Below are 71,591 nucleotides of genomic sequence, written 5' to 3' on the forward strand. Positions count from 1 at the left end.
TAGGTTCTCATGTAATCCTCAGGAGAACTCAGCTGACCTGCCCCTGCCCATCCAAGAGTCAGTCCTGGTGACACTGAGGGTGTACTCCGGCCGGTGCCTGACGGAACCAGGCTCAGATTCCAGCTCCTCACCCACAGCTCAAAGACCCAGTGGGAGATCGCTTTGTTCCAGAAACAGCCACGTACATTTTACGGCAGCAGCTGGGTTGATGCATCAGAATCCGAGAGCAGCATCATGGGCACGGGGCAAGTGGGAGCAGAGTGGGGCTTCCATTTGCCCACAAACAGCATCCAGATCACTGAATAATTTATGGTTCGTGCAGGTGTGATGCCCTCGGGGCTGCCTCGGCTGATGTGGCCGTTCCACCCATGTCAGCTTGTATTGCCATGAGCACCCAGCTGCCTCGGGTCCCTGCAGGATTTCAGATCACCCTCGGATCGGAGCAATTTGTCCCCGTGTCATGCTTTTGAACCACCAACCCTGGGTGCCTAGAGGGCATGGGCCATGCAAGGCCCTGGGGCCCTTTCTGGGCATGAGGTTAGGCCCCCAACACACCCCGGGACTCACATCAGATGACCAACCTGGTCACCCAGAGCCTTGACATGCACTCAGAGACCCTCCTGGGGGAGGCTGGGCCAGGGTGAGGGTCCCTGGAGGAATGGGCCCTTCCAGGAGATGGGCAGTCTCAGGCCAACTGTCCTGGATGCATGAGGCCAACAGGGCTGGGGTGACCTCCATCTTCCCCACTTCATTCTTCTCTGAACAGAAGCCACAGACAACCTTCATCGATGCAGCTTTGATCCAGGGATTAAACATTGATCAAGGGCCACGTGTGCCTACGTCTGCTTCCAGCCTGGGGATACAGTGGGGAAAAGCCAGAAGTTTCCTCCTCTGTGAAGCACACGTCCAGGGGTAGGAGACAGCCAATCCCTGCCATAATGAACAAGGGAAGAGAAAGCCTGGAAGGGGAGGAGACTGGCAGGGGGAGGGCGGTGTTGGTGACACCTGCCATAGAGTGGTCAGAGGAGAAGATGACCTGGAGTAGAGACCTGAATGAGCCAGGGAGGGAGCAGTGCAGGAGTGCAGGAGTGTGAAGAAGTTTCTGGGCAGAGGGAATGGCACATGCCAAGGCCCTGCACTGGGACTATGCTTGCGTGTCAGAGGCATTGGGAGAAGGCTTATGTGACTGGCACAGTGAATACCGTGTCATCCACAGTGAAGGATGGGACCCGAGGCTGGAATTTAAGGTGGAGCCCAAAGACAGCAGGGAAGACTCTGGATCACACTGACAGAGTCAAGAACCCAGACCACACAATGTGCTGGAGGCTTCCAGATCCCGCTGTTCAGGTGCCCAGGCCAGAGTCCGGCACACACAGGAATGGCAATGAGGGAACAAAGGAAGCGCTCCTAAAGATGCCTTGATTACAAGGGACAGTCCAATTCCACTGTACCATCAGTCCCACAAGGCTTGGAACCCATACAGCTAAAGGTGCTGGGAATCCTCTTCAGGTTCCCACAACACGCCAGGTCCCTGTCCTAGGAGAGCATCACACGACACCGGGCACCTGGGCCATTTCCGACACAGCCCATGGAGGGCCGCCCAGGAGCCTGAAGTGAGAGCAGAAAGAAATACCCCAGCAGATTCTGTCCCCTGATCTCAGCACCCCGCCTTGAGGCATCTTCTCTTCCCACAAAGCCCACCCTAGCCTGAGGGTCATCTTTCCACAGCCTTCTTGAATGGACCCCTATGCCCCCCACAGGCTCAGAAGGCCCCTTGTTCTGCCAGGGCCCTCATCCGCACACATCATTAGGGACACAGTAGGCCTGCACGTCACACTGGTGACCTGGGCAAGAGGGGGTGAGGCCTGTGCGGCAGGTGCCTTTCCTGTCACTCTGGGTACTCCCCTCTGACTTATGGGAGCTTCCCAATGACTCCTGCATGGGCACAAGAAGTGTGAGTGTGTGTGCAGACATCACCCAGGTGGGAGGATAGGAGAGGCCAGCTCTAAAGCCCCAGGAGAACATGTGAAACGCAATTTTTATTTAAAGCACAACAAAACCCCCAATCTGACCATTTTCTCCATTAGCTTATCGGCGGGGGGGGGGGGTCCTCACTCATCCTCCCATGCTGCTTTTCCATGTCCTGGGTCCTGTTCCTTTTCCTGGGGCTCCTGGGGTTGCCCTGAGTTCACAGAGTCAGCCAAGGGGTCACTGCTACGAAAGTGGATGAAGAATGTCCGCATTTCCTTCGGGTAAATGGTGACCTTCGTGCCTTGCAGGGATGTCGAGTGAGAGCTGGAGCTGCCTGGGGGAGCAGAGGTGGTCTGTCCTTAGAACCACCTGCTTCCCCGGGGTGTTTTCACCCAGATTCCCCTCATACACCGCACCCACCTACACTCTAATGTGGCTCTTCACTGAAGGCCCTTGGCTGACCCATCCCACAAGTACTCCCACTGCCATGGGCCCCTTGCATTTTGGCCCTCCCATTAGCGAAATATGTAGGTGGTCCTGGCCATGCATGGTCTCATTTCCCATGGGGTGTAGGCTCAATTCCTAGAACTTTCTCACTGAGGCCACCTGGTGGGGCTGCACTTTATATTACTGGGTTCCACTAAATTCAATCTTGAGAAGGAAGCTTGTTCATCCATCCATTCATCCATCCATCCATCCATCCATCCATTCATCCACCCACCCATCTATCATCCCACCCATCCATTCATCTATCATCCAACAATCCATCCATCCATCCACCCATCCATCCATCCATTCATTCATCATCGATTCATCATCCTGCAGAAAGATACATCTACACCTCTACCCACCCACTCATCCATCCATCTACCCATCCATTCATCTATCATCTATACATCATTCATCATATATCTACCAATCCATCTATTCATTCATCAATCATCACCTATTCATCCATCCTTCCATCCATCCATCCACCCATCCATGATCCATTAGTGTATCCATGAATCCATCTTTCCTTTCACTCATACAAACACTCACACTTACACAAAGCCACTCATTCATCCACACAACCACCATCCATCCATCCATTGTCATCGATCCATCCATCCAACCATCCCATTCGTTCATCATCTATCCATCATCAGTCTACAAATCCATCCACCCATCCACTTATCCACCTATCTATCCATCCATCCATCCATCCATCCAACACCATCTATCTATTCCCAATGACTAAGTGTGCAGCTATATAGAAAGCACTCAGCTGCATGCAGTGGACAGAGAAGACCCATGGGAAAGAGGAAAGAGGGGGAGAGAGGAATGGAGGAGGAGCCTGACCCAGCCCTGGACTCCACCAAAGCTTGAGGAGGAGTGGGCCAGACAGAAGGGGACAAGGGTGATCCAGGGAGAGGGAACAGCATGGGAAAGACTGGGGGGCATAAAGCTGTCTGTGGTTCCCAGGAGCTGATGGTGGTGTGTGCGGTGTGAGACACAGCATGATAGATGTCAGACCCCCTGGGATATGCCTGCCAGTTCAGGACTCACCCAGGGTGGTCTGCAGACACACACACAGGCATGCACACTCACACTGACCCATGGTAGGTTCTGGACGGTACAGAATCAGAGAAGCCAAGTAGCCCGCTCAAGGTCACACAGGCCATAAGGGATCTAAGCAGGATCTGGCCTGCTCCTGAGCCAGGCTGTGGTAGGGCTGGGATTCCCAGGCTCAGCCTGAACCAGGAGCTCTCAAACCTCCGCTGTGGGGACCATCCCGTGTCCTCCAGCTCCAGCGGTGCAGCGTGCTCACATCCCACGTCCCTGTGAGCGAGCGCTCCTCCACTGCCACCACTGGTCCCAGCCCCTGCAGCACGACCTGAGGGACAGGAGCACAGGGAGGGTGAGCTATCACCAAGGCCCCAGATCAGAGCAAAAGCAAAGCAGGAGCAGGGGCGACACCCATTCTTGGGGCACAACACACCACCACATGAATTCTCCCAGAAAATCCCCAGAAGGAACTGTGTGTACATTTCACAGATGAGGCCACTGAGGCCAGGACCAGCATGCTTTCCCAGGAACTACACTGAATAAGCATACCCAGGGGAGGCAGGCACAGGAACTGCCTCCATTGTCCAGACCCTTCTCCCCAGTATGGCTCAGGGGGCAGCCCAGGGTGAGACCAGGAGTGGTTATCCATCCCAAGAAAACAGGGACTCAGCCTCCTGTGCGAGGACAGAGGTAGGTGGCCCCTTCTGGCCTGCCCAGGAAGGGATGGCTGGCCCAGATGTGTGAGGTTTCTGGAGAAGCTTCCCTGAATTGACACAGGGAGAAAGCAATCAGAAGCAGTACCCCATTTGCTGCTGCCTTCCCACTTCTGCAAACCTATCTGCTTGTGAGGCTGTGCCTGCAGGTGACCACAAAGGATGAGCCAAAGAGAACAGCGAGCACATCAGCGAGGCTGGCTGCGGGACACGCGACACAGGAAGGGACCAGAGAAGCAGCAGCAAGAATGCAGAGAGAGGAGGGAGGGATGCCCACGTGCCCCCACAGTACCCACTCCAGGGTGAGCGAGAGCACCCCAGGCATCTCTGCTGAGGTCTTTGCCAGAGGGGATTTCCACACTGGGGTTTGCCTGCTTGCTAGGACTTCAGGCTACGGCCTGGGAGCCTGTCACAGGGTCTGAGGGCTCTTACCTCCAGGTTCACACTCACGGGTTGAGACAGGACCAGGTCCTCCCCCACCTCATGCAGGTGATGGAGCCGCAGCAGGACACGGCGGAGGTCCACCTTGGCCTTCCTTCCTTGGCCTTCAGGGACAGAAGGAACCCCATCAGTGCCAATCCTCTAGTCTGGGCCCTTCACTTCCTACCCTCAGCCTCCCCAGGAGGCAACTGACATAGTCCCTGCTTGATATTACTGCTGCACACAGGTTATGAAAAAATCCCTTCTACCTGTTCCAGGGAGTGGTTATGGATTGGAGCCCTAGGGTCAGGCAGGTCCTCTGTCTCCTGATGATGGTGGGAGTGGGGTGGAGAGAGGACATGCTGATGTCCAGGATGACACACCTGCTTCATAATGTGGCCCTGAGTTCGGGGAGATGGGGGTTGGGTCTCACTCCATCCCTGAGGCTTCCCTCACTCTGCCCCTCACTCCCTGCTCTCCAGGGAGGAGGGACCTTTATTCAACAGGTCTGGGGCACCCCCAGGCCAGCCCCTTTCTCCTATTTGGGAGCTAGCTGTCTACAGGAGACCTATTCTCTTGCATGTGGTCACTCATGCCAGTGGGAAGGGAACACTCTGCTTGTAGGGAGGCTTCCCACCCAGCATCTTCTGTGACGGGGATTCCTGGTAATGGGGTTCAGTGCTAGAAAGCCACTTGGCTGCAGGCATAAGCCATGGTTCCCAAGATCCACTTTATCAGATAAAAGTGTTATCTGGACTGTTGCCTCTTCCTTTTCCTCCTTCTTAAATCTGTGGAATCATACTGAGCTGTCCTTGGTGACTGGCAGGACCTAGGTGGGGCTCTAGGGGACAAGAGGGTGCCTGAGGGGCAGCTAGCCCTGCCTTTGAGTGCTCACACTGGAAAGGGGAAGATAAGGTGTGGCTGGAGCTTTGGCAACAGGATGAGTCAGCTCATGGCAGGTGTCACCTCCACCAGGAAGCCCTCCATGATGCCCTGCTGGAGGTATAATGTGAACACTAACATCACTGGCTGGTGACTTGGCTGATTCCCCCTCTAGATGGAGAGCTCTGTGAATCTAGGGGCCTTGCCTACCTTGGTCACTACACTACCCAGTGCCCGGCACAAGAGACATCTGTTCAGTGAATGAATGGAAGTTCTGGACAGTCAGGCTTCCTGGGTTCAGAGGACGAGTGGGACTGGCTTTTCAGGGTTCTAGGAGGTGTCCCTGAGGAGCAGGACTGCACTGAAGGCTGAGGGTCTGGCAGATGATGGATGGTGATGATTGGGAGCTGGTAGTAGGGTTAGCAGGGATCCATCAGAGAATGTGTGGACATATCCTGGGCTGGGGTCCATGTCCAGAGTGTACCCTGCTTACTGAGTGAACTGGTCCCCCACAGCCTGTCTATGGGTCTGGGCTTCCCCTTTGGGTAGAGAAGGGGATCAGGTGACCATGCAGAAGCAGGACAACTCTGAGAGGAGCCCACTTTGTCTGGTAATGGACATGGGGCCAGGTCACCATGGGGAAGGAGTCATGAGTCTGGCTCCCTGGACACCTGCCTCACCTTTCTGGAGATTCTGCAGGTGCTCTGTGTGGTTGGAGCTATAGTTCCAGCCTGGGATGCTGAGGATCTGAAGGTGAAGACCTGGGGGTAGGGTCACAGCTTCTTGCTGTTGGGGGTCTGGGAGATTCTGAGCAATCGCTGCAGGATAGACACACAGAGCCAGGACAAGCATTGGGGCCAAGCTCCTCCTCCTGGCAGTGAGAGCTCTGCACACCATGTGCCCTTGTTCAGGCAATCTGGCTCCTGCCCATGTGTATCCCACAGGGAGGACAGCCTGAAGCACCTGCTGAGGTCCCAGTGCCTCAGGCATCCCCTTTCCTGCCTTTGCCCATGGACATCCTTCCACCTGGATGCCTTTCCTCCCACCTGTCCAGGGGCTCAGATCACAGAGTCTAAGAGCCAGAAGGACCCTGAATCTCTAGTCCAGCCATTTCAAAGTAGAGATGGGGAGTCTACCACCCACAGGGGTGATGGGGTTTGTTCCAGACCCCAGGGCAGGTTCATGCAGAGCCCTGATTTCAATGCAAGCTGTGGGATGCCAGCTCTTCTCTTATTTTGTCATCCATGGCCTCCCTACTCAGAAGGCACCTCAGCCCCCTCCTCCTTCCAGGAAAAGACCTTTCAGCTCTGGGCTCCAGCTGGGCACCACCTCCTTGCAGTCCCCAAGCCACAGTGATTGGCCCAAGCTCATACCACGAATTCCTCTCTGCACCAGTCAGAAGCTTTCCCTGGAACTGTTGTACTTAAGCTTGGAACAATTGTGCTCATTTCTTTTGCTGAGGTTGGGAGAGAGGAAGTGGGACAGAGAATATCAAGCAGGCCCCTCCACAGTCCAGGGGCCTAATGCAGGGCTTGATCTCATAAGCCGAAGATCATGAACTGAACTGAAATCAGGTGTTGACTGCCTACCAACTGATTCACCCAGGTGACACTAGGTGTTTCATTCGTTTAATGATGTTCCAAAAGTACCATCTCTAAACATGATTATTATTTATTTTCCCCATTTTCAATTATTTTCATACAGGTACAGCCTGTTTTAAGTCAGTAGTGGTCTGAGTGGAAGGAATTCATGAGCTTTGCAGATCAGACCATGGACAGGAATCTCCCTCACCTGGTGACAGCATACCCAGAAGTCAAATAAAACAAATATTCTAATGTTGATCTTCTAGGTGTGAAGCCATATATTGGCTCCCTTTGAATATGTCATATTCAGAAAGGAAAAAAGGGTCGCCTGGGTGACTCAGTTTGTTAAAGTCTCCGCCTTCGGCTCAGGTCATGATCCCAGGGTACTGGGATCGAGACCCATGTCAGGATCTCTGCTCTGCAGGGAGCCTGCTTCCCTCTCTCTCTCTGCCTGACTCCCTGCCTACTTGTGATCTGTCTGTCAAATAAATAAATAAAATCTTTTGAAAGAAAGAAAGAAAGAACAGACATCAGAGCAAAATTGAAGGAAACTCAGGGAAAAGGTACAAGGTGGAATGGGTGTGTCTCGGGAATGCTCCCACCACCTATATGAGCTTGAGTGAACCCTGAACCTCTTTGCCCAAGTTTGCCTACACCTTATAATGAGGACTTTGGATCAGAGACCCTGAGCTCCCTTCTGCCCAACGTTGTCCAGATCAGGGGTGGTCCACACCCCTCCCCAGGTCTACCCGGCCAGGTGGGCTCATTCTGGTATGAACAGTCCCTTACCATTCAGCTCTCTTAACAGCACGACGGGTCTGTGCTGCAGTGCCAGCCCACTCCTCTGGCGCAGGCCCGCGGTGAGCGGCCGGGGTCCCAGCAGGAGCCAGAGCACGGGGTGGACAACAGAGGTGTCGTTCAGTGTGAGGTCATAATCCAGAGCCCAGTCAAAGTTGTTCCTCAGCCGGCGATGGAGCATGACCTGCAGGGGAAAGCTGTCTGACAGGGCCCCCTCCCACCTGCTTCCACCCTGGGTGGCCAGGAGGGCCCACTTCCTACCTCCACCTGGCCGTTCCCTTGGCTGGAGACGCCATGTGCCTGCTCAGACAGCAGCACCAGCCTGCTTTGGCTGTCCTCGATGAAGGCGGACTGAACCATGGGGTAGTAATTCTGTGCACACAAACACGGCCAGACTGGCTGTCAGGGCAAAGTACTGGCAGGACTGCTGGTCAAGGTCCCCTTGGGCCACCCTTGCCTGTCCCCCACACGGGCACAGCAACTGCTCAGGGTGCAGCAGGAAGACTATGGTAGAGGCTCTGACCACAGAGCCCAACAGACTGTCATTCACATACAGATGCACTGCTTCCTGCCCATCTGAGCTGGGAACCAAGTTTCCTCATTGGGACCTCAATTTCCCCACCCATACAACAAGCTCATGACCCAATGCACATTTCTGTGCGAGGGATGAGGGGGTGCGTGGGGCTCATGTGCTATGGATGCAGAACTGAGGGTTACTACAGAGACAAAGGACTGAGTCTGGTCTGGGGCAGCAGCCACACTCCCCACGCTCTGTGCTCTGCTGGAGCAAATGGCCTGGAAGGACCCAAAAGGACGGTCAGGAGCCCCTGCACAGCACGGGAGAGTGAGCAAGCAGGGATGAAGGGACCAGAACTCACAAGCAGAGTAGGCTGGGGACATAGCCCACTGGGCCCCCCGGGTGGAGTAAGGACTAATGATTACTGGGGTCACAGGAGACCCCCAGCGTGGGCTTCACCTCGATTGATCCCGCTGACCCTCCCAGCCCTGGGGACCAAGGTTATTCCTTCCACTGGGGCAGTGGGGAGCCATAGGAAGGCCAACCCACTTGCCCAGGGTCACTGAGCTAGAGCCCTGGGATGGGGGAGCGGATGTGTGGCTTCGGGCCATGCTCATCACTTTGAACGAGCTGCCAGGCAGTGTCTCTGCTGCAGCACCTGGCGTGGGTCAGGCCCTCTAAGCCTTTGACCAGCATCAGCTCAGAAATCTCAGAACGACTCCTTGGGGGAGTCGTTCTGAGATTTCTGATCTACACAAAGGAAACTGAGGCACAGACAGGGACAGGGATGGCCCAGTGTCTGTGGTAGCACCAGATTTAAGACACCAGGGGTGACCCGAGACGGGGTCCTCCACCCCCAGCAGCACAGGTAGGCAAGGGGCTCACAGGTGGTGCTGGAACGGGCTTCTTGCTCTGGACTTCTGGAAAAGGGACATCAGGGCCACCCCATGGGTGCAGGTCCAGCAGGCATCCTAGGGCCTACCCGAGCGATGCTGTTGGTCGCGTGTTCCCGGAAGACTCTCCGCTGCATCTGGAAACCATTGCTGTCCGAGTAGAGGATTTGCCGGTTGTGGAGACTGGTGGTCGTCCTCAGGATGGCCTCACGGTTCAGCTCCAAGGGGCCCACCCGGTACTCCTGCTCGATGCGACGACAGAGCAGCTCCCCACCATGGCCGACCGGCACGTGGGCGAGCCGGGAGTAGATGGCATATGTGTGGTTCCGGTCTCTCTCCTTCCTGGAGAATTGGGACTCAGTGGGTCAGGCTCTGGGAACTCTGCAGGCATCCCTCCCTCCTTCCCCTTTCATCCGTCTCTCCTTCCCTTCCTCGCTCCCTCCCCATTTGTCTTCCTTTCTTCTTTCCTTCTTTCCTCTCTTCCTTCTTCCTTCCTTCCTGTTTCCATGACCCCTTCTCTCCCTCCCCCCTCTTGCAGTGAGGCAGAGAGTCAGGAGCCATCCTGGGCAATATAATGGGAAGAGCCTGGTCCCTGATAATACAGAGCTTGGTTGGGGGTGCTGACCTGGATGGTTTAGTTCTGTGCTGTCACATGACTTTTTGTGTAAGTCATTATCCTTGTGGGTTCCTGGACCAACTCTGACCTTGGACACCCCCCACAAGGTACAGCATGTGCAATGAGGCCAGGATACTCCAGTCCAGAGCAATCACGTCTGCATCAAGATTCCATTGAGAAGAAGCTGGTATAAGGAACACACATGGACCCTGACTCCCTCCAAGAACGAGCTGGTGTCAGGAACACACATGGACCCTGACTCCCTCGTAACCCAACCAAGTGCACCAAGGGAGCCCCAGCGCACCTGTAGAAGAACTGCTGGATCTCCGTCATGAGCTTTCCTGCCACAATCTTCATCCCCACACTTTTCCATGGGCGCTTTGCACTCTCAGTGGGTGTAAACACAAAGTTATCAGATATAGGGCCATATTTCAAATTACCGTTGACATGGTACTCCATGAACTCCTGGGTCACCCACACTGTGCTGTTACTCTCTCTGCAGAGACAGGAAAGGGAAAGCAGTATTCTCTTCCTGCACGTGTGTCCCGAGCATTGTCCTTGTCATCTGGGAGCTGGTGAACAGCCTTCTATGCAGACACCCACCTCCATAAGAAGCAGAGTAAAGAGACCTCAGCAGAACCTCGATGACAGTCACGAGGCCGCTCAGTGACACCTATGCATGTGGTTCACCGTGAGACACCCTCTCCCCTGAGCCAAGTGGCCTTAGATCCTTCCATGTGCCAGGGGGATCCCACGCAGGAGGGCGACAGAAGCTGTATAACAGGACCCCAAGAGCCTAAGCAGAGGGTATTGAAGCTGCCCAGAGGGAACGTCCCCTGGAGGTGGTGCCTGGTCATCAGGCAGCCAGCAGGGCCACCCACACCTTTCAGAGGAACCCCAAGGAGCACAAGCAAGGACTTCATCATGCGGACCCCCTGGCATCCAGATGTAAAGAGCCAGCACCTTCGCTCACTTTGCCGCCTCTTCCTGACTCCCGAGGGCAGGGAATATGAACCCACCTCACTCCCGAGGCCCCCGAGGCTGGGGGCCCTAATCCCTGGCACAGGACCTGATGTCTGGGAAGAGCCCAAGCCAGGCCTCAGGTTCTGTTCCAACCGCACGATCTGGGCTCATTCCATTTGGTTCAGATACTGGGGTTGGGACGGAGGGTGGGGGAAGAATGGGCAGAAACTCAGAGCCCTGTAGACACATGGATGGTGTAGACATGTGTATGGATTGTACCTCTATGTGTGGTCAAGGCACAGTCACGTACTGGGATTGGGGCATGGGTCTGCAGGTACAGAACATAATGAAGTGTCCCTTCCACCCCATTTGGGGGATTTCTGTGCTATTGTGTTGGGCATGGACGGGAAGGCAGGGGGTCATCTGAGAAGGGCCCCTCTGTCCCCTCTGAAGAGGCCAGAAAAGGTTCTGCTCATTAGTCTGGCCCAAACCCTTTCCCTTCTGGCTGCAGGCTGCCCACGCCCCACTCCCTGCATCAGCTCTGCTGGGTGTTGTCGGGGAGAGACTGGAGGAGTAAAGCATGCGCCATCTGCGGTGGGAATAACACCGAGCCTGAGGGGGGACAACACGCTCATGCCCATAGCAGCATGGACGGACTTTGGACACAGGATGCTAAGGGGAGGAAGCCCACCCCACAGGGCTGCATGGAGTTCATCCCCTGGTATGAAATGTCCAATTTAGACAAATCCAGAGACAGAGAAGAGTCAGAGGGGCCATGACTGGTAATGCTCACATGAGCATTGAGTGTCCTAACCCCACAGACGGGGAACATTTCCATGGCTGAGCTGCATGGTCAGCAAATTCTACCCACGGTGCTATCCTGTGACAAAGAAGGTCCCTCCACCCAACCTGCCCTGGGGTGGTCTCTGCACATGGTGGCTGCCCCCTCGGGCCCTGCACAGGAGGGTCCTGCCATGGAACAGCTGTCCCTCATCTGTGCCCATGAATTCCCTGGCCCTTCCAGTCCTCAGGCCCGGCTCCAGGTGCCTCCTGCCCACCAAGACTCTGATCCACTGCTCTCCATCTCCACAGCTCCTTCTCTCTGTGACAAGTGGTCAGGCACTGGGCCATTGATTTACCCCAGAGGGGATTTCAGGGACCCTTAAGTAGCACCCAGTTCTCACCCAGCCAAAAGGAACAGAGACAGATGGGGGTGAAGGGATGGTCAGCAGGCCAAGAGTGTACTACTGGACATGCTGAGTAAAGGGTCATGGCTGAGGATGAGGCCTTCATGAATTGCACACAGTGAAGGCGAGGTGGGGCTGGCCCAGCAAGAGCTGTCTAGTTGGGCATCAGGCCTGACTGGACAAGCATTCCAAGGCCAGCCTGGGGACTCTGCTCTAACCAGGGAGGCTCAGAAGTTGCCTGGCCACCCCGGGTTCTACTGCTCTCCCCATCCTCCCCTCCCCACCCAAGCTGGCTGCAGTCACTTCCTTCTACCTGCCACACCCTCTCTCCAGGAGATCTTTAGAATGATGAAGGACACAGCTCTGCTGGCGTCCCCCTGCAGGGAACTTCCTAGTGATGTAGGCTCTAGAGCTGTGCACAGCTGCCCTCAGGGTGATCGCCAGGTACCACTCACCTCACACCCATACTCCTCTCTCCTTTTTCTTTCCCTCCCTCACTTTCTGCCAGCTACTCCCCCCAGACTTCCTGTTCCTCCTGCATTTCCAATCCTGTTGGGAGTTCACATCAGGAAATGTAGTTGGGGTAGAATGACAACTATCTGGAATGTGACCTGGGGATGGACAGGGCTGGCCCCAAAACACTTGGGAGATTTTTCCTGGGGGTCACCTGCTTTCTCTGCTGTCAACAACTAGTTGCTGAATGAATGGATGTGTGGATGGATGGTTGGATGGATGCATGGATGGTTGGATGGATGGATGGTTGGATGGATGAATGGATGAATGGGAAGATAAACATACAGGGATAGATCAAATGATAATTGGATAGATATATGTGTGTAGGCATGAATGAGTGGGTGAGTAGGTCAATATATGGATAGATTGGAGGGTATGTGGATGGATGGATAGATGGATGTGTGGTTGGGTATGTAGGCAGGTAGATATATGAATGGATGGAAGGTGAGGGAATGGATGGGTGGGTGGTTGAGTGAGTGAATGAGTGGATGGTGGATGGTTGTGTGGTTGGGTAAATATATAGACGACTGTGAGTATAATGGATGGATGAAAGGATGGGTGGTTGGGTGTATGGATGGATGGAGGAAGGGTGGATCTGAGGGTGTGAGAAGGTAGCTTATGGGTGGTTGGGTGCTTTGGTGTGTGGATATAAAATAATACTTGTGGGAGTTAGTGAATGGATGGGTGGTTAGTTAGTTGAATAAATGGATGAACAATAAGGATAGTGTATGGAAAGATGGATGGATGGATGGATGGATGGATGGATGGATGGTCGGATGTTAGAGTGAGGTGATGGATGTATGGGTGGATAGAAGGTTAAAGAAGAAGGTTAGTGGGTGTATGGATAGATGGATAGAATGATGGATGGATGGAATGATGGATGGATGCATGCATGCATGCACAGATGAATATATAGACAAGTGGGAGGATAGTGGATAGGTGGAAGGATTGGGTGGTTGGATGAGTGGATGGATGGAGGATGGATGGATGAGAAGGTGTTTGAAAGTGGTAGATGGGTCACTGCATGGGTGGTTTGATGTGTGGATACATGGATGGTTGTGGGGGTGGTTGGGTTGTTGGATACATGGATGAACAAGAAGGATGGTGGTTGGATGGATGGATGAGTGGGGGGATGGATGGATGAGTAGATGGATGGGTGGATGGAAGGGTGAGAGGTATAAAATGGGTAAGTAAAATGGGTATAAAATGGGTAAGTGAACGGATGCAAAAGTGGTTGTTGGGTGGGTGGGTACATGGATAGTTATATGTTTCTCTAAATTTAAGATAGTGAGTAAAGTGAATATTATATATTCTCTTTGAGTGAGGTTTCACATCCACTTTATGTATCAACAACCCTGGAATGATAAAATTCATGCAGGGTTTTCCTGTAGTGGTCTAGTTTCACAGTTGCAGAAATAAAGCTGATAACACAGGAAGGGCCTTCACCACCTTCTGATGATTCCTCTAGCAGGTGAGGACACAGGCAGGTGGGGGAATGTAAGTCCAGGTCTCAGCACACACTTCTGTCTGAGTCAGCAATGGCTGTGCCTCACCTCTCCAAGATGCTGTGCATGAGGTTAGTGTCAGCGTCCAGGAACACAGTGTAACAGTCATTCTCCACAGAAATTAGGTGCCTAACCCCTGGACCAGCATGTGTCTCTGGCTTGCGGGCAAAGTTGGAGGTTTTAGCCAGACTGGCACCCAACTGCTTGGTGTCTTCTTGAGTCCCCTGGGCATGCCTGATACGGTAGTGTCGGTAACTGAGGCCCGGGATTGTGGTCAGCACATGCACATCATAAGCAGTTTGCCTCTCTTTTGATTCCTGGATCTGCAAGGTCAAAAGAAGAAAACAAAATGGTGAGTATCAGGGAAGGAGGACCCTCAGTGTCCTCACTCTGCTGTGACTTGCACACCTCCTGGATAGGGTGCTCACTACCCTCAGACAGCAGGGTCTTTCCATCATTGGACTGTGCTGAGTTCCCTTCAGGCATCCTCCCTGCTCACAAGGACCCTGCCTCAGCCCCCACCTTCCTCCCCGGCCTCCCTCACTCCTCAGACTCCAGCATCAGACACCACCCTCACTTCCAAGCATTCCTGCTGTTTCTTACCTCAGAGCCTTTGCTCATGCTATTCCCCCTCCCTGGAGAGCCTTCTCTCAGAAGTCCCTTATTTCACACCCTCCAGTTTCCCCAGGGGATGTTTTTCTGTTCACCCCACCATCTTCCCCATCCCCTGTCACCTGACATCCGTGGGGGAGGGATGGAGAAGGACACTAGGCACACTCAGCCAAGTCCCCTACTCTCCAGGGGAAGAATGCAGCATCTGAGCCCCCATGGGAAGCTCAGGAGCCCTATCAGTAACCCCAGGATCTGCACACACCATCCCACACAGGCTTTGTGAGACATACATATCCTGTCCCTGCCCCGCTTCCAGCTCTGTCAATCTTCCTCGTCAGAGCACAACCATCTGTCACATTTCACATGTTCTTATTTTGTTTCCTGCCTGTTCCCCAGAGTGAGAATATGAGTCCTCTGTGGACAGGGACTTCATGGGCTTGGTTATTAAGGAAGCCTGGAACCTAGGCCAGGGCCTGACACACAATAGGTGTCCAAAATATTTGTTGAGTGCATTTACTCAGAGTGGTGTTGCGTGTGGGTGAAGAAGGGGGTGCTAGGGGTTGGGTCAGCTGAAATCAACACCATCCCGTCTCCCTGCCCAGGTCAGATGACTCCTCATCCTTCTGCATCAACTAAGGTCCACTAGCCTCGCTCCCCAGGTCATCACTCCATACCACATATGTCCTTTAAGTGTCTGACCCGCCCATTCCCCATGGGTGGTACTGCTGTCCAGGACCAGAATGTGCCTCTGGGATTGTTTGCTGAGTGGCTGATGTCAGCACCTCTTGCACATCCACAGGGAAACCCTGGCACTGGGGGACAGGCAGGGTCCCTGAGCCCCTCGGCTGGCTCCAGGCAGTGGAAGGAAATGAGGGCAGACCACACACTGGTGTCTGGGTGTGCGGACACAGGCACCTGGGCCAGCCTAGAGCATCAGCATCTCCACATGTCTGAAGACTCCTGAGGGCCTTTCCACAGAAAGTGGATGTTTACATGAGAACACAAATGTGCCCCATGTCGAGGGTGTGAGGAGAAGCCTCCCAAGCAGGGCAGGCCACCCAGGAGACCCTCCAGGGAGGGGACAGTGCTGGGACTTCTGGGCACTTCAGATGCTCACAGACCAGTGAGAGTCCCCTGGTGGATCTCACTGACCTTACTGAATAAGGGTCCCAAAATGTGTCCTCTAGGTGTGGCCCCCATAGTCATGTGTTCACGTGAACTGCTCCCATTTCGGGAAGTGCCATACTGGAAAAGATGTCAGCAGCAGCAAGTGTGCCCCTCTGCACGCTGTCAGGGCCATACCTGTGCAGCCACCAGCTGGCCGGACTCATCTGTGACGCTGACTCTGGAGAAGCCCACCGTCAGGGTAACAAGGGTGGTGACCGTCCAGGCCAGGGGGTTGTAGACCACGGCAACGTGTCCCCTAGCTTCTGAGTCTGCACACAGAAAACTGTCCTTACCTGCTGCCATTGGACTCACCCAACACACCTGGGGGCCCCTGGCTACATGGGAAACTGAGGCAGGAGAGACACGTTCTGCAGAGCTGCCAGAGCAGCTGACTATAGGACCAGTGGGCTAGTGCACTCCTGTACCCAGCAGGCCCCATACTCTGCTCAGAGCTCTGTGTCATGTCCCCAGGAAGAGGAAAGTGGAAGGGATCACACAAGGTTCAGGGCCGCACAAGGGATGTGGTTACAGAGTCTGAGACTCGGATTGTTCTAGTCCTCTCTCTGACCCCCAGCTCTCTGCTCAGAAGGGTTCAGAGACCCCTCTCAGACATGCAGGGCCATCCCACAGGGACCTCACTTACCCGAGTATGCCGGGGTCCTGTCCTGGACAATGGAGACCATCAGTTTGTGCACACCCTGCATCCCGGACCTCAGATTCTTCACATACATGTCTCTCACCTTGGGGGTCTCAGTCCCAGTGATGGCATGATGGTGCTGCACCTGCATCCCAACCAGAGTGGGGGAAACTCTGGATCGGGCCTGCCTCTGCAGACCACCTCCTGGGGGCTGGCATTCCTTTCCCTCTCACCAGGTGCTAGTGGAGCAGATGAGTGTCCACATTCCAGACTAGGAAACTGAGGCCCCAAGACTGACGACCTTACAGAAACCCACCGAGTCCCCTAGCTTGGGTAGAAAACAGACATCTGCAAGGCACCTGCCCCAGCTTCATCTCCGCTGTGCAGTCTGCCTGTGAGTGCCACTGGGATGCTCCAGGCACCCTCCATTCTCTGCACACCCACTTCAGTGTTCATGAGCTTGTGTTCCTCAAAAGGAGACTGAGGCCCCACCAGCTAAAGCCACGGATCTCACCCACTCCAATGGACTCAAGTCTATCCACTCCACCCCCAACACAGTGTCATGTTCTGTCAGTTTTCCCATCTGTACAGTGGGGACACATGGAGACAGAGCGTTGGGAACAACTTGCTGTGGGACAGCCACCGTGCCAAGCAGCTTATGTACATTCTCACATTCAGTTGCCCCACCATCCTGGGGTGGGCATGAGCTTCTCAGTGTACAGGGAGGGAATTAAGGCTCAGAGAGGAAAGTCCTGAGCCTGAGGACACACAGTGGAGTGGGACTGAATCCATGCAGGACTGTAGAGCACTAAGGCTGCTTCTCTTTATCCTTTGCCCTCTGGGTAAATTTGGCTAAAGCTTAGTGAAGCCATGAGCTGAAGGCTATCAGAGCCTGGTTCTAGCCCTGGCCTAGGCTCCACCTGCACCTGTCATGGGACCACAGGCCACCTCGGTGTTCTCTTCTGGAACGTGGACCTTTAGTGACCAGGGGCTGGGGAAGTGCACTGACCAGAAGGTTTCCAACCTGATCGTGTTGCTGAGAGGGGTGCCGTTACCTCAGAGACAGCCCAGCGGAGCTGCTGGAGCTGCTTCAGGGCCCAGTCCAGGTCCAGGTGCTGGTGAGGGACCGGCCACACAGAGCGTGTGAACATGGACTCCCCAGCATACAACAGAGCGCTGGCTCGCCTGGCCAGCCCCTTGAGCCTGCTGCGGGATGAGTAGAAGCCGGTCCAGGCCTGATGTGGACCTGGAGAGAAGGGCTGGCAGTTGGCTTGAGTCTTCCTGGCCTGGGAACTTCCCGAGACCAAGTCCCAGGAGAGCTGAGGAAGCTGGGGCCTGGGCTCTGGCTCTGCCTGGGTCACCTATGAGAGCAGCCAAAGACTCCTGCTCCAGCTAGGCCAGAAATAGCGCAGGGATTCCAGGGAGGGGTTGGGGTAAGTGTGAGGATGTAGTTGGCCTGGACCAGGCCTGGGATAGAGAACCAGAGAGCCCAGAGTGGACCTGGGAAACCTGGAACAGCCTATGACCCTAGGGCCTGGATAGGAGAGCAAGATGGGAGCCAAGTTGGCAGCATCCAGCTGACATAGGCCCTGAGTGCTCACATGTGACTCGGGGGCAATGGGGAGTCCGAGACAAGCCTGCAATCACTGGGGTTCCACTGGCCACCCAGGGACGTGGGATGGGGGAGAGCTGAGGGATCCCGTGTCTGCTGCATGGACCTGCACATAGAGAATGACTCCTGACTAAGACTGGGTGGGAGGAGGGGGGCTGGGTGCCTCCTGGCAGCATGGCTGGGTCTCACAGGTTGTTGACTATCCCTATAGTTCTTGCCTTCTGCCTTCTCCCAGGCTGGGGAGTGTCTCCATCCCTGACCTTCTCCCACATGACCTGAACTCACCAGGAAGGGTAGCCCTGTGATCTGAGGAAAGGCTACAGGCTGTGTATGCTGTCCACAGCTGTCCACAGCTCCTCCAGGAGGCTGAGTGTCCTGGTCAGGCAGGACCTAGCTCTAAATCCCCAGTGACTCAGAGCAGGGACCAGGGATCACCGCACCTGTCCACTCTCCACATAAACATTGTCTCTCCTGGAGGGTTGCACCAAATCAAGCCCATTCAGAACACCTGCAGGACATTGTCCTATCTCCTCCCTCCTCGGTGTAGCCCCGCCCACTTCAGCATAGCCGCGCCCACACTCACGTAGCCTCCCCTACCTGGACTGTAACCACGCCCACAAGGAGGTAGTTACACTTGAACGAAAGTGTAACCCCGCCCACATCAATCTGCTCCTCCCACCTCAACTGTAACCATGCTCACAGCCTCGTAGCCCTCCTGGGTGAAGGGGGCCAAGGCCTTGTGGATGTGGAAATAGGAAGCTATGGAGCACTTCTGTGAGTGTAGTGTCAATCCTAGGATAGCTAGGTGGGACAGGGTGTGGGGGCGGGTGTGGGGAGCAGGGGCCATCTCGGCCCCAGTGACCCTCAACTGCACGGCAGAGCAGACTCAGTGGGTACCCTCCCCAGCACCAGATCTGCATCCAACCTGCACGGGGTCATACCTGAGGAATAGGGCAGGAAGTCTTGGTGTTCACGGACATGCCAGGTGACATTGGTAGCTTGCAATGCACCGAAGTATTTGGCCAGCGTGGCGTACTCGACAGAGATGCCGAGTTTGGGTGTATTACTGTTGATGAATTCCAGCAGAGGGTCCATGTTTTCGAACTGCAGCGAGGCATTGAAGAACTGCTTGTCACACCCCTGCATGCAGGGACACAGCGCAAAACCTTGGAATTCCTCTGCAGAGCCCAGCCCAGGCAGAACCCAGCCCAGCCCTCATCACCCCCCTCAGGGGCCCTCCTGGCTCCCTGGCAGAACCTCCAACCAGCTCCCCAGGGGCATCCCTGCACCCACTTACCTTCCTTCCTCCCTTCTGTCCTTTCTTACTTCCTTCCTTCTTTCCTTCCTCTTTACTTTTTTCACTTTAAAATCTTGTTAGTTTTAAATCATACTGTACATTACATCTCCAGAGCATGTTTCTTGTATAACTGGAAGTCCGCACCTTCAACCACCTTGCCCAGAGCCTCCTCCCTCACCCCTCAACTCCAGAGACTGCAAAACTTATCTCTTCATCTATGCTTGATGACTTTAGTATCACATTAAATGAGATCATGCAGTATTGGAATTCTGTCTGACTTATTTCTCCCCAGGGCCTTTTTAAAAGATCAACAGTATTACTATCCATCAATATCATTAATTATAACACCTGACAATTATGAATAACAGGGATAACAGCCATCACCCACAATTACAGACCTTCTGTGCCCCTTTCCACAAGCAGTCAAGATGTAAGAAGACAGGCTAGGGAGTGCCCTGCTGGGGTCTGAGCATGAATCCCCATCCTAGCTGCCCAGCAATGTGGCTGTGCAGCCTCAAGACAATGCCTTGACCTCTCTGGTTCTCAGGTCCCTCATTTCCAAAATGGGATACCGGCCATGCCCACATCCTAGGCCCATGAGGAATAGTAATTGGATGAGACAAATATATCACATGGAAGTTGCCTGTGCCCTGGGGGTGCTCCATGAAAGAGAGCTCTGCATGTGATGGTGAGGAGGAGAGGCAAAAGGAGGAGGAGGATGCCCATGTCTAACACTGTCATGGGGCATGCCTCCTGTCAGCCCTAGATCAAGCCTGTGAGGCAGGACCTGTCATGATTCCCACTTCAGAGACAAGGAAACTGAGACCCAGGGGGTAAGGCACACAACAACGGAGCAGGGGGCCAGGATTCCCACCTAGGCCTCACATCCCAACACTGAGATGGAAAGATGAGGAGGAAGGAACTGAGAGGGAGTTGGGGGGTGGCATGGGCCAGGGCTGTATTTCAGGTGGGAGAAGCTGGGGGAGTCCCAGGTGTTGGGAGGAGCTGTTGGAAGGGGTGAGGCCATGTGGTGTACAGGGAAGAGACAACGGCCCAGGGCTGATGATGGCAGCCTGGCCTGGCCCCTGAAGACCCTGGTTGGGTGAGACTGGACAGGAGTCCAAAGCTGTGTTGGGGACACTAGGGTGTGGGATCCCGCCTTACCCAGGGCCAGAGGAGATGTGATGTCTGGAACCAGGCAGCCCGTTCTTTCACATTGTCCACAAGAAGATCTACATAGTACTTCATGTTGTTCCAAGTGATGGGTGCAGACTTGGGTTGAAATAGCCTATTGGAGGGAGGCTCCGGGAAGACAGGCGAGCCATCCCAGTAAAAGCCTTCCCTGCAGGGGTGTAAAGAGTTAGCTGATTCCACCTTGAGAAGAGAGGAAGCTTGGGGTCCAGAAGGTCAGGCAGGGTACAGCCAGACCCAGGCAGCTCAGGGAGTGCAGACCGCCACTCAGGCCTCCATCTCCCAGTATTTTTTTTAATCTTTTATTTATTTCAGAGAAAGAGTGAGCCAGAGAGCAAAACCAGGGAAGAGACAGAGGGAGAAAGAGATGCAGACTCCCCACTGAGCAGGGAGCCTGCTATGAGGCTCCATCCCAGGACCAAGGGATCATGACCTAACCTGAAGGCAGATGCTTCACCAACTGAGCCACCCAGATGCCCTCCTTCTCCCACCTGTGTGATGAGCAGCTCAATGCTGTCCCACAAGAGCATTGCGGAACGATGGGGCTCAAACACACATGTCATGGTTGACCAGCTGTGTATCTTGAACACAGCCCCTTCCCTGGACCCACACTGCCTCATTCAACACATGGAGCCCACAGTCCGTGCCTCCCAACTTCCACCCCTGGGGATCTCATGGGATTCCTTTCATTTCGGGATTCTCAGGGCCAATAAGATGACCATCAGACCTGGGTCTAAGGCCCCAAGTGGGGTGAGGCAAGAGAGGCACTGTGTCCCAGGGTGAATGGTAAGGGAGTGCTGAGTCTCCATATGGGACATAGAGATAAGTTAATGTCCTATTTCAAAACTTAGACTTAATGCAAAGCAAATTGTCATGAACGGAATCCCAACATTTCTCTAAGGACAAGGGCAGTATTCTGGATTTTCCCTCTTGCCTCAGGCTCCAGTTTGGTCCACATGGCAGAGAACCCAAGATCAACCCTGCGGGTCGATGCCCCCATTAGGGTCCTCCCTGCCTTACTCTGGGCTGAACAAGGTAACATAGGGTGGACCCTGGACCAGCCGCCAGGAGCTGCCACTTGGATCCTCTCAGCCTGCCTCCTCATCCATAAAATGTCCTGATGGTTGTCATGAAGGATAAAGGAAAGACATCAGTAGAAAACACTGGGCTCAGGCCTGGCACAGAGTGAGGCCTGACAAACAAGAATGATCGGTCCTGAAGTCCGTGTCTGGCATCCTTCTCGCCATCTGCCCTTCACCTTGCCTGCTAATCTCTCCTGTTCCAGGACCGGCAAGCCTGTTGCCCACAGCATCCCTGGTACAAAGGGCCACAGCAGGTTGAACCCAGGGCCTCCCACCCGAAGACCCCTCAGGCTGGCTGCTCCAACGATGTGGAGACCTTGGAGCCGGCCACCCGAGCCACCCAGACCCCGACACAGCTGACCATGGGCCAATGCTGAGCGGCCCTGCCCCGGTTTCTCCTTCTGTAAGCTGGAGAGCTCAGAGCATCTGCCAAGGGGGTGGATGAAGAGTGGGCAGTGTCTGTGGTAATACAGGGAGAGTGCTTAGAACACAGGCCGCCCCGGGAGGTGCTCACGAGCAGTAGCTGTACTGGTCCAAGACGTGCGTGAAGATTTCCTGCTTAGCCGCCAGGGATGGGGACCCTCGCCACACGAACTGTAGACCCTGAAAACCCCAAGAAAACAGAATGAAGGCCCAGGGGCAACACAGCTGCCCTGGTTCTGCCTCCCCCAGCCCCACCTGGGCCTCCCTCCAGGGTTCAGGACTCCATCCCCTCTGCGGGCTCCTCTCGACACCCTCAGACCCCCCACAGTCACATATGGTGGTGGAAACTGCCCTCCAGAAGGAGCCAGCCTGCTCCTGCACCCTTCCACCTCCAGCAGCACTGTCTCTGCCAAGGCCCGCTAGAGAAGCTCATTCTGGCTCTGCTTGAATACCTCCTGGCACAGGGAGCTGCCCGCCTCTCACAAAGCCTGCAGTCTGTTGCTTCATTGCCCTCATGGTTAGAACCCAGGCAGGGTCACAAAGGACGGAGAAATCCTGCTTCTATTAAGAACTAGCCAGCGGGATGCTGGGACCACATGCATGTTCCCTGATTCTTCCGTGCCTCAGTTTCTGCATGGGAGAAAAGGGGAGGCCCCACCCAGGCCCAAGCAGCACAGAGTCAGCTGCGGGAGAAGTGGACCAATGCGGGAAGGGAACTCCATGCATGACATGGTCTGTGGTGGGGCTCAGGACGACGTTGCTTCTCTCACCCACTAGAACCCAAGTCCACCTTCATCTGCTACTGCCCGCGGCAGCCTACATTTGTCTCATACCACTCTTGCCTGCGTCATGCTGGAGAGAATACTCGTTCCTGCAGGGGCGTGGGAGCAGGCCCTGCACACAGAGGGAAGAAGGCAGCAGCCAGAGGCAGCAGCGCATGTGCTCATGACTCACTTGGTTTTTCTGCATGGCACCCTTCAGGTCATAGTCGATCCGGGAGATGACGTGGGCATGGAAGCCCGCCAGGGCAAATAGGGTGGGGGTCGTGGCAGAGGCGCCAAAGGGGTCGACTTGCCAGGAGAACCGTGGCCGGATCCCAAAGGTTTCATATAAGAACCCGTGTCCTTCTGCAAAGAGAGCACCACCTTGCTGGTGACAGGAGGGGGCCCCTTGCCACCTGCTCACTCAGGGCTCCTGCCCTTCCATGGGGCTAGAGTGCCATCTGGGGCTGGGCTTCAGGAGATCCTAACACTGAGGGGGCCACACCAGGATTCCCCGATGTTTCCTTTACTCATTCATGACATTAGAGTCACCACATGGGCCTGAGCCATTCCAGAGGACCCCAGGCCTGTTGGACAGAGCCATGAACAGACCAGAGGCCAGGCCAAGTCAGGAGAGGGGAGTGCTGCCAGATGTCAGTGTCTGAGAAGGTCAAGGTCTGAGGCACCCAGGAGGGGAGGAGAACCAGCCAGGGTGCACGGACCTAGCATGGGATTCCAGGCCCTCAGGGACAGCAGGGGGAGGAGGCAGAGGGTGGTCAAGAAGCAGAGGAGACCAGGAGGGAGCAGTGGAGGCAAGGGAAGATCTGGGGATTGTGGGTCAGGGATTATGAGGGAGTGGACAATAGCATCTCAGGAGAGAGGGCAGGTAGTACAAAGAAGAGTCCTCTCTATAGACAGGGAGCCAGAGCCAGGCAGACCTGATTGCTGCCTGTTCAATATCCCCTTCTCCTGCACTCAGACAATCCTCACTTTGTTCAGGGGGTGCCATCCCCACCCCAAAGGATGAATTGCCATTGGTCTCAGCTGCTCTTGGCGAGTTCATTCCCCTCTGGCAGATACTTGTTTTCTCAGCCTGGTTGGAAGCCAGAGTTGGGCATGGACCCCAGTTGGAGCCAAAAAGATGTGTGCCTTAAGCTTGCTTTGTTTTGGGGAAAGATTTCCCACCTTCATTAAAAACAGCAAGTCAGATTGGGTAAAGGAGAGAAGTGAGCTGGGAGAAATCGGAGGGGGAGACAAACCATGAGAGACTGTGTACTCTGAGAAACAAACTGAAGGTTTTGGAAGGGAGGGTGGGGGATTGGGATAGCCTGGTGGTGGGTATTAAGGAGGGCACGTATTGCATGGAGGACTGGGTGTCGTGCATAAACAATGATTCTTGGAACACGGGGGAAAAAATTAAGTTAAAAAAAAAACAGCCAGGGGCACCTGGGTGGCTCAGTGGGTTAAAGCCTCTGCCTTCAGCTCAGGTCATGATCCCAAAGTTCTGGGATAGAGTCCCACATAGGGCTATCTGCTCAGTAAGGAGCCTGCTTCCTCCTCCTCCTCCTCTCTCTCTCTCTCTCTCTCTGCCTTCTTCTCTGCCTACTTGTGATCACTGTCTGTCAAATAAATAAATAAAACCTTAAAAAAAAAAAAGACTCAAGTCGCTGCTCCTCAGGTTCCTGGCCCTCTAGCACAAAGCACCCCCAAGCCCCAAATGAAGAGGTGATTACTGAAGGAAACTGCTAATTATCCCATGGACCAGGGTCCTCCTACTTCTTCTAATCTCAGAAGCCCACCCCCCCCTGTCAGCTTCAGCAGGTGCAGAGTCCCTAGGCTAGACCCCGCCTTCCAAGATACGTGGCTCTCCCTGACCAATGGGCTGTGAGCTCAGTGATGGAGGCCATTCCCCAGCATCTCTTGAGGGCCCTTCGGGTCACGTGACTGCATCCTGACCAATGAGACAGGAGAAGGACATTTTGCCTACATCCCATAGCATCCTGCAGACCAAAGACAACCAGGGAGTAGGGTCTTGGGGCCCCACCGAGAGCTAGTGGTAGACAATCCCTGGACCGGAGGGGCCCGGATGGTCACAGGTGTGTCCCCTCCTCCTGGCCAGACCTTTCACTTCTCTGCACTGCAGCGGTGGCGCCCAGGAGCCTGATCCATGACGTGCTCTCCCACTCGGGATGCGGTGGGTGTGCAGCTCTCGCTCAGGGACCTGCCTTCATCTCACCTCTGTGGGGGGGTCCCAGCTGGGGAGCTGGCCCTCAGCGAGTGGAAGGAGGGGGCGGCGGCCACGTTCAGCTTTCCCTGGTCACCGAGTGCTGCGGGCAGGTGCCTCTCCCTCCAGAGAAGTGTCGGGTCTCAGACTAAGATGGGGGTGGGCGGCCCTCAAGGGCAGGGTTACGGGGGCCCCCTCCATTCCCTCCCTCCCCTGCGGGCAGCCTGCAGGGGCCTGTCATGGCAAAGAGACATGTCAGAGCGAGGAGGAGGGCCCGTGCCTCTGCCCACCGACATGCTGGAAGATGGGCGGTAGTTGGGTGGGGTGCGGATAGGGGCAGGGCAGTCAGGACGCTGGTGGTAATGATGCTGGAAGTGGTGATGGTGGTCATCGTGATGGTGACACAGGTGGTGTACATGGTGCTGTGGCTGTCAGTGTGGATGGGGAGAGGGTGTCGATGCAGGTGGTGGCCTGAGTAACAGAGGCAGAGAGGGGGGCCTCACTGGTGCAGGTGGGGCTGTGTGTACTGGTGGGGATGACGGGGATGGCATCTAACCCTCACTGTTTATCTCCTGGGAGCCACGGACTCCACTTCGTGCGCCCCAAGGAATTGTCCCAATTTGATCCAATTTGATCCTCACAAGGGACCTCCCAGTTTGGTCCCTCACAGGTGAGGGAGGCTGTGCCGTCAAACTCCTTTGGGCCATGAGGAAAGGGAGACCCAGGGAGGGGACGTCCCTTGCCCAGGGTCCTGGGGCTGGGAATGCGCAGACACAGGATAGACCCAGGTCATCTGGTCTCGAGATCATGCTCCACACCCCTGTACTCATGTGGCCGCAGTGTCCTGCTCAGAGGGAAAGACCGGTCCAGAGCTGGGGTTCAGGAACCCAGTCCCAGTGTGTTAGGAGGCCCCAGGATAACCTGAGGTGGGGAAGGGGACCTAACCTGTGAGCTGCAGAATCTGGTCATCAAAGTGGGTCACGGCCTCATCATGCATGACCTGGCCCCCAATGACAAACTCCAGGCGTCTTGTGGCCAGGAGATGGCGGACCTTGGTGACAAGCAGAGAGAACAAAGCCAGGTTAGAACCCCAGAGTTGGGCTGGGTCTGTGGGGACATGACTCCGGTGTCTCATGGTGCCTTCCCCCACACCCACATGTGCATTCATTCTGCAAGAGCAGCAGATCAGACCTGCCTCCCAACACCCACACCAGCACCTGGCCCATGGTTGCTACTTGATCTGTGTTATCTCCACCTGAAACTACCTGTAGCTCTGTCTCTACTTCTGTCTCTACCGCCATATCTACCTCTGTATCTACCTCCTTGTCTACCTTTTCCTCTGTACCTATATCTGTTAAATTGTCACTGCTGGAATAACTTCAGATGTATCAAAAACTTTCAAAAATTGTGCAAACAGTTCCTGTGGATCCCTTCTCCTGTTTTGTTCACTGTGAACTTTCTTTACCTATTTGCCATAGAGCTCCCATATCTCCTTATAACCTGGTACAGTTTTCTCTAAGCCATTCAGAAGTACCAGCTGGACATACAATACCTGCTCCCTATTCCCTCACTTTGTGTTTTGTCAGGACAGAGTAATTATAGCCATAGTACAATTCTCAAAATTAGGACACTTACCATTAATGCAACACTGTAGCTAATCCAGACTTCATCCAAATGTTTCCAGTTGTTCAATGAATGCCCTGTTACTGGTATGGGGCTCAGTCCAGGATGGGGCCCAGCCTCCCCTGTCATGCCTAGTCATTGTCCTGTATACCCAACACTTCTTCAACCCCTATGTCCTCTTGCTCGCTTGATCATTTTGGGGATTACAGGCCAGGCATGTTGGAGAGTGTCCTCCTGCTTGTGTTGCCTCATGACTGGCTGGTATTTTTTATAAACCCTTTAAACTTTAAATTCAATTAATTAACATATTATGTATTATTAGTTTCAGAGGTAGAGGTCAATGATTCATCAATATTATAAAACACCCAGTGCTCATTACATCACATGCCCTTCTTAATGCCCATCATCCCATTAACCCATTCCCCACACGCCCTCACCTGAGCAACTCTCACTCAGCTGGTTTCCTATGATTAAGAGTCTTTCATGGTTTGTCTTCTTCTCTGATTTTGTCTTATTTTATTTTTTTCTCTCTTCCCCATGATCCTCTGTTTTGTGTCTTAAATCCCACATATGAGTGAGATCATATGATAATTGTCTTTCTCTGACTGATTAATTTCTCTTAGTGTATTACCCTCTAGCTCCACCCACATCATTGCAAATGGCAAGATTTCATTTTTGATGGCTGAGTAGTATTCCTGTGTGTGTGTGTGTGTGTGTGTGTGTGTACACCACATCTTCTTTATCCATGCATCTATTGATGGACATCTAGGTTCTTTCCATAGTTTAACTGTTGTGGACATTGCTGCTATAAACATTGGGGTGCACATGCCCCTTTCGATCACTACATTTGTATCTTTAGAGTAAACTCCTAGTAGTGTCAGTTCTGGGTCATAAGGTAGCTCTATTTTCAACTTTTTGAGGATTGTTGTCTTTCTCTGCTTGACTTATTTCACTAAGCATGATACGCTCTAGTTCCATCCATGTTGTTGCAAATGGCAAGATTTCATTTCTTTTGATGGCTGCATAGTATTCCATTGTGTATATATACCACATCTTCTTTATCCATTCATCTGTTGATGGACATCTAGGTTCTTTCCATAGTTTGGCTATTGTGGACATTGCTGCTATAAACATTCGGGTGCACATGCCCCTTTGGATCACTACGTTTGTATCTTTAGGGTAAATACCCAGTAGTGCAATTTCTGGGTCATAGGGCAGTTCTATTTTCAACTTTTTGAGGAACCTCCATACTGTTTTCCAGAGTGGCTGCACCAGCTTGCATTCCCACCAACAATGTAGGAGGGTTCCCCTCATCAACACTGTTCCCCTCATCAACATCTGTTGTTTCCTGTCTTATTAATTTTAGCCATTCTGACTGGTGTGAGGTGGTATCTCACTGTGGTTTTGATTTGTATTTCCTGATATCAAGTGATGCTGAGCACTTTTTCATGTGTATTAGCCATTTGTATGTCTCCTTTGGAGAAATGTCTTTTCATGTCTTCTGCCCATTTCTTGTTAACTTTTTTTTAAATTATTATTTATTTATTTATTTTCAGAAAACAGTATTCATTATTTTTTCACCACACCCAGTGCTCCATGCAAGCCGTGCCCTCTATAATACCCACCACCTGGTACCCCAACCTCCAACCCCCCCGCCACTTCAAACCCCTCAGATTGTTTTTCAGAGTCCATAGTCTCTCATGGTTCACCTCCCCTTCCAATTTACCCCAACTCCCTTCTCCTCTCTAACACCCCTTCTCCTCCATGATATTTGTTATGCTCCACAAATAAGTGAAACCATATGATAATTGACTCTCTCTGCTTGACTTATTTCACTCAGCATAATCTCTTCCAGTCCCGTCCATATTGCTACAAAAGTTGGGTATTCATCCTTTCTGATGGAGGCATAATATTCTGCCCATTTCTTGATTGGATTATTTGTTCTTTGGTTTTGAGTATGATACATTCAATATAGATTTTGAATACTAGCCTTTATCTGATATGTCATGCAAATATCATCTCTCATTCTCTCAGTTGTCTTTTGGTTTTGTTGACTGTATCCTTTTCTGTACAAAAGCTTTTTGTCTTTAAAAAAAAAAACTTTTGTCTTGATGATATACCAATAGTTCATTTGTGCCTTTGCTTTCCTTGCCTTTGGAGACATGTCTCACAAGAAGTTGCCATGGGTAAGGTTGCAGAAATTGCTGCCTGTGTTCTCCTCTTTTGATGGGTTCCTGTCTCACATTTTGAGCTTTCATCTATTTTGAGTCCGTTTGGATGGACTCAAAAGTATGGTGTAAGGGAATGGTCCAGTTTTGTTCTTCTGCATATGGCTATCCAATTTTCCCAACACCATTTACTAAAGAGACTGTCTTTTTCCCTTAGATATTCTTTCCTGCTTTGTTAAAGTTTAGTTGACCATAGAGTTGAGGGTTCATTTCTAGGCTCTCTATTGTGCTGCATTGATCTATGTGCCTGTTTTTGTGCCAGTACCATACTGTCTTGATGATTACACCCTGTAATAGAGCTTAAAGTCTGGAATTGTGATGCCACTAGCCTCATAGAATGAGTCCAAAAGTTTTCCTTCCATTTCTATTTTTTAAAACACCTTTAGAAGAACAGGTATTAATTGTTCTTTAAATGTTTGGTAGAATTCCCCCAGAAAGCCATTCAACCCTGGACTCTTGTTTATCGGGACATTTTTGATGGCTGCTTCAATTTCCTTGCCAGTTATGGGTCTGTTCAAGTTTTCTGTTTCTTCCTGTTTCAGTTCTGGTAGTTCATATGTTTCTAGAAATGCATCCATTTCTTCCTGATTGCCTAATTTGTTGGTGTATAGCTGTTCATAATATGTTCTTAGAATTGTATTTCTTTGGTATTGGTTGTGATCTCTCCTCTTTTGTTCTTGATTTTATTTATTTGGGTCCTTTCTCTTTTCTTTTTGGTGTGTCTGGCCAGGGATTTATCAATCTTAATTCTTTCAGAGAATCATCTCCTAGTTTCCTTGATCTGTTCTACTGTTCTTTTGGCTTCTAGTTCATTGATTTCTGCTCTAATCTTTATTAATTCTCTCTTGCTGGGTTTGGGCTTTATTTGGTGTTCTTTCTCCAGCTTCTTTAGGTGTAAGGTTAGCTTCTCTATTTGACAACTTTCTTGTGCCTTGAGAAAGGTCTGTAGTGTTATATACTCCCCTCTTAGGACCATCTTTGTTGCATCTCAAAGTTTTTGTTTTTGCTTTTGTTTCTAAATATTTTATTTATTTATTTGACAGAGAAAGAGAAAGCAAGAGAGAGGATATACAAACAGAGGTACTGGGAGAGGGAGAAGCAGGCTTCCCACAGAGGAGGGAGTCTGATGTAGGGCTCTGTCTCAGGACCCTGGGTTCATGACCTGAGTCAAAGGCGGATGCTTAATGTCTGAGCCTCCCAGGTGCTCTGCATCTCAAAGGTTTTGAACAGTTGTGTTTTCATTTTCATTTGTTTCCGTGAATTTTTAAAAATTCTTCTTTAATTTCTTGGTTGATCCATGCATTCTTTGCTAGGATGCTCTTTACCCTTCATGTTTTTGAATTCTTTCCTTCTCCTCTCCATCTCCCCATGTCTTCCGTGTTATTCCTTATGCTCCACAAATAAGCAAAGCCATATGATAATTGACTCTCTCTGCTTGACTTATTTCACTCAGCATAATCTCTTCCAGTCCCGTCCATGTTGATACAAAACTTGGGTATTCCTTCCAAATTTCATCTTGAGAGTGAGTTCCGGTTTCAAAGCATTGTGGTCTGAACATTCACAGGAAATGATTCCATTATTTTTTACCAGTTGAGACCAGATTTGTGACCCTGTATGTGATCTATTCTAGAGATTGTTCCAGGTGTAGTTCAGAAGAATGTGTATTCTCTTGCTTTAGGATGCAAGTCTCTGAATGTATCTGTAAAGCTCATCTGATCCAGTGGGTCATTCAAGGACCTTGTTTCCTTGCTAATCTTATATGACCTGTCCATTGTAGTGATGGAGGTGTTCAAGTTGCCTACGATTACAGTATTATTATCTATGTGTTTCCTTAATTTTGTTTTAATTGGTTTATATAATTAGCAGCTCCCATGTTTGGGGCATAAATATTTACAATGGTTAGATCTTGTTAGATAGACACTTTAATTAAAATATAGTGTCCTTCCTCATCTCTTATTTCAGTCTTTGGTTTAATATATAATTTGTTGGATATAAGAATTGCCACCCCAGCTTTCTTTTGATGTCCATTAGCATAATAAATGGCTTTCCACCCTCTCACTTTCAATCTGGAGACAACTTACAGTCTAAAATGAGTCTCTTGCACACAGCATATCAATGGGTCTTGCTTTTTTGGCTGATAAGTATTTTTTAAATAAATGAAAGAATGGAGGGATGGGCAGTAGGGAGAGACAGTGGTGGTGAGTCCAGTGCATTCTTTGGATACTGTAGTTTCCATTTGCTTTCAGGACTACCAGGGTCCTGATATGATTATGATTATTGAATCATTGAATTATTGAATATTATATTATGAATACATTATTATTCATTCCAAGATGTTTGAATGGGCTCCTGCTGCATACTGTTTTACATGAGCACCTACCACATCCCAGGCACTTTCCAGACACTGGGGGTTCATAGGAGCAAGTAGAGAAAAGTTCCTGCTTCCAGGGAGCCATGCCATGAGTGGTCTGCCCAGGACTCTGCTGGGTCACATCCCTCCTCAAGGATGAGGAGAGACATTTGGGTTTGGGATGTCTCCATAGAGGGCAGCCCACCCCTGGACACCTTGAGAGACCCACTTCACTCAGACCTGTCCAGCTCAGTGTCCCACCCATCCAGTATCATCTCTGTTTCCATGGGCCATTCACCTACCCTCTCTGAACCAGGACCATCTGTGCAGCATGGAGTAACTATCCCCACCATACACCCTGTTGGGAGGACGTGGTGATATGGACTGTAAAAAGTAGAAGCCAGCGCCTGGCACTTGGCCAGCGCCCACACCATGCAAGGTTCCTTCTTATGACTTCACAAGGTGCAGGTTCAAGACACCCCTCAAGTGGGATCCAGTGAAGTCTTCCCTTCACCTTCTCAGCTTTGCCACTTGGGCAAGTCTCTCACCTCTCTCTCAGTGACATTCTAGAGGAAGGTAAATGTCAGGGAGGGGACCAGGTCCACAGGGTCCTCCCAGGTTCACACATCCTGCATTCATCAGAACCCAGCAGATCTGAGGAGGGGGAGGTCACCCCCATTTACACAGGCAGGACCTATAGCTCACAGAATGCACCTCTGCCTGAGGCTGGACTGAATCCCAGGTTGGCCCCCCCTTGGAGACTGGCTTCCCAGGGCCTCTCTAACCCTGCACCACATGATGCCTTCTGTGACCCACTTTAAATGCAGGCACTGGGGCACCCTGGGCAGGGTGGGCAGCTGCAAGCCACGGGGCCATCACAGATGGTAGGTGGTAGATGAAATGGGAGGTGGGGTCCAAAGAGACCCCATTCCACACAAGATGAGTGCAGGGCTGACTTGTTAGAGCGCAATTTCACACCAACAGCCGCAAAAGCAGATAAAACCAAACCCATCCTTTGGGCTGGGCCGAGCACAAACCAGAGCTAAACAAGTCATGTGTGCACCTGGCCTGGGAGCTTCAGACCACACAGCCCCGGACACAGGGCTTCCCTGCCTGGGCATCCCTCCCTCCCAGAAGCCCCTGCAGACAGCAATACCTGGCGTTTCTGCCTGTCCGAGGCGATGCCATCCCACCACAGCCGGAAGTACTCCTGCTCCACGGCGATGAAGCAGCGATGCTCCTGGAGCATGAGCTCCTGCACCACGGAGGTATACACGTTGGATGCATAGGCCTGTAGGCTTTCCTGTGGAGGGGGCACCCCATCACACCAGCCCCTATGGATGATCCCGGAGGCTTGGCCCCAAGGATCCAGGACTACAATCCCCATGACACAGGGTCCCTGGACCCTACAACTCCCTTCGGGCATCTGCCCTGGGCTCTTCTTCTCTTCCTCCTTTGCCACTCCAACAGAGACCCACGGGGACTCTCTGTGCTGAACACACAGTGCCAGCTGGCCCTGAGACAGTGGTATGACTTTCCCGCCTCTGATGAGATCCTGCTGTTCTAGGGAGAGAGGTGATGTTCCAGACCATGACACAGGATGTGCCCAGGGGACAGAGACAGCTTCCCCAAGGGACAGGGTAGCTGGCCCTGAGGGTACAGTAGGGAGGCAGCCCAGTGAAGTCATAGGGTGAAAGGAAGGAGGTCCAGGGACCCCATGGGGCCTGCCTGGGCTGAGATGAGAGGCACTGATGTTGAGAACTGAGACGGAGAGGAGCCACTCCTGGCCCCACGGGTGGTCATGGGCATCTCCTGACCTGCCTCCCCCAGGCTAGAGGCTCCACAGGACTAGCCATAGCTGCTTCCTATATGTGTCTCCAGGCTGGCACAAGGTGCTGCCCAGAGGGGCTCCTTAATGAAATGTAAAGATCCCTGGCAGGGAGGCCTCAGAAAGAGGGGGTCATTCCTGGGTTCCCTCAGGCAAAACCCCAACTCTTTCCAGGCTTCAGTTTTCTCTTCTGTAACTGAGGGCACCAAGCATGCTTCCCCACCATTCAGCAATCTCCACAGGCAGCAGAGTGTCCCCCCAGAGGCTGTCCAGTGTGTCCCAGAACTGGACTCCACACACCTCCCCCAGCATCAGATTCTCTTGCTGAGTCTCTCTCCAGCTGCCCGTCAAAAATGTCCTGAGAAAAGTTACTGTATCCTTAATCCCAGAGAGTGTTTGTTCTCTTCTGGGTTTTCTTCCTGTTCCCACAAAAGAGCTAGAGGCAGTCTTGGTGACAATATGCAATCGCCTGACCCAGGATCCTGAGCAAATCTCATTCTCTTCCTGCTCCTTTTCCTGCATTCATTCCTTCTTGCATGCATTCATTCCTATACTTCTTCATACCTGCATTAATTCTTTCATTCCTTTGTTCCGGCATTCATTCATTCATTTGTTCATTCCCCCATTTATTCACTCACTCAGCAATAGCTGGTGCACCTCTTCTGTCTGTCAGGGTGGTGAGAACATGCCAGGAAATATAACGTAAGAAGCCCTTGGCCTGTGAAGCTAGCCTTCTGGTGGGGACAAGGGACCAACACCAAGCCCCTACCAAATGTACATGGAAGGGAGGAGGGGAAGGTAATAAGGGCACACACAGGGATGCCAGGAAGGCCCCACCAGAAAATGTTTTTTGTGGAGCCACACACAGGATGGGGGGCTCTAGGACAAGCCGGCTTGTTGGAGGAAGGCCTTCTGGGCAGAGGGAACAGCTCGTGCGAAGGGTTGGAGACCTGTACCATTCTACAGAAGGGGGACATGGGGCTCAGAACGGGAACAGAGCCCACCCATGGTGTCCCAGTCATGGACTGTGACCATGGCCTGAGTCAGGCCCATGTATCTTCACCTGATTATCCCTTGCACGGATGGGGAAACTGAGGCCATAGACCAGAGCCAAGCAGCCCAAGTGAGCCTCCCTGGTCTCCAGCAGAGTCAGGTCATAACCTAGGTTGCTGCCTTGAGGTTGTGAGCCAACACCAGGCTTCAAATCCACCCTGGGATCTGGCAGGGAAAAGGAAGTTGATCTCCAGGGGTTCTGGGGGATGGTGAATGGGCACCTACCTGCACAGTGTAGATCCAGCCCACATCCATGTGACTGTGGGGAACCATGAAGACCCTGATGGGCTCCATGGGCTGGGCCACCAGGAACCGCAGTACCACCAGCTGTGTAAGAATGGGAAGCCAGCCAGGCAGCCCCATCCCAGTGGCTGGTGGGCAAGGGCTACTGCTGGCCATCACTTGCTGTCCACTGGTGACTGGCCCCCTAGCAGAGAACAGTGCTCCCAACCCATGGGGAGGCAGGGACAGGAGCAGGAGGAGTGGCACTCACAGCAGTGTTGTCACCTGAGCCAGAAGAGGGGGTGGCCCCTGGACATCACTATTTGGTGCTCCGCCCCCATCACCAGTGTCTGGGCACTGATGTCAATTTTTTTAATTGTTTTATTTAAATTCAATTATTTAACCTATAACGCGTTCGCCCAGTGGTCGTCACATCATGTGCCAACCTTGATGCCCATCACCCAGTTACCCCATCTCTCCACTCACCTCCCCTCCAGCAACCCGCAGTTTGTTCCTAGGGTTTTTGCTAGAGTCTTTTGGGTTGTCTTCCTCTCAGTTTTCGTTTTCTTTTATTTTTCCAACCCTTCCCCTATGATCCTGTTTGTTTTCTTCTTAAATTCCACATATCAGTGAAATCCCATGGTAATTGTCATTCTCAGATTGGCTTATTTTGCTTAGGATAAACCAGTGCTGTCCACTTCCCAGCAGACTCCCAAATACCATGTTCCCCAGGGCGGTGGTCACAGTGTGCTCTCCCCCAGAGACTTGTCTGGAGGAAACCAGCAGCCACATCGTGGGTCACCGCAGCCGTCTGTGCAAGGGACACACAGGGAGGAGCTCTGTCCTGCCCACAGCCAGCACCGGCTCAGCAGCCCCAAGAGCCAGCCACAAGCTAGCCATTCCTCTGGCTCAGCCCCAGCTTCAGGAGTCTGTGCTGAGTCCTCAGTGTAACCTCAGGAAGGACAGGGAGCGAGAAACATCCTGCTAATCACTCCTGAATGCTTCACCCCAGAAACTCGGGTGCTAATGGGTATTTGAGGCTGCTTGAAGTCCCTCATCCTCAAAACAGTGCCAATCCTCTATCCCAGCGTCCAGTGACCAGGAGCCACCTTGGGGAAGGGATGGAGGAATCCTTTCCATAGGGTCCTGCTGGGCCCTTGCAGCCTCCTTCCTCCCAGGGACGAGCTCTCCTTCCATCAGAGGGTTTTGGATTTGGAACCTGGGCAAGGAATCCAGATGTGTCATTGGTGTGACTACCCTCAGCTTCTGGACTCAGCGATCCTCATGGCCCCAGAGAGGTCATGCAGACGGTGTGTGGTTCACCTGTCCGTCTATTTTCCCACATGAGTGCTGTGTACTATCACCTCCATGGCTTACAGTGGTCCCATGCCATGCCGACCTCCATGTGTTCCCATGGATCGACCTAACTTTGCTTCTGACGGCTCTGTGCAGTCACCTGGCTTCTTAATTCTGTATCCGGTGATGCCCACCCCCACCCCAAGCTAGAAGCCCACCTAGGTCTGCCATGGTCTCAATCATCAAGGAGGCCTGGAGGGAGCTGCCCATTTCTGAGCTCTCAGTGATGCTGGTGCTTGAGAAATGGAGCCTCCGGAGAACACTGTCCCCTGAAGGGATCTCACCTATAAACACTATCATCCCCAACGCCCATGTCCTCCTGTATGAATCTCTGATCCCTCTTCTTCCCTCTGTCTGGGCATCTCCTCTCCTCCCTGAGTGGTCTTTGCCCTCTCCACCGTCCCGAGCCGCTTGTGTGAGCCACAGCCCCTGCATGATGGTCCTCACAGCGGTGGCATCGTCTCCTGGAACAGCCAACACAAGATCCCTCAGCCTGGGCTCCAACACCGACGTGTGCCCGTCAGGCTCTGGAGGCTGGAAGCTGCCAGGGCTGGGGGCAGGGTTAGGATGGCCTGTGTGACCCTGTCAGAGCCCTGGCTCTCCTCGACTCGGCGGCTGGCATTGGCTGCCCAGAGAGGCTGCCAAGGAGGAATGGAACTTTCTGGCAACAGACTTGGGTGGGCCCAGCCACAGGAAGCTATTTCAGTTTCTGGATTCTGTGGCTTTAGTCACTATCAGCACATTGTTGTCAGGAACAAGCCAGTGATAGACGTGTTTTCCCCACTCCAGTGAGATGCCCCCAGACACTACACATTTGAGTCAAAGCTCTGGAAAAAGAATGCAGGGTGCCGGCAGCTCCCTGGTGGCAAAGGGAACATGTCTCCAGTGTCACACCTGGGTTCTCTGGCCTGTGACTCCTGATCCGGCCACCGCTGCGCATGACGGTGCCCGGGACTTGTTCTGGGCAATTAGAAAAAGGAACATCCTGAATGTTCTTTGTGGGGGTTGCAGACGGGCACCCCGGACCATGGCCCAGTGAATCCTGTGAACTCAGTGTTGTCCGTCCTCTGGAGCAGCTGGGACAGGCCTGGAGGCTTAGGTTGTTTCATGGTCAATGTGCCTGGGAGCTGCCCTCAGTGCCAATGACTTTTATGGTGGGCAGCCTCGACCATGGAATACTGCCTCCAACCTTCCATAGCTCCCAGTGTCTCCCCACCAGACCCTGATCCCCTGCTCAAGTCCTAGAGCCTTTCAGAAGTGGCCCCACCCTGCCTTTCTGACCTCATTTCCCAGTCTCTACAAGTACATCCTTCCCTTAGCTTTGCCATCCCCCACTGTCCCCATCCTCACGACCCTTGTCCCCTGCTGTCCTGGCTGCCATGGCTTCTCCAGCTGCAGTGAGCTGGCTTCCTCCCTCCACTGGTGCTGTATGGCCAGATCCTCCCTGCACTTCAAGCCCTTTCCTGCCGCAGGCCCTTTGTGCGTGCCATTCCCTTGGTGAAGAAGCAGCTCCCTCCGCTTTCCAGCTGGCTGGAAATTGTCTCACAGACACCTTCCATGGCCTCCCACCCCTTCTCCATAGATTCAGTCTGTTTATGAGTCCATGTCCATGTGTGTGCAGTTAATATCGTCCTCACCCACAGCTTGACCCACTGAGGCTCAGTAGGTCCCCTGCAGGACCCAGAACCTGGAATAAGGAAGAGCTCTCTCTTCTTGAAGAGCATGTGCTATTAGTTGTGTGGATGGACCCCCATCCCCTCTTCCCTGCAGGACCCGGCTGCTCTCCATTGTAATGTGTAAAGTTCATCCCAGCTGCTCCTCCTGACCACCCATGTCACCTCATGCAGCAACACCACCCTGGAGCAGGGAAGACACACAACTCCCAACAGCTGGCACACAGCTTCAGGCTTCTGACTCGTAAAATGGGGATGTATAGGGGTGTTGTATTAAGTCACATGGAATGTAAAGTAACCGCCTGTGTCTGACCCAATGTGAGCATTGGCTTACCAACAGCAGGTACGTGCTTTCCAGGCTCTGAGTCTTGTTGCTCCATGGACCTGTTTTCCGATTTTTATCCCTTAACACCCACTTTCCTTGATTCTGTGCCAGGCTCTAGTCTTGGAGACCAGAGAACAGAAAAATGTGCTGCCTCAGGGCGCCCTTGGAGTGGAAGATAGGTCATGGCCTTGGTGGGGTGCTGCCCACAGGAAAAACTGCTCTCGTGCCTTGAGGGCTCCTAGAGAATCCCCAGGCCTTTCTGGAGGAGGGGATGAAGGAGGTGGGCCTCCAGTCCAGGAAGGAAGACGGAGGAGTCACAGGCTACAGGGCAGAAGAAACAGTGTGGTCCAGGGAGCTGGACGGGTTGGCCAAGGGTCCTGGGTGTTGAGGAGATGGCTGGTAGGCCACCTAGATCTGAGGCAGGGTGCGGAAGGTGAGGGAAGGCAAGGTGGGTTGCCCGCAGGGCTCTTTCCATCTCTCTGCTCCTCCTCTCTCTCAGCTTCACCCCCTGGGTGGGCCCTCTCCCTGAACATCCCCACTCCCCTTCCTTCCCTGACTGGGAGGAAGGGCAGACAGACATTCATGTGTATCTGTCCCTGAACTAGTGAGCATTGGTGTCCTCGGGGGCCATTTCTTGTGCCCATATCTGGTGAGGCAGCTCCAGCCCCAAGAGGACCAGTCCACCACCTGTCCCTCAGGAGAATGGCTGGGGGCCCCCTTTGTCCTCCCTCCATAGAACTGGCTTCTCTGGGCCCCATCCATGCCTCAGTTCCTCCAGACTCTGCCAGGTAGAAGAGCAGTGACCCCTGCCCTGGGTAGGTCTGGGCTTGGGAATGTGGGAACACAAACAGGTCTCGGGCCAGAGTCCAACAGTCAGAGTTTGAGTCCCGCCATGGCTGCTTTCCTTACCGAGTCCCTCACTGTACCAAGCTCTGTGTCTTCTCCATGAAATGGGCATCACAATCAGGCAGCTGAGGCAGCGGGAGGGAGGTGGTGTGGAGGAGGAGCCACGGGGGAGTGGAGCACCAGTGTGCCCTGGACACTTCAGTCTCAGCCTCTCAAACCCCGCCCTGTGCTGGCCATCCCCACCCCCCTCACTTATTTCCTACCCTGCATATGCACCCTGTGCCCTGAACCCCACACTCCTTGTTCCAGCTCCAGGCAGTGCCTCTGAGCTGCCTCCTTGGGGCCTCAGGGATGAGGGACAGGGAAGGGGGAAGACAAGGAACAGCAGGAGGGGAAGAGATGGGGAAGGGATAGGAGAAAAGGATGGAGGGGCATGGGAGGGAGAGATTGGAGAGGAAGAGAAGAAAGAGGAGGAGAATGGGGAGGAGGAGCAGGAGGGAGAGGATGGGGAGGAAGAAGATGAGGGAAGGAGGAGGAAGTAGAGGAGGAGGAGGAGGGCAGGGAGGAGGGGCTACCATGCCTGGACCCTGGTACCTCCAGGCCACACCAGAGACCATGGCAGGCTTCAGAACTGCCTTGTGTATTCCAGTCCCTGGTTAGCCTTTGCCCTGTGTCCCATCTGAAGGTCAGCACAGGGTTCCAGGGCACCCCAGCTAGCCTCCTCCAGTGCCATCCTGAGACCCTACACCCCATCCTCAACTGCCTCAGCCCCTCCAATCTTCCAGGCAGTACTCCTCCACAGAGCCCTCCATATGGGGATGAGGTAGGCAGACGGGAGGGCGCAGCTTTGTGCACCAGAAGTAGGATCCAGAGAGCCCAGCCAGGTGCTGGGGCCATCCCCCGGCAGCGTGGCCTCTCCTGGACTTGTAAACGGTTATTCCAAAGCCCATGCTCTCGGGCTCACGGGGAACCTCCAGCCCCTGGGGATGTGCTGTGCTGTGGGCTGTGCCAACTTCTCTGAGCCACAGGGTCTCCTGGGGATGGACATGGAAAGTTCACCTCTTTGCAGGAAGGAGGTGCTGGGGCCCCAGTCTCCAGGCCCAAGCCAGGGATGTGGTCCATGCAGGCGGCTCTCCGTCCTGGCTTCTCCCCCCTAACCCAGTCCCTCAGAGTCAGGTCTCCACGGGGGACAGCCTCATGACAGCACTCACCTGAGGGCCTGGATGAGTGTTGAGTGCAGGGACAGGGGGTAGGACATCACCCCCTCTGCTGCAGACCTTCTGACCAGGGTGGGCTCCTAGGTTGTTCAGGCTCCCTGGGGCCATGGCCTCTCTGCTCCTTGAGCCTGGGATGGGGTTCTGTCTGACAGGAGCAGGGGCAGCAAATGGGCTGGACCCCACCCCCTTGCCTGTTCATGTGGCCAGAGGCAAGTCACTCACCTGCTTAGGACCTCATTTTTCTCCTCCACAGCAGGGCAGTGTTGCCTGATCACCAAGCTGTAAGTGCCCACGATGGGAGCTTCTGCTCTCCCGATCTCTTTCTCTCTCCGAGCGGCCTCACGAGGAGAGTGACATGAGGGGAGGGCACAGGGGACATGGCCTGTGCAGAGGCCTGGCCTGTGTCATCTGGTGTGACAGACCCACTGGGCGCCTGTGGGCTCCAACTGCTTTCAAATACCCTGCCACTGAGTCCTCGCACGATCTGAGGACCCACGCACGAATAATGCACAGGGACCCAGGGAGGCCAGCTTGCCCGAGGCCATACAGCCCGCAGAGGCAGAGCCCTGAGTCCCTGCTCTTCACAGGACCAGCTCTCCTTGGCCCCTGTGTGCTGTCTCAGGAGACTGTCCAGCAAGGAGCAGAAAGAGGGTGTGGCCGGGACCGGGGTCCCCATTGCCCACAGGTGAGCTCCTGGGGGTGGCTTTCAGTGCCCGTGGTCTGCGCTGGCATGTGCCCAGCCTCTTCGCCCCTACACACTCCCCCTTCCCCCATCTTGGCCCCACAAAAGACCCTCTCGTCATGGCTCCTTGCCTTCCTATAGCCAGTGGGTCTCTTCCCACCTGGGAGATCTTTCTCACCTTCTCTACCTCAGGTGCCCTCCCCTCTGAAATCCCCCTTGGCCCTTCTGTTGAGGGCAGAGTCCACACCCTTCATGTCTGCGGGACTGGGACTATTCCTGTTGGTGGTGATTATAACTATTCACTGTGGAACCGTCGACTGAGCACCCATGACCTCGTGCAGGCATGAGCGAGTGCATGCGCGGTCGAATGCATGGCTCCCACTCTTCCTCGGCTCTCCGTGAAAGGGGTGGGCAGCCGAGGTTTAGCACCTTGTCCTCCTCCCTCTGAGCCTCCCTCGTGCCTGCTCCCAGCAGGCCGGGGTCCTGCAACGTCTTTGCCCTGGGAGTTAGACCCTGACCTCTGAACCCAAGTGGGTGTGTCACGTGCATGTGCGTGTGTCACGTGCGTGTGCGTGTGACAAATACCCAAATACACACTTGTTGGGAAGTTGTAAACAATACGGGAAAGGTTGGAGTGCAAGGTCCAAATCCTATCCTGCTTCCTTCCAATCCTGGACCGGCCACACCATTTGTAGGGCCCGTTGTCACACACAGAACCCAGAGCCCTTCTCCAACAGCAGTCCAATGCGCACCTGAAAGCATTCAGTGTAAAGTGTTTGCTTTTCTTCTGAGGCCTCTTGCGCAGCCTGTCCTGCTATTTCCATTTGCTATTAGTGTCATGTCCCTTGGCCACAGGAGGCCGAGTGCAGACTCTCACTGGCTCCTGGAGGCATCTGTGCCCCTCCTGCCCACCAACAGGTTGATGTGCCCTGGCCGAACTCGGGAAGTCGCCAGCCGCCTCCCCTCCCGCGGGCCCACTGCCCCACCGCACTGTGGACAGGACACATGCAGGCTATCACGGCCTCCAGGCAGAGGCAGCTGGGTACCAGACCCCCCACCTGAGTGGCCTGCAAGGGGGCTGCCAGGCCGGGGCAGGTGGCCACAGCCCGTCCCACCCTGAGACACCCATGGGCCCATGCATCCAACCCAGCCGTCCCAGCTTATGTCCCGCTTTCTGGGCCCTGCCAGGGACACTGGAGCTAAGGACAAAGAGGGCAGGCAGGATGGGTTACCGGGTGCCAGGGTCAGCAAAGCAGGCAGCTGAGGACCTGTGTTGGGACCACACATGAGCTGAGGTTCCAAGTGCCCCGCACATGCTCAATGCTTCCATTGGATTCGCTTACAAAACACAAATTCAACAATAAAATGAAGAGGAATTTCATGCCCATGGTCACAGGGCTGGCACCCCCAGGCTCGGGCCCCTGCTGAACACAGGGCCCTGTGCAAGCACACTGGTTGCACACCTTCAAACCCAGTGGTGTTCCAACCCCGTTTCCCTCCCAGTGGGTCATTCACTGCTGACAAGGGGGCCCCCGAAACATCTGACAGTGGCAGCTGGTGCCGAGGGGCGCGTGGTAGGGTGGGTGCTCTGTGAGGCTTCCCCGCACCAACTGCTCTCATCCCCACAATGTCCTACAAACGAGGTGCTCTTGCCACTGCACTTGACTCGGGCTCAGAGGAGTTAAGTGACCTGCCTAAGGTCAAACAGCAAGGAAGCGGCAGGTTGCCTTTCCATCAGCTCTAGGTTCAAAGCCACACCCTGAGAGGGGTGCTTTCCTACCCAAGAGCACGGGCCACAAACCCGGGGTGACCATGCTGTCACCTCCATGCCATACACCCGGGTTGGAGAGCCAGTGTGGGGTTAGGAAGGACCGCTCCTGTTCACAGGAGCTGCAGTGTCCTCTTCCAATCCTACACACTGGAGTGCTTTGCAGGATGAAATGAGGTGCTGTCAGCAACTATACAGGGCCATGTAAGACATTGGACCATGGTGCCAGGTCGCCGGGGCTGTCCCAACAGAGGACCTCACACTGAGTGCTTCAGCCACAGGAAATGGTTGTCTCACACTTCTGGGGCCAGAAGCCCAAGATCAAGGTGTCAGCAGGCTTAGTTCCCTGGGAGGCTTTGAGCAGAATCTGTTTTGGGCCTCTCCCAGCTTCTCGGGTTTGCTGGTGATCTCTGGTGTCCCAGGGCTTGTGGATGGACACATGGCGTTCTCCCGGTGTGCATGTCTGTGTCCCAGCTGTCAGGCTGCCTGGTAGAGAAGGGACACTGGGGAAGCGCCACATGCCAATGACCTAGGAGAAGCTGGGTGGCTGCTTCATACAAACTGGAACCCAGAGGACTGACGGGGGTGACTTGGGGGTGACTGACGGGTACTGCCACATGGAAGAAAGATGTCATTAAATGCAGCACCCACCTCACCTACATAGGACCTCGAGAGGCTAGATCCCTCGTCAGTTATAATTCTGGGCATTCCACCTGATGATCATCCAGGACCCATGTCTTGTGAAATTAGTATGTTACTCACAGCTGCAGCCAGACAAGAACTGCAAAGGTAGGTTTAGTAACACCCATCACTTGGGAAGCAGTTACTGTGGGGCAGATAGCATGCAGGGAAACTAGACCATCCCTAAAGCTGATACGTTACCTCCAACTAGACGAGGGTGCCGTGAACTGCCTCCCTGGCAATCCTCCTGTTAGAGATGAGGATGGAGGCCAGAGGGATGGTTACTTGACAAGCAGGTGGTAGAGCCAGACCCTGAGCCCAGGGCTCTTCACTCTGAACCTGGTGGTCTGTCCACATAGCAGGAAGGAGGCAAGTATCATCAGTCTCATTTTGCAGATTGAGAAGCCGAGGGTTTTACACAGGGTGGCAGGGTTTGTGAGTGGCAGGCGGGGGCCCTGGTGTCCTGGGTGCAATGGTGACCAACATATCTGCTGGAGATAATCGCACACAGGAACCGTTACACATACTTGCCATGACCCTGGTCTATTCCACATGCCTCTGTGCATGCTTCACAAGTTAACCCATGTTCATCCTCTCCTTGATCCTCAAGACAGGCACCGTGACCATCGCATTTTCCAGGAAGGCTCAGCATTGGCCAAGCAGCCCCCAGCTGGGAAGCAGAGCATTCTATCACATAAGCCTGTTAGCAGAGTGGGCTCTTCACCACCTTGTGCTCCCCGAGATGTGTCTTGGATGTCATGTGTTCATGGTGCTGTTGGGAGCGTTGGGATGCGAGTGTGGCAGTCAGTGCAGTAAGGACTCCATTTAGCAAGCATCTGTGTTCACCAAGCATTTCCTTATCCATTCATTTCTTCACTTATTCACTTGAGAGTGCTCCCTATGGAGGTCAGCTGGTGTTCCAGGCCCTGGGAAAATTGCAGCGAGCCACACAGACAAGTCCCCTGCTCTGGAGAGAGATGATAATGGAATTGAGCAATCAGATTGTTTCCAATAGGACGAATTCAAGGAAGAGCATGAAATGAGGAGTAGGATCCAGAGACAGGCAGCTCCAGACAGAGGTGGTCATCGAAGGCCTCTTGCAGAAGGTGATCTTTCACCTGGGACCTCAATAATAGGAAGCATCCAAGGAAGGGAGTCCCAGGCAGAGAGCACAGCAGGTATCAGCCCAGGAGTGAAATGAGCTTGGTGTGTTCTGTGAGGAGGCCAGTGTGGCTGGAACAGAGATGTCAGGGTGAGGGGAGGAAGGAGGTTGAGATGGGGCAGCAGTGGTACAAGATTGCTCTGCCTACTGTGTGGAGTGTGGTCTTTGGGGGTCAAGGTGGAAATCAGGAGAGGATTCGGAGCCTCCCACGGTGCCAGGCTGAGCTGTGCCACTGCCATCAGGAGGACCTGAAGAGATCCAGACGAGAATGAATTGTTTCATTCAAGATCATTGAGCGCCTTGCCGGCAGCAGAAATGGACCAGCACACACATAAACATACAAGATTGTGTCAGGGGCACAGGTATGGTTAAGGGAGAAAAGATGAGGAGGGGCTGCAGAGTGCCAGGAAAATTAGGTCAGGACACTGCTGGATGATTCCAAGGAATTGTGTTCCTGGCATGATGATAGCTCTCTGCTTGTGGAAAAATAGAGTGTGCTGAAGAGAAGGGGGTGGTTGCAGCTTAAATTCTCCAGGAAAGGAAAATGGGCCCGAGTGGAAAGAGAGGGATGAGGCCAGGGAGTAGAATATTACTGACTGTTGGATCTGAGCGATTCCACAGTTGAATGTGAGTCTTTGTTTCCATAAACCAAATTCTGAGGCTTCTCTCCCACACAGGTTCTCAGGTGAAGTAAGTCATTGGGAACATTTGGAGTGCCTATTCCTGCCTACGGTTGGGACTTTTGGCATTGGGCATTCCCATCCTCCCATCTCTCCTTCTTCCTCCATTCCTTGTCCCCATTCCCTACTTGGAACCCCTCCCTTTTCAGGAATCAGGCTGATCCTGCTGAAAGAGCTCCTGTCTTGTCCTGATCTTTCTCATGACTTCCACCAGAGGGCGCCATTGCCGGCTATGGTGGCCGCTGTCCCTGGTCCTGAAAATCGGACTCGCAAGTGAAGCGCGTTATGGGTCCATGAGCTGCAACATTGCTGGTCCTTTGAAAACACATTTAACTTTCAGAACTGACGCCTAAGACATTTGCATCTCTGAGGCTGGAAATGGAAGGGACCACTCAATCCACAGTGTTTGCCATGGTGCCTCCACTGCTGGGAACTCTCCCCTGTCCCCGTAGGGCACTTCCCACAGCTGTCCCTGGTTTGTCATATCACTGGCTTCCGAGTCAAAGGGCCCAAGTCATATGCATGCACTCTAGCTGCAAGGCGGACTGGGAAACCAGTCTCCAGCACCTTCTACTCCATTCCTATAGTGGGAGATGAGCTCAGATTCTATAGGCAGAGGATTTCCATGTTAAAAGGATTTAGATGCTTCAGAAGAGGCAGGGCTGGTGCCATGAGGCTGCAAGGAGACACTGTTAAATGCTGACAGCAGGTGGTGCCTGTCATTCCCTGCCTTCTGGAATCCTTAAAGCAATCCTGGGAGGCAGAGATGATTCCCATTTCATTCCCGGATGAACCAATGCAGCTGGGGGCCCTTAGATGGAAGCTGATGCACAAGCCTGGGAGCATGGCCCAGACACCAGCTGGGTGGTGTCCAGGGGGAAGTGGAGAGAAAATGATGTGGCTGCCTGGATCCACCACCACCTGTCTGCTGTGCATGAAGCCAGCATGTGTGCACTGAGGTTCACATATCACACACCACTCTGGGGCACATGAGGCACCCACCAACTTGTGTGGGATGACAGGAGCAGGCAGGGGCAGCTGGGATTCCCAATGGAAAAAGCAAAGAAGTAGCTGTGGGGGCCTTCGCTGCATCAAGTACATCAGCCCCCTGGGTGGCACCCCATCCTGACTGGTGGTTCCACCCACTGGCTTCCCACTGTCCTCCATGCTGCCTCCCCCATATCATGCTTCACACTTCTCATAACTTGTGGAGCAGCTACACTCTTTGGATGCTCAGCTAGGCTAAGCTAAAGGAGGCGGTGTTTAGTGAAACACTTGTTCTAGACAAGGTTTGCAGAGCTCAGCCCCCTACTTTTGTCTGATGAGGTGGGTTTGCCCACCATCCCAAATGGTTCCCAATTCACTGAGTCTTGGCTGATGCAGCTCCACTTAACATGGACAGAAAAACCCTGCAGAATCTCAGCACACACAGGGGCATATTTTTTCTTTACCAAACATCAGGTCTGGTCCATCACATGGTTGGGTCAAGTGTCTGCCTGTGCAAAGTGGAGATCACAGGGCCATGCCTCCACACAGACACCATCGCTGCCCATGTGAAATTCACCTCCTGGTCTGCAGTGAACCCCTGCCCCTGGTGGCTCTGGTGCAGGGCCAAGCATGGCAGTCCTAGAAGATGGCAGGAGCTGGCTCCCAAGGTGTCATGGAGTCACAATACCACTTCTGGACAACATTCTCTAACATTTGGGGCTCAAGGTGCTGTTTGCAGCCCCATCTCCTTAGGCTCCAGCTATCAACAGTCATTGAGCCACTTCTTCTCTTTCTTACGGCCAAAAACTTTCTTAAATGATACCCATTTATTTGCACACAGACGTCCCCACAGACATTCTTGTAAGTGGACAAGGAGGAAGTGTGAGCGACAGTCTCTCTGAGAATAAACACCACTGGCCAGCTATGTCCTTTCCCCCGTGGTCTGTAAGTACCTAAAGGAATGAGTTCACACAAAGGAACAGATGCCAATAAACACAGCTGAAAACCACGTCTCTGTGGTCGTCCATTTGGGTTGATTCCAGGGCTGTTTTGTTTGATCTTCACTGCTAAATCATTCTGCAGTGAGTCCATTTAGGCCTACAAGTTTATTGTTCCTTCTTCATACACTTTACCCAGGACAAATCCCCCCAAATGGAAATGCTGTGTCAGGGAGGATGAAGGGGTTCTTAGCTCCTGCTACCTAACATCACACTGGTTTCCAAAATGCCGCCCTGGTGCCTACAGTCCACCCACCCCTTCCCAGGACTAGGAGATACATCATCATCATCATCATCATCATCATCATCATCATCATTATATTCCTCTGTAATTGGCTCTGTTTTATTTATTTATTTTTATTTAAATTCAATTAATTAACATGTAGTGTATTATTGGTTTCAGGGGTAGAGGTCAATGACTCATCTCTTGTATATAACACCTAGTGCTCATTACATCCTGTGTCTTCCTTAATTCCAGTCACCCGGTTATCCTGTCCCCCTACCTCCGCCCCTCCAGCAACCCTCAGTTGATTCCCTAGAGTTAAGAGTCTCTTATTGGTTGTTTCCCTCTCTGATGAGGTCTTGTTTTATTTTTACCACCCTTCCTCTATGCTCCTCTGTTTTGTTCTTAAATTCCATGTATGAATGAAATCATATGATAATTGTCTTTCTCTGATTGACTTATTTCACTTGGCATAATACCCTCTAGTTCCACCCACATCATTGCAAATGGCAAGATTTCATTCTTCTGATGGCTGAGTCATAGTCCACTGTTTATATATACACTACATTCTCTTTATCCATTCATCTGTTGATGGACATCTGGGCTCTTTTTCTAATTCTTTTAACTTCTTTTCAGTGTTCCATAATTCATTGTTTATGCACCACACCCACATCTGGACTCTTTCCATGGTTAGGCTATTGTGGATATTGCTGTTATAAACATTGGGGTGCACATGCCCCTTCAGATCACTACATTTGTCTCTTTGGGGTAAATACCTGGTAGTATAATTGCTGGGTCATAGAGTATCTCTATTTTCACCTTTTCTTTTTATTCTTTTTATTTTTATTAGTTTTTTATTAATATATAAAGTATTATTTGTTTCAGGGATACAGGTCTTTGATTCATCAGTCTTACACAATTCACAGCACTCATCATAGCACATACCCTCTCCAATGCCCATCTCCACCCACCCCAGCCCCCTGGCCCCCTCCCGTCCGGCAACCTTCAGTTTGTTTCCTGAGATTAACAGGAATTATGGTTTGTCTCCCTCTCTTGTTTCATCTTATTTCATTTTCTGTTCCCTTCCCCTATGATCTTCTGCCTAGTTTCTCAAACTCCTCAGATCAGTGAGATCATATAACTGTCTTTTTCTGATTGACTTATTTCACTTAGCGTAATACCCTCTAGTTCCATCCACATCATTGCAAATGGCAAGATTTCATTTTGATGACTACATAGTATTCCACCGTAGATATATACCACATCTTCTTTATCCATTCATCTATCGATGGACGTCTAGACCCTTTCCTTAGTTAGGCTATTGTGGACATTGCTGCTATAAAAATTGGGGTGCACATGCCTCTTCAGATCACTAAGTTTGTATCTTTAGGGTAAATATCCAGTAGTGCAATTGTTGGGTCATAGGGTAGCTCTATTTTCAACTTTTTAAAAAATATTTATTTATTTATTTATTTATTTATTTATTTATTTGAAAAGAGAGAGAGATCACAAGTAGGCAGAGAGAGAGGGGGAAGCAGGCTCCCTGCCAAGCAGAGAGCCCAATGTGGACTCGATCCCAGGACACTGAGACCACGACCTAAGCTGAAATCAGATGCTTAACCCACTGGGCCACCCAGGTGCCCCTCAACTTTTTGAGGGAACTCCATACTGTTTTCCAGAGTGGCTGCACCAGCTTTCATTCCCACCAACAGTGTAGGAGGGCTCCCCTTTCTCTGTATCCTCCCCAACACCTGTCATTTCCTGACTGGTTAATTTTAGCCAATCTGACTGGTGTGAGGTGGTACCTCACTGTTTCAATTTGTATTTCCCTGATGCCAAGTGATGTTGAGCAAATTTTCATGTGTCCATTGACCATTTGTATGTCTTTGGAGAAATGTCTCTTCCTGTCTTCTGCCCATTTCTTGATTGGATTATTTGTTCTTTGGGTGTTGCATATGATGAGTTCTTTATAGACTTTGGATACCAGGTCTTTATCTAATATGTCATTTGCAAATACTTCTCCCATTCTGTCAGTTGTCTTTTGGTTTTGTTGACTCTTTCCTTGGCCATGCAAAAGCTTTTGATCTTGATAAAGTCCCAATAGTTCATTTTGCCCTGCTTCCCTTGCCTTTGGCACTGTTTCTAGGAAGAATTTGCTGTAGCTGAGGTGGAAAAGGTTGCTGCCTGTGTTCTCCTCAAGGATTTTGGTGGATTCCTGTCTCACATTGAGATCTTTCATTCATTTTGAGTCAATTTTTGTGTGTGCTGTAAGGAAATAGTCCAGTTTCATTCTTCTGCATGTGGATGTCCAATTCCCACACCATTTGTTGAAGAACCTGTCTTTTTTTCCATTGGATATTTTATCCTGCTTGGTTGAAGATCAGTTGACCTTAGAGTTGAGGGTCCATTTCTGGGCTTGTGACTCTGTTCCATTGATCAATATGTCTGTTTTTGTGCCTGTACCATACTGTCTTGATGATTACAGCTTTGTAATAGAGCTTGAAATCTGTAATTGTGATGCTGCCAACTTTGGTTTTCTTTTTCAACATTCCTCTGGCTATTCGCGGTCTTTTTGTTTCAATGTAAATTTTAGGATTATTTGTTCCCACTCTGTGAAAAAGTTTGATGGTATTTTGATAGGAATTGCATTAAATGTGTAGATTGCTCTAGGGAGCATAGACATTTTCACAATATTTGTTTGTCCAATCCATGAGTATGGAATGTTTTTCCATTTCTTTGTGTCTTACTCAATTTCTTTCATGAGTACTCTATTGTTTTCTGAGTACAGATTCTTTGCCTTTTGGGTTAGATTTATTCCTAGGAATCTTATGGTTTGGGGTGCAATTGTATATGGGATTGACTCCTTAATTTTCTCTTTCTTCTGTCTTGTTGTTGGTGTATGGAATTGCACATGATTTCTGTACATTGATTTTACATCTCAACACTTCACTGAATTCCTGTATGAGTTCTAGAAGTTTGGGGGTGGAATCTTTTGGGTTTTCCACATAAAGTATCATATCCTCTTAAAGAGTGATAGTTTGACTTCTTCTTTGCAGATTCAGATGCCTTTTATTTCTTATTTTTGTCTGATTCCTGTTGCTCAACATTCCTGACTTCTAGTACTGTGTTGAATCGCAGTGCTGATAGTGGACAGCCCCGCTGTGTTCCTCACCTTAGGGGGAAAGCTCTCAGTTTTTCCCCATTGAGAATGATATTCACTGTGGGATTTTCATAGATGGTTTTTATGATATTGAGGTATGTACCCTCCATCCCTACACTGTGAAGAGTTTTGATCAAGAAAGGATGCTGTACTTTTTCAGCATCTACTGAGGGTATCATATAGTTCTTGTTCTTTCTTGTATTAATGCACTGTATCAAAAAAAATTAATGCACTATATCACATTGATTGATTTGCAGATGTTGAACCAACCTTGAATCCCTGGAATAAATCCCACTTGGTTGTGGTGAATAATCCTTTTAATGTACTGTTGGATCCTATTGGATAGTATTTTGGCAAGAATTTTTGTGTCCATGTTCATCAGGGATATTGATCTATAATTCTCCTTTTTGATAGGGTCTTTGTCTCGTTTAGGAATCAGGGTAATGCTGGCCTCATAAAATGACTTCGGACATTTTTCCTTCCATTTCTGTTTTTTGGAAGAGTTTCAGGAGAATAGGTATGAATTCTTCTCTAAATGTTTTGTAGAACTTACGCCATTTGGCCCTGGTCTCTTGTTTGTTGGGAGACTTTTGGTTATTGCTTCAATCCCCTTACTGGTTATGGGTCTGTTGAGGTTTTCTATTTGTTCCTGGTTCAGTTTTTGTAGTTATACATCATAGGAATGCATCCATTTCTTCCAGATTGTCAAATTTGCTGTGTGTAGTTTCTCGTAATACATTCTTATAATTGTTTGTATTTCTTTGATGTTGGTTTGATCTCTCCTTTTTCATTCATGATTTTATTAATTTGAGTCCATTCTATTTTCTTTCTGCTATCTGGCCAAGGGTTTATCAATCTTATTCATTCCTTCAAAGAACCACTCCTAGTTTCATTAATCTGATCCACTGTTCTTTTGGTTTCTACTTCATTGGTTTCTGCTGCGATCTTTGTTATTTTTTTCTCCTGCTGAGTTTAAGATTCATTTGCTGTTCTTTTTCAGGCTCCTTTCACTGTAGGGTTAGATTTGTATTTGAGACCTTTTTTGTTTCTTGAGAAAGGCTTGTATTGCTGTATACACTCCTCTCAGGACCACCTTTGCTGAATCCCAAAGTTTTTGAACAGTTGTGTTTTCATCTTCATTTGTGTCTATGAATTTTTTTAATTTTTCTTTAATTTCTGGTTGACCCATTCATTCTTTAGTAGGATCTTTAGTAGGATGCTCTTTAGCCTCCGTGTATTTGCATTCTTTCCAACTTTCCTCTTGTGGTTAAGTTCTAGTTTCAAAGACTTGTGGTCTGAAAATATCCAGGGAAAGATCCCAACCTTTTGGTACTGGTTGAGACCTGATTTCTGATCCAGGACATGATCTATTCTGCAGAATGTTCTATGTGCACTGGACAAGAATGTGCATTCTGTTGCTTTTGGATAGAATGTTCTCAATATATCTGTGAAGTTTAGTGTGTCATTTAAAGCCTTTATTTCCTTTGTGTATTGTATAAGAGAATGGTCAAGTTTCATTCTTCTATACATAACTGTCCAATTTTCCCAGCACCATTTATTGAAGAGAGTGTCTTTTTTCCAATGGATATTTTTTCCTGCTTTGTCAAAGATTATTTGACCACAGAGTTGCGGGTCCATATCTGGGCTCTCTACTCTGTTCCACTGGTCTATGTTTCTGTTTTTGTGCCAGTACTGTGCTGTCTTGGTGATGACAGCTTTGTAGTAAAGCTTGAAGTCAGGGGCGCTTGGGTGGCTCAGTGGGTTAAAGCCTCTGCCTTTGTCTCAGGTCATGATCTCAGGGTCCTGGGATTGAGCCCCGCATCGGGCTGTTGGCTCAGCAGGGAACCTGCTTCCTCCTCTCTGTCTGCCTGTCTCTCTGCCTACTTGTGATCGCTGTCTATCAAATAAATAAAATCTTTAAAAAAAAAAAAAAAGCTTGAAATCAGGCAATGTGATGATCCCAGTTTTGTTTTTCTTTTTCAATGTTTCCTTAGCAATTCCAGATCTTTTCTGGTTCCATACAAATTTAAGGATTGTTTGTTTCAGCACTTTGAAAAATGCTCGTGGAATTTTGATCAGGATAGCATTGAAAGTATAGATTGCTCTGGGCAGTATAGATATTTTAACAATGTTTATTCTTCCAATCCATGATAAACTCAAAATGGATAAGACCTCAGTGTGAGGCAGGAATATATCAAAATCCTAGAGGAGAACATAGGCAGTGACTTCTTCAACAATGGCCACAACTTCTTTCAAAACATGTGTCAAGACATGTGTCCATGCATGCCTGGGTAGCTCAGTTGGTTAAGCAACTGTCTTTGGCTCAGGTCATGATCCCGAGGTCCTGGAATCAAGTCCCGTGTTGGACTCCCCCTGTTCTGTGGGGAACCTGCTTCTCCCTCTCCCTCTGCCTGCCAATCCCCCTGCTTGTGTGCTCTCTCTCTCTCTCTGTCAAATAAATAAATAATATCTTGGGGGGAAAAAAAGACATGATTTCAGAATACCCAAAAGCAAAGGAAACAAAAGTAAAATTAACTTTTGGGACTTCATCAAGATAAAAAGCTTCTGCATTGCAAAGGAAACAGTCAAAAAAAACAAAGAGGCAACCCACAGAATGGGAGAAGATATTCACAAATGACACTACAGACAAAGGGCTGATATCCAAGATCTATAAGGAACTACTCAAACTCAACACTCAAAAAAAATGATGTTAAAAAAATGGGCAGAAGATATGAACAGACATTTCTCCAAAGAGGATGGCCTGGGACTCAGTTCAACCTCAGGCAGGGGTGCATTCTGTGAGCTGCAGGTCCTGCCTGTGTAAATGGAAGTGACTTCCCCTCCTCAGATCTGCTGGGTTCTGATGAATGTGGGACATGAGCACACTGGAGGACACTGTGGACCTGGTCCTCTCCCTGACATTCACCTTCCTTCAGAACAGTCACCGAACATGAGGGACAGGGAGATGAGAGACTTGCCCAAGTGGCAAAGCTGAGAAGGTGAAGGGAAGAGTTCACCAGATCTCACCTGAGGGGTGTCTTGAACCTGCACCTTGTGGAGTCATAACGAGGAGTCTCGCATGCTGTGGGCACTGGGCAACTGCCAGGTGCTGGCCTCTACTTCTTAGAGTCCACATCACCATGTCCTCCCAACAGGATATATAGTGGGGATAGTTACTCCATGATGCCCAGATGGTATGGTACAGAGAGGGCAGGTGAATGGGCTGTGGTGCCACAGCTGATATTGAGTAGGTGCAACACCAAGCTGGGAAGCTCTGAGTGAAGCCAGTCTCTCAGGTTGTCTGGGGTTGGGCTGCCCTCTACATTGACACACCAAAATCAACTGTCTCTCCTCATCCTTTGAGGGGAAGTGACCCACGAGAGCCTTGGGGAGACCACTCATGGCACTGTTCCCTGGAAGCGGGAATTTTCTCTACTTGCTCCCATGAACCCCCAGTACCTGGAAAGTGCCTGAAATGTAGTAGGTGCTCCTGTAAAACAGCATGCAGCAGGAGCCCATTCAATTGTCCTGGAGTGAATAATCATGACCCGGACAGTCTTGAAAGCAAATGGAAACTACAGTCTCCAAAGAGTGCACAGGACTCACCACCACTGTCTCTCCCTACTGCCCATGCCTCCATCCCTCCATTCCTTCATTTATTTAAAAAAATACTTCTTAAAAAAAGCAAGACACATTGATATGCTGTGTGTGCAAGAGACTCATTTTAGACTGTAAGTCATCTCCAGATTGAAAATGAGAAGGTGGAAAATGATCTATCATGCTAACGGACATCAAAAGAAAGCTGGGGTGGCAATCCTTATATCTGATAAATTAGATTTTAAACCAAAGACTGTAATAAGAGATGAGGAAGGACACTATATTTTAATTAAAGTGACTATTCAACAAGATCTAACCATTGTAAAAATGTATGCCCCAAACATGGGAGTTGCTAATTATATAAACCAATTAAAACAAAATTAAGGAAACACATAGATAATAATACTGTAATCTTGGGCAACTTGAACACCTCCCTCACTACAATGGACAGATCATCTAAGATTAGCAAGGAAACAAGGTCCTTGAATGACCTACTGAATCAGATGAGCTTTACAGATACATTCTGAGACTTCCATCCTAAAGCAAGAGAATACACATTCTTCTGAACTGCACCTGGAATAATCTCTAGAATAGATCACATACCGGGTCACAAATCAGGTCTCAAATGGTACCAAAAGACTGGAATCATTCCCTGTGAATGTTCAGACCACAATGCTTTGAAATAGGAGCTCGCTCATAGGACGAAATTTGGAAAGAATACCCAAGTTTTGTATCAGCATGGATGGGACTGGAAGAGATTATGCTGAGTGAAATAAGTCAAGCAGAGAGAGTCAATTATCATATGGTTTCGCTTATTTGCAGAGCATAAGGAGTAACGCAGAAGATATGGGGAGATGGAGAGGAGAAGGAAAGAATTCAAAAACATGAAGGGTAAAGAGCATCCAAGTAAAGAATGAATGGGTCAACCAAGAAATTAAAGAATAATTTTTAAAAATTCATGGAAACAAATGAAAATGAAAACACAACTGTTCAAAACTTTTGAGATGCAGAGCATCTGGAGGCTCAGACATTAAGCATCTGCCTTTGACTCAGGTCATGATCCCAGGGTCCTGAGACAGAGGACCCTGGGATCATGGTCCCAGATCTGATGTGGGGAACATCAGACTCCCTCCTCTGTAGGAAGCCTGTTTCTCCCTCTCCCAGTACCTCCATTTGTATATCTTCTTTCCTTCTCTCTCACTCTCTCTCTCTACGTCAAATAAATAAATAAAATATTTAAAAACAAAAACATAACTTGGAGATCCAACAAAGATGATCCTAAGAGGGGAGTATATAACACTACAAGCCTTTCTCAAGACACAAGAAAGTTGTCAAATAGAGAAGCTAACCTTACACCTAAAGGGGCTTGAGAAAGAACAGCAAATAAAGCCCAAACCCAACAGGAGAGAATTAATAAAGATTAGAGCAGAAATCAATGAACTAGAAGCCAAAAAAAAAAAACCCACAGTAGAACAGATCAAGGAAACTAGAAGCTGATTCTCTGAAAGAATTAAGATTGATAAATCCCTGGCCAGACTTAGCAAAAAGAAAAGAGAAAGGACCCAAAAAAATAAAATCATGAATGAAAGAGAAGAGATCCCAACCAACACCAAAGAAATACAATTATAAGAACACATTATGGACAACTATATACCAACAAATTGGGCAATCAGGAAGAAATGGATGCATTTCTAGAAATATATGAACTACCAGAACTGAAACAGGAAGGAATAGAACACCCAAACAGACCCATAACAGGCAAGGAAATTGAAGCAGCCATCAAAAAGAGACTATGGACTCTGAAAAACAACCTGAGGGGTTTTTTTTAATTTTTTATTTATTTATTTGACAGAGATCACAGGTAGGCAGAGAGGCAGAGAGAGAGGAAGGGAAGCAGGCTCCCTGCTGAGCAGAGAACCCGATGCGGGGCTCGATCCCAGGACTCTGGGATCATGACCTAAGCTGAAGGCAGAGGCTTTAACCCGCTGAGCCACCCAGGCACCCCCAATCTGAGGGTTTTGAAGGGGCGAGGGGTGGGAGGTCGGGGTACCAGGTGGTGGGTATTATAGAGGGCCCGGATTGCATGGAGCACTGGGTGTGGTGCAAAAATAATGAATACTGTTATGCTGAAAATAAATTTTTAAAAAAATAAATAAATAAAATTAATTAATTAATTATTTTTTTAAAAATCTCCCAATAAACAAGATTCCAGGACTGAATGATTTCCAGGGGAATTTAAACATTTAAAAGAACATTTAAAGAACAATTAATACCTGTTCTTCTAAAGGTGTTTCAAAAAATAGAAATGGTTTGTCTCTTTGTTTTGTTGACTGTTTCCTTTGCTATGCAGAAGCTTTTGATCTTGATGAAGTCCCAGAAGTTCATATTCGCTTTTGTTTCCTTTGCCTTTGGAGACATATCTTGAAAGAAGTTGCTGCGGTTGATATTGAAGAGGTTACTGCCTATGTTCTCCTCTAGGATTCTGATGGATTCCTGACTCACATTGAGGTCTTTTATCCATTTTGAGTTTATCTTTGTGTACAGTGTAGGAGAATGGTCAAGTTTCATTCTTCTACATATAGCTGTCCAGTTTTCCCAGCACCATTTATTGAAGAGACTGTCTTTTTTCCACTGTATATTTTTTCCTGTTTTGTCAAAGATTCATTGACCATAGAGTTGAGGGTCCATATCTGGGCTTTCTACTCTGTTGCACTGGTCTATGTGTCTGTTTTTATGCCATTACCATGCCGTCTTGGTGATCACAGCTTTGTAGTAATCAGGTAACGTGATGCCCCCAGTTTTGTTTTTGTTTTTCAACATTTCCTTAGCGATTCAGGGTCTCTTCTGATTCCATACAAATTTTAGGATTATTTTCTCCAACTCTTTGAAAAATACGGGTGGAATTTTTATCGGAATGGCATTAAAAGTATAGATTGCTCTAGGCCATATAGACTTTTTTTTTAAGATTTTATTTATTTATTTGACAGAGAGTGATCACAAGTAGGCAGAGAGGCAGGCAGAGAGAGAGAGGAGGAATCAGGCTCCCTGCTGAGCAGAGAGCCCGATGCGGGACTCGATCCCAGGACCCTGAGATCATGACCTGAGCCGAAGGCAGTGGCTTAACCCACTGAGCCACCCAGGCGCCCCAGTATAGACATTTTAACAATGTTTATTCTTCAGATCCATGAGCATGGAATGGTCATCCATCTTTTTGTGTCTTCTTCAATTTCTTTCATGAGTATTCTGTAGTTCCTCGAGTACAGATCCTTTACCTCTTTGGTTAGGTTTATTCCCAGATAAACCATTCCATGCTCTTGGATCAGAAGAATAAGCATTGTTAAAATGTCTATACTGCTTAGAATAATCTATACTTTCAATGTCATTGTGATCAAAATTCCACCAGCATTTTTCAAAGAGCTGGAACAAACACTCTTTAAATTTGTATGGAACCAGAAGAGACCCCGAATTGCTAAGGAAATGTTGAAAAAGAAAAACAAAACTGGGTGCATCACGTTGCCTGATTTCAAGCTTTACTACAAAGCTGTGATCACCAAGACAGCATGGTACTGGCACAAAAACAGACACATAGACCATCAGAACAGAGTAAAGAGTGCAGATATGGATCCACAACTCCACAGTCAAATAATCTTGGACAAAACAGGAAAAAATATACAGTAGAAAAAAGACGGTCTCTTCAATAAATGGTGCTGGGGAAATTGGACAGCTATGTGTAGAAGAATGAAACTCAACCATTCTCTTACACCATACATAAAGATAAACTCAAAATGGATAAAAGACCTCAACATGAGGCAGGAATCCATCAGAATCCTAGAGGAGAAGATAGGCAGTAACCTCTTTGACATTTTCCATAGCAACTTCTTTCAAGATATGTCTCCAAAGGCAAAGGAAACAAAAGCGAATATGAACTTTTGGGACTTCATCAAGATCAAAAGCTTCTGCACAGTAAAGGAAACAGTCAACAAAACAAAGAAGCAACCCCCAGAATGGGAAAAGATATTTGCAAATGGCAGTACAGACAATGGGCTGATATCCAAGATCTATAAGGAACTACTCAAACTCAACACACACAAAACAGATAATCACGTCAAAAAAAATGGGCAGAAGACATGAACAGACACTTCTCCAAAGAAGACATACAAATGGCTAACAGACACCTGAAAAAATGTTCATCATCACTAGCCATCAGGGAGGTTCAAATCAAAACCACGTTGTGTGGTGCATAAACAAGGAATTCTGGAACACTGAAAAGAAATTTTTTTAAAAAAGACCACATTGAGATACCACCTTACAACTGTTAAAATGGCCAAAATTAACAAGACAGTAAACAACAAGTGTTGGAGAGGATATGGAGAACGGGGAACCCTCTTACACTGCTGGCGGGAATGCAAGTTGGTGCAGCCCCTTTGGAAAACAATGTGGAGAATCCTTAAGAAATTAAAAATAGAGCTTCCCTATGACCCTGCAATTGCACTACTGGGTATTTACCCCAAGATACTGATGTAGTGAAAAGAAGGGCCCTCCATACCCCAGTGTCCATAGCAGCAATGACCACAGTCATCAAACTGTGGAAAGATGCAAGATGCCCTTCAACAGATGAATGGATAAAGAAGATGTGGTCCATATACACAATGGAATATTACACCTCCATCATAAAGGATGAATACCCTACTTTTGTACCAACATGGACGGGACCGAAGGAGATTATGCTGAGTGAAATAAGTCAAGCAGACAGAGTCAATTATATGGTTTCACTTACTTGTGGAGCGTAAGGAATAACATGGAGGACATTGGGTGAAAGAGAGAGAAGTGAGTTGGGGTAAATTGGAGAGGGAGACAAACCATGAGAGACTGTGGACTCTGAGAAACAAACTGAGGGATTTGGAGAGGAGGGGTGGGGGGATGAGTGAGTCTGGTAGTGGGTATTAAGGAGGGCACGTTTTGCACGGAGCACTACATGTGGTGCATAAACAATGAATCTTGGAATACTGAAAAAATAAAATTAAATTAAAAAAAAAACATGCACAGGACTGGAGGAGATTATGCTGAATGACATAAGCCAAGCAGAGAAAGTCAATTATATGGTTTCACTTACTTGTGGAGCATAAGGAATAACATGGAGGATATTAGGAGAAGGAAAGGAAAAGTGAATTGGGGGAAATCGGAGGGGGAGATGAAGCATGAGGACTGTGGACTCTGAAACAAACTGGGGGTTTTGGAGGGAGGGCGTGGGGGGTTGTGTGAACCTGGTGGTGGGCATTATGGAGGGCACGTATTGCATGGAGCACTGGGTGTGGTGCATAAACAATGAATCTTGGGACACTGAAAAAGTAAAATAAAATAATAAAATAAATAAATAAATAATAAAATGAGTCTCTTGTAGACAGCATATCTTGTTTTTATCCAATCTGATGCCCTGTGTCTTTTGATTGGCACATTTAGCCCATTTACACTCAGGGTAACAATTGAAAGATAGGAATTTAGTGCCATTGTTTTGCCTGTAAGGTGACTGCTACTGTATATTGTCTCTGTTCTTTCCTGGTCTGCTACCTTTAAGCTCTCTCTTTCAATATTTCCTGTAGGGCTTGTTGGTGTTTGCAAATTCTTTTAGTTTTTATTTGTCCTGGAAGGTTTTTATTTCTCCTTCTATTTTCAATGACAGCCTAGCTAGATATAGTATTCCTGGCTGCATATACTTCTCATTTAGTGCTCTGAATATATCATGCCAGTCCTTTCTGGCCTGCCAGGTATCTGTGGATAGGTCTGCTGCCAATATAATATTTTTACCATTGTAGGTTACAGACCTCTTGTTCCAAGCTGCTTTCAGATTTTCTCTTTGTCTCTAAGACCTGTAAGTTTTACTATTAGATGATGGGGTGTTGACTTATTTTTATTGATTTTTGAGGGGTATTCTCAGTGCCTCCTGGGTTTTGATGCTTGTTCCCTTCCCCAAATTAGGGAAGTTCTCTGCTATAATCTGGTCCAATATACCTCCTGCCCCTCTCTTTCTTTCTTTTTTTTTCTGGAATCCCAACTATTCTGATATTGTTTCATCTTATGGTATCACTTATCTCTTGAATTATTCCGTTGTGATCCAGTAGTTGTTTATCTTTTTCTCAGCTTCTTTATTTTCCATCATTTGGCCTTCTATATCACTAATTCTCTCTTCCACCTCATTTATCCCTAGCAGTTAGAGCCTGCATTTTTTATTGTACCTCATTAATAGCTTTTCTTATTTCAACATTGTTAGATTTTAGTTCTTTTATTTCTCCAGAAAGGGATTTTATTTCTCCTGAAAAGGGATTCTCTAGTATCTTCTATGCTTTTTTCAATCCCAGCTACCATCTTTATAATCATCATTCTGAACTCTAGTTCTGACATCTTACTAATGTCCATATAGGTCCCTAGTAGTCGGTACTGCTCTTGTTCCTTTTTTTTAATGTGAGTTTTTCTGCCTTGTCATTTTATCCAGAGAAGAATAAATGAATTCTGAAAGTGTAACAAGAACCCCCAAAAATATTCACATCCAGAAAGTGGTCACTTTTCTGTTCATAGAATTGCCGCTATTCTGCTCTTTGATCTCCTGCTGAGTTTGTAGGTGTTCAGAATGGTTTGATAATTATCTAGCTGAATTCCTGGGAACAGACGAAATTTAGGTCTCCTACTCCTCTGCCGTCTTGCTCCTCCTCTCTATTTTCAACATTTTAAGGAACCTTCATAGTGTTTTCCACAGTGGCTATACCAGTTTACATTTCCAGCAGGAATGTAAGAGCGTTCCTCTTTCTCCATATCCTTGCCAACATTTGTTGTTCCTTGACTTGTTAACTTTAGCTATTCTGACTGGTGTGAGGCAATATCTCATTGTGTTTTTTAATTTGTATTTCTCTGATGCCGAGGAATGTTGAGCATTTTTTTCATGGGTATGTTGGCCATCCAGATGTCTTCTTTGGAGAAATGTCTGTTCATGTTCTCTGCCCATTTCATGACTGGATTATTTTTTCTTTGGGTGTTGAGTTTGATAAGCTCTTAATATAGTTTGAATACTAACTCTTTGTCTGATAAGACATTCCCAAAAATCTCCCATTCTCTATATTGTCTTTGCTTTTGTCAAGAGATACATTATTGACTGAAGAACATAGATCTACAAAATTCAGACCTAGCCATCAGGGAGTATCAAATAAAAACCACATTGATATACCACCTTACACCAGTTAGATTGGCCAAAATTAGCAGGAAAGTAAACAACATGTGTTGGAGAGGATGTGGAGAAAGGAGAACCCTCTTACACTGCTGGTAGGAATGCAAGTTGGTGCACCCCTTTGGAAAACAGTGTGGAGATTCCTTAAGAAATTAAAAACAGAGCTTCCCTATGACCCTGCAATTGCACTACTGGGCATTCACCCCAAGATACACATGTAGTGAAAAGAAGGGTCATCTTTACCCCAGTGTTCATAACAGCAGTGGTCACAGTCGCCAAACTATGGAAAGAACCAAGATGCCCTTCAACAGGTGAGTGGATAAAGAATATATGGTCCATATATACTATGGAGTATTATGCCTCCATCAGAAAGAATGAATACCTTTTGCATCAACTTTTGCATCAACATGGATGGACTGGAGGAGATTATGCTGAGTGAAATCAGTTGAGCAGAGAGAGTCAATTATCATACAGTCTCGCTTATTTGTAGAGCATAAGCAATAACATGGAGGACATGGATAGATAGAGAGGAAAAGTGAGTTGGGGGAAATTGAGAGGGAGACAAACCATGAGAGATTGTGGACTCTGAGAAACAAACTAAGGGTTTTGGAGGGGAGAGGGTGGGAGGTTGGGTGATCCTGGTGGTGTGTATTAAGGAGGGCACGTGTTGCATGGAGCACTGGGTGTGGTGCACAAACAATGAATTCTGGAACACTGAAAAGATGTTTTAAAAAATAAATAAAAATTCAAAAAATTCAGGCCTATTACATCCCACAGTGCATTAGGAAAAACTCACATTTTTTAAAAGTTATTTACTTTTTTTTATTTACTTTTTAATTTTCTTTTCAGTGTTCCAGAATTCATTGTTAAAACCCACGTATTTTTAAAGCATAAAGTAGTAGTAGAGCTTTCTACTGATGCACCTGTGTTTCAACAAACGTTTCAGTACACAAACCAACAGAAACCCATTATGATTCATCACAGGGGCATGGTAGCTGGAGACCCTCAAAGTAAAGTTACCTTGACTAACAAGGTGCTTTAAAGGTATGGTGGCTGTAAAATTAGGTGCTCCTGATTTGCAGCACCTGAGAGACAAGTGCTGTCTCCAGCATTATGGGTGAAAAAGCTGGGCATGGGGCGCCTGGGTGACTGAGTGGGTTGAGCCTCTGCCTTCGGCTCAGGTCCTGAGATCGTTCTCTGCTTGGCGGGGAGTCGGCCTCCCCCTCTCCCTCTGCCTACCTCTCTGCCTGCTTGTGATCGCTCTATCTCTCTCTTTCTTACTCTGAAAGTAAAGAAAGAAGAAAGCCAGGCATATTTCTTCTAAATGGGCCTGCTCTCCTCTGCACTCACAGACTCAATGAAAAGAGATAGGTTCAAAGCAGTGGGTGCTCATCTAGGGTCAGGGACCTGGCTCTCTCAACCCTCCTGTAACAAACTCAGTGATCTTGGGCAAGTCACTGTACCCCCAAGGCTACAGTTTCTCCTGTGTCATCTCTGAGGAACCCTCCTCTTCCAGGGATCCCCAAATCCCTGCATGTGGATTCAGTCAAGAAGATGAATCATGAGATCCAGGTGGGTTTTCAGACACCTGAAACCATAGCAGGTGGTCTCACTCCTAGGGGCCTCTATCAACTGTGCACACAGTTAGCCAGGCTTTGCTTCCCTCTTAGGCTCACAAGGTAGATACAAACAAGATACTGTAGCTAAATCCAAATGGTCAACAAACTGTCCACACTGTTGACTTTGCTCTAAAGGGTTCTAGTGAGTGGAGGCAGGAAGCTTCTAAGGCACCACAGCTCATGACCTGAGCTGTGTAATGCACCAGCCCCCATGGGGGTGTTTCAACAGAAATGGGGGAGCAATAGATCCATTGCCCACAGGGCACAGAACCATGGAATAGCTAGTGGAAAAGGCCCTGAGAATAATGGCAGCTGTCACTGATATAGCACCCACTGTGCCCTGGCCATGGCATTCAGAGCATTGTGGATGTACCCAAGGAATCTCTGCAAGGTCAGGGTTGAGTTCCAAATTTTACAGCAGAGGAAGTTGTTAGGTCAAGAGCAGGGCTCCAGTATGACCAGAGATATCCAGTGGGTCACGGTGAGGCAGGGTATGGCTGTATCAGCACAGATCCAGACATCACAGCTGGGGATGCTCAGTAATTACTGATGGTGGTACTTGTAACTGAAATAATCCTAGCTGACATGACTGAAATCTGCATTATCTTACTCATGTTCACCTCCTCCAGGAGATGCAGACTAAAGATTAGTCTTTAATCAAGTCTCAGAGAGGTGGAGTGACTAGCTCGGGGTCAATGACTTATGAGTGGCAGATTCAGACAAAATCCTTTCCTGCTGTACCCTTCATTAAGCATCCTGATGGTCTCTTCCCTTCCAACCTTAGAGAAGCGAAGGTCAGGGACCACAGCTCAGGAAGCTACAGTCACAGGTCTCCTGGATGGCCCTGTCAGTCCACAGAACCATGGAGATAAGAATACATTGCTGCTTTATGGGACAGTTTGTTATGCCTCACTAAGGAATAGGGACACTGACTCCAGATCCTTCCTCTCTCTGCCTTCTGTGCCGGAAATGCTTTCCTCTGCCTTTTCATGACTGAACCTTCCTTTCAATGAGATTTCATCAGAAGGCACCTTTCAGAGAGGCCTCAGTGAGTCTTGGCCTGGTGGCTTTTTAGTTGCCTTGTGTTCTATGTTCATGGGAATGAGATCTGCTACGGATGGTGGCAGTCATTTTCCAGGAGCCGTTTGTGTCTGCAGTTGGCTTTCTATTTAAGAGCTAAAATCATAATACAGAGACTTGTATATACATTTTATTTCATTGTAGAAAATTTTATTAATTTCTGAGAGACAGAGACTGAGCCCAAGCAAGGGGAGCAGTAGGCAGAGAGAGAAGCAGGCTCCCTGGTGAGCAATGAGTCTGATACCCAACTTGATCCCGAGGCCCTGGGATTATGACCCGAGCTGAAGGCAGTCAGTTCACCAACTAAGACACACAGACTTCCTCAAATAAACATTTTTTATTTAAATTGGGATATAAATGTCATACAGTAAAGCAAACAGATCTTGAGTACACAATTTGGTTCGTTTTGACAAATGTATGAGAAAGATCTGTTCCCCGTCCAGTTGACTATCCTCCCCTCCCTCATAGAGCCAACCATCTCTCATTTCTGAAGGGCCAACACGTGCGTTTGCCTGATCTAGAATATTGTCTGAGTGGAATCTCCCACTGTGTGCTTGTGTTTGACTTCTTGGGCTCAGCAGGTCTGTGAGATTCATTCATATTGTTGCATGATCAGTATTTCATTCTTGGACATTTTTTAGAATTCCATTTTGATTTTCCCATGGGCTCTTCAGTTCTCTCTCTGCATTAAGTTCTCAACGGTTGCTCTACAGTTATACAGCACATCCTGAGATGTTCACAGAGGACTTAGTCAATCTCATGCCACTTTCAAAAATGGAAGCCACTCATCAACAGATGGGGACATTCATTCCCTCCCTTCCTCCTTTTCTCTATAGTTATTGTACATGTTCTATCTAATGTACATTATAAGCCCCACAGCACAATGTAGTCAGTTCTCTGTACATAATCATATACACTCTAAAGAAATCAGGAGAAAAGAGTCTCTTATATTTACCCACGTACTTGCCATTTCCCATGGTCTTCATTCCTTCCAGAAGGTTCAAGATTCCATCTTGCCCATTAATCTCTCCAGAGGGCCGCCTTTCTCATGCTTTGGAACCCAGGTTTGCTGGCAGTGCATTCTCTGAGTTCTTTTTCCTTCATCTGAAATGTCTATTTCATCTTCATTACTGGAGAATATTTTCATAGAAATAGCATTTTCCAGCAACAGGCTTTTCCAGTGGGTCACAGATGTCACTCCACTGTCTTCTGACTTCCATTGTCTTTTTGTTTGCCTGCTTGCTTGGTTGTATTGTTTGGCTTCCATTGTCTTTGATGACAAGTCAGAGATCCTCACACCATCCTTCCCTTGTCTGTAAAGTGCCTTTTTTCCTCTGGCTGCTTTCAAATGTTTCTCTTTGGTTTTTCATAGTTTAACTTACAACATGTGCCTTGGAATATTTTTCTTTATATGTGTCTCCTCCCAAATAGGGAAGATTTTCAGCCATCGTTACATTTTCCTGCCACGTTTTCTCTTGTCATGTTCCATGAAAACACCACTTGTCATAGACTTTGGTACTGTCTCATAGACCCGCGTAGCTCTTATGTAATTTCTGTCCTCTGTTCTGATTGGGTAGATTCTACTGCTCTCTCGTCAAGTTCACTGAAGATTTCTTCTAGAATGTGTGCTGTTTTTTAGCAATCTAGTGAGTTTTTTTTAAAATCCCAGATTAAATATTTTTATTTTATCTTATTAAAGACTTTTTAATTTATTCATTTGAGAGAGAGTGCACGTGAGCAGGGGGAAGGGTCAGAGAGGGAGGTAAAGCTGGCTCCCTGCGAACAGGGAGTCTGACGCAGACCTTGATCCCAGGACCCTGGCAACATGACCTGATCCAAAGGCAGACATTCAACTCACTGAGCTGCATAGCACCCTCCCAGATACATTATTTTTAGTTCTAGATTTTCCATGTAGTTCACTCAATAGTTGAGATTATCTGTCTCAATTTAGCATGAATATATTTTTCTTTACATTCTCAAGCATCATGACAAGCGCTGCTTTAAAATTATGATTTAATATTTTTTAATTAATTAAACCCACTACCCCTGGTGTGTAGCTCAAACTTTGACCCCAAGATCGAGAGTCGCATGCTATACCAACTGAGATAGCCAGACATGCCATCTGCTTTAAAACTATTGTCTCTACATGGGGAGATGGAGAGGAGAAGGGAGCTGAGGGAAATTGGAAGGGGAGATGAACCATGAGAGCCTATGGACCCTGAAAAACAACCTGAGGGTTAGGTGGTAGGTATTGGGGAGGGCACATATTGCATGGAGCACTGGATGTGGTGCAAAAACAATGAATACTGTTACGCTGAAAAGAAATTTTTTTAATTTTTAATTTTTTTTATAAACATATAATATATTTTTATCCCCAGGGGTACAGGTCTGTGAATCGCCAGGTTTACACACTTCACAGCACTCACCAGCACATACCCTCCCCAATGTCCATAACCCCACCCCCCTTCACCCAACCCCCCTCCCCCCAGGAACCCTCAGTTTGTTTTGTGAGATTAAGAGTCACTTATGGTTTGTCTCCCTCCCAATCCCATCTCGTTTCATTTATTCTTCTCCTACCCCCTTAACCCCCCATGGTGCATCTCCACTTCCTCATATCAGGGAGATCATATGATAGTTGTCTTTCTCTGCTTGACTTATTTCGCTAAGCATGATATCCTCTAGTTCCATCCATGTCGTCGCAAATGGCAAGATTTCATTTCTTTTGATGGCTGCATAGTATTCCATTGTGTATATATACCACATCTTCTTTATCCATTCATCTGTTGATGGACATCTAGGTTCTTAACATAGTTTGGCTATTGGGAATGCAAGCTGGGGCAACCACTCTGGAAAACAACATGGAGGTTCCTCAAAATGTTGAAAATAGAACTACCCTATGACCCAACAATAGCACTACTGGGTATTTACCCTAAAGATACAAATGTAGTGTTCCGAAGGGGCACGTGCACCTGAATGTTTATAGCAGCAATGTCTACAATAGCCAAACTATGGAAAGAATTTTTTTTAAAGTGCTAATGCAGAGATGATAAACGTGAAAAAAAAAAAAAACTATTGTCTCTAAGTTCCAACATTTGCAATGAGTCCTAGCTGACTCTCTTTTCTCTTGAGTTGTGTTCCTTCCGCTAATAAGGAATTTTGGTTTCTGTCCTGAATGTTGTGAGTACTATGCTATAGACATCCAGGATTATATTATGTTACTCACAAGGGTATTGCCTTCTGTTTTACAAACATTTAACTTCTGAAGTGTAAGATGTTAACCCTTGCATGGGGAGCAGCTAGAATCTCAGCGTGGTTCTTATACACCTGCTGGGCCATTTGGTGTCTGCCATGTGAACCCAGAGTTGTGGGTAGAGCTCACACACAGAATTTGTGTTCTCATGTCTGGTTTTTTCCTCATTCCCGTGCCGGTTTCCAGAAGCTCTGTCCACTTCTTCTTCTTTTTTAAAGTTTAAAATCTTAATTTCAGTATAGTTAACATACAGTATAATATTAGTTTCAGGTATACAATGTAGCAACTCATCTCTTCCATCAACACTGCCTGCCTGGCACAACAAGCACACTCCTTAATTCCCATCACCTGTTTCCCTTATCCCCAACCTTCCTCCCCACTGTAACCACCAGTTTGTTCTCTAGAGTTCAGAATCTGCTTCTTGGCTTGTCTCTCTTTCTCTCTCTTTTTTGCCTACTGCTTCTTTTTTTATTATTATTTATATACTACTGGTTTTTTACATTCCCTTTAATTTTTTTTATTTGTACAGTGTTCCAAGATTCATGTTTATGCACCACACCCAGTGCTCCATGCAATACATGCCCTCTTTAATACCCACTACCAGGCTCACGCATCACCCCACCCACTCCCTTCCAAAACCCTCAGCTTGTGTCTAAGAATCCACAGTCTCTCATGGTTCGTCTCCCTCTCCAATTTCCCCCAACTCACTTCTCCTCTCCATCTCCCAATGTCTTCCATGTTATTCCTTATGCTCCACAAGTAAGTGAAACCATATGATAATTGACTCTCTCTGCTTGACTGATTTCACTCAGCATAATCTCCTCCAGTCCCGTCCATGTTGATACAAAAGTTGGGTATTCATCCTTTCTGATGGAGGCATAATACTCCATAGTATATATGGACCATATCTTCTTTATCCATTCGTCTTTTGAAGGGCACAGTGGGAATGAAGCTGGTGCAGCCACTTTGGAAAACAATGTGGAGATTCTTTAGAAATTAAAAATAGAGCTACCCGATGACCCTGCAATTGCAGTACTGAGTATTTACCCCAAAGATACAGATGTAGTGAAAAGAAGGGCCATCTGTACCCCAATGTTCATAGCAGCAATGACCACACTTGTCTACTGCTTCTTAAAGCCACGAAGAGATTCCATCCCATTGTTGACTGTCCTGAAAAGTTCAGAGTGAGAACCATCCTCAGTTAAATGCCATCAAAAAGAACCCAGACGAAGAAGCCCCAGTGGCCCATGAAATGGACCCAGTGAGGGAGCACCTGGAGGAGATGTGCCATGCCCACCATGGAGCATTCAGGAGCATCAAGGTGCTAGTGAGGAGGAGAAGAGCAACTCCACAGCACCCTGGGGCACTCTAATCCTCAGCTTCCTCATCTGTGAAATGGGCCAAGGACTGACCTCCCTCAAGACAGCCAGGACTACATTTCTTTCCCCCAAGGGTCTCCCTCTAGAGGCCAGCCCAGCATCCAGGGAGAACCACCTAGCAAATGAATCAATGAATCAATGACTGTCATGAGGGTTCATGGCACTGACCTACATGACCCCATGAGATTCCTGTAGGTTCTCATGTGATCCTTGAGGGAACCCAGCTGATCTGCTCCTGCTCATCCAAGAGTGGGTCCTGGTGACCCTGAGGGTGTCCTTCGGCCTGTGCCTGACAGAACCTGGCTCAGATTCCAGCTCCTCACCCGCAGCTCAAAGACCCAGTGGAAAATCACTTTGTTCCAGAAACACCATGTACATTTTACGGCAGCAGCTGGGTTGATGCATCAGAATCCGAGAGCAGCATCGTGGGCAAAGGGAAAGTGGCAGCAGAGTGGGGCTTCCATTTGCCCAAAAACAGCATCCAGATTGCTGAATAATTTATGGTTTGTGTTTCCAATTAAGGGAAGCTTTGGATCACCCTTACTTCCCCCAGAGTTGTAAAGGTCCCGGAGCTCCATGTCAGCATCTCAGCTGTTCTGGGCTGTGGCAGACCAGCTAGCAGGTGTGACGCCCTCAGGGCTGCCTCGGCTGCTGTGGCCGATCCTCCCACGTCAGCTTGTATTGCCATGAGCACCCAGTACCCTCCGGTCCCTGCAGGATTTCAGATCACCCTCGAATCAGAGCAATTTGTCCCCATGTCCCGCTTTTGAACCACCAACCCTGGGTGCCTAGAAGGTGTGGGCCATGCGGGGCCCAGGAGCTCCAGTCTGGACATGGGGTGAGACCCCCAACACACCGTGGGACTCTCACCAGATAACCGACCTGGTCACCCAGAGCCTTGACATGCACTCAGGGGCCCTCCTGGGGGAGGCTGAGACCAGGTTGAGGGTCCCTGGAGGAATGGGCCCTTCCAGGAGGTGGGCAGTCCCAGGCCAACTGTCCTGGATGCATGAGGCCAAGGGGACCGGGGTGACCCCCATCTTCCCCACTTCATTCTTCTCTGAACAGAAGCCACAGACAACCTTCATCGCTGCAGCTTTGATCCAGGGATTAAACATTGATCAAGGGCCACATGTGCCTACGTCTGCTTCCAGCCTGGGGATACAATGGGGAAAAGCCAGAAGTTTCCTCCTCTGTGAAGCACACGTTCAGGGGCAGGAGACAGCCTATCCCCGCCATAATGAACAAGGGCAGATGGAAGGGCCATGAAGGAAGAGAAAGCATGGAAGGGGAGGAGACTGGCAGGGGGGGAGGGCAGAGTTGGTGATACAATAGAGTGGTCAGAGGAGGTGACCTGGAGCAGAGACATGAATGAGCCAGGGAGGGAGCAGTGCAGGCCAGCTTGTAGGAGTTTCTGGGGAGAGGGGATGGCACTTGCCAAGGCCCTGGAGTGGGACAGTGCTTGGGTGTCAGAGGCATTGGGAGAAGGCTGATGTGACCAACAGAGAGAAGGATGGGACCCAAGGCTGGAGTGCAAAGTGGAGCCCACAGGCAGCAGGGAAGGACTCTGCAGCACACTGACAGAGTCAAGAATGTGGACCATGCAAAGTGCTAAAGGCTTCCAGATCCTGTCATTCAGGTGCCCAGGACAGAGCCTGGCACACACAAGAATGGCTTTGAAGGGACTCAAGAAGGGCCCCTAAAGTTGCCTAGATGACAAGGGAGAGACCGATTCCATGCACCATCAGTCCCACAAGGCAGGCTTGGACCCCCTACAGCTGAAGGTGCTGGGAATCCTCTTCAGCCTCCCACTCCCACCCCAAGTCCCTGTCCTAGGAGAGCATCACACGACACCGGGTACCTGGACGATTTCCAACACAGCCCACAGAGGACCACCCAGGAGCCCTGAAGTGAGAGCAGAAAGAAACACCTAGCAGATCCTGGCCCCTGCTCTCAGCACCCAGCCTGTCGGGGCTCAGGCCTTGGGGCATCTGCTCTTCCCACAAAGCCCACCTGGCCTGGGGGTCATCTTTCCACAGCCTTCCTGGATGGAGCCTTACGCCCCCCCACATGGACTCTGAAGGCCCCCTGTCCTGGCAGGACCCCACCCGCACCCATCATTAGGCACACAGTAGGCCCGCATATCACACTGGTGGTCTGTCTGGGCAAGAGGGGGCAAGGCCTGTGTGGCAGTTGCCTTTCCTGTCACTCTGGGTATTTCCCTCTGCCTTATGGGAGCTTCCTGATGACTGCTGCATGGGCACGAGGAGTGTGTGTGTGTGCAGACATCATGCAAGCGGGAGGATAGAAGAAGCCAGCTCTAGAGCCCCAAGAGAAAATGTGAAATGCAATTTTTATTTAAAGCAAAACAAACCCCCCAACCTGACCATTTTCTACATCAGCCTATCAGGGGGGCAACTGGTCCTCCCTCATCCTCCCATGCTGCTTTTCCATGTCCTCAGTCCTGTTCCTTTTTCTGTGACCCCCAGCCTCCCCTTGAGGTCACAGAGTCAGCCAAGGGCTCACTGTTACGAAAGTGGATGAAAATGTCCAGATTTCCTTTGGGTAATGGTGACCTTCATGCCATGCAGGGATGTCGAGTGAGAGCTGGAGCTGGGGGAGCAGAGGTGGTCTGTCCTTAGAACCACCTGCTTCCCTGGGGCGTTTTCACCCAGATCCCTCTCATACACCGCACCCACCTACACTCTAATGTGGCTCTTCACTGAAGGCCCTTGGCTGACCCATCCATCCAGGACTCCCACTGCCACGGGCCCCTTGCATTTTGGCCCTCCCATGAGCATAATATATAGGTGGTCCTGGCCATACATGGCCTCATTTCTCATGGGGTGTAGCACTCAATTCCTAGAGTTTTCTCACTGAGGCCACCTGGTGGGGCTGCATTTTATATTACTGGGTTCCACTAAATTCAATCTTGGGAGAGAAACCTCTCCACCCATCCTTCCACCCATTCAAACATTCATACTCCAATAGATTCATCCATCCATCCATCTATCAAAAAATCTATCCATAATTCATCCATCTGTCCCTCCATCCATCACCCATCTATCTATTCATAAATGACTAAGTGTCCAGCTATGAAGAGGGCACTCTGCTGTGTGCAGTGGACAGTCTGCGCTTGAGTAGGAGCAGGCAGGAAGGAAGAGGGCAAGGGTCATCCAGACAGAGGGAACAGCATGGGAAAGACAGGGGCATGAAGCTGCCTGTGGTTCCCAGGAGCTGATGGTGGTGTGTGCAGTGTGAGACAGATTTCAG

The 71,591-nt window shown here is 49.7% G+C and overlaps 1 protein-coding gene across 1 annotated transcript; it reads right to left on the reverse strand.

The window, feature by feature from the left end:
• Nucleotides 1–2,111: 2,111 nt before the first annotated feature.
• Nucleotides 2,112–34,560, reverse strand: LOC122890235 (epididymis-specific alpha-mannosidase-like). Its single transcript, XM_044225947.1, has 19 exons — nt 34,423–34,560; nt 32,473–32,619; nt 26,061–26,166; nt 23,085–23,257; nt 22,222–22,310; nt 20,599–20,776; nt 19,079–19,277; nt 17,581–17,771; nt 16,532–16,670; nt 16,024–16,157; nt 14,158–14,432; nt 10,246–10,437; nt 9,415–9,667; nt 8,177–8,287; nt 7,907–8,099; nt 6,215–6,352; nt 4,665–4,777; nt 3,727–3,847; nt 2,112–2,305 (listed from the first exon to the last, which is right to left on the reverse strand). The coding sequence occupies exons 1-19, from the start codon at nt 34,558–34,560 to the stop codon at nt 2,112–2,114; spliced, it is 3,084 nt and encodes a 1,027-aa protein (XP_044081882.1).
• Nucleotides 34,561–71,591: the final 37,031 nt, after the last annotated feature.

Source organism: Neovison vison, chromosome 11 (genome assembly GCF_020171115.1).
Source record: "Neovison vison isolate M4711 chromosome 11, ASM_NN_V1, whole genome shotgun sequence".
NCBI lineage: Eukaryota > Metazoa > Chordata > Mammalia > Carnivora > Mustelidae > Neogale > Neogale vison.

What these genes read in the sequence shown, in the direction of transcription:
- LOC122890235 (XM_044225947.1), bottom strand. Translation starts at nt 34,560, where the DNA reads ATGGGGCTGCCTGGCTGGCTTCCCATTCTTACACAGCTGGTGGTACTG. An exon ending in ATGCACAGCATCTTGGAGAG is followed by an intron (nt 10,438 to 14,157) that starts GTGAGGCACAGC and finishes CTGTCTCTGCAG; the next exon opens with AGAGAGTAACAGCACAGTGT. An exon ending in AAGGGAACGGCCAGGTGGAG is followed by an intron (nt 8,100 to 8,176) that starts GTAGGAAGTGGG and finishes TTTCCCCTGCAG; the next exon opens with GTCATGCTCCATCGCCGGCT.